The sequence below is a fragment of the Juglans regia genome, chromosome 12 (genome assembly GCF_001411555.2).
Source record: "Juglans regia cultivar Chandler chromosome 12, Walnut 2.0, whole genome shotgun sequence".
Lineage (NCBI taxonomy): Eukaryota > Viridiplantae > Streptophyta > Magnoliopsida > Fagales > Juglandaceae > Juglans > Juglans regia.
In genome coordinates this window covers 7800307-7872395 of record NC_049912.1, presented here as the reverse complement: position 1 = coordinate 7872395, position 72089 = coordinate 7800307, and the positions used below count along the sequence as shown (strand labels likewise).

Below are 72089 nucleotides of genomic sequence, written 5' to 3'. Positions count from 1 at the left end.
TAAATTGATAGTAAGTTAAAAGCTAACTTACCTCGATCTTCGCGCTTCGAGACAAAACTCAAGTGCGATCACGGGAAACTGAAAGTAGTGATTTCTAAAATTTAGAACTTAATCACTAACAATTAGGAATATGGAAAAATATCAACTTAGAGTAAAATTACCATTTTACCCTCTACATGTGGGAAAATGACTATTTTACCCCTAACTTAAGGATTTTGCATCATAACTTCAAAAATCACCAAAATTTACATACCTTATGTAAATTTTGTCCTAAACTCAAATATCAATTCATAAAAATTTAAAACTAAACACAACCATCAAAACTCTATATGGCCGAAACTTACAAAGGCTATTTCCTTTGCTTTTTGTTGTAATTCTTTCAAATCTCAAAACTCATGATTAAACCAAAATTTTTCTTCTACTACACTCATAACATATTCTTAAGAATAATCATGTTTTGAATCATGAACAAAAGTCATCAAAATCACTAAAACCATACTTGAACTTTTTGGTTTCTCTTCTAAGTTCAAAACAGAATTTTGTTTCTAACTTGTTTTGATCAACCTCTTGATCCATGACTTATAAAGAAGTGATCTTCAAACCAAAACATCACATGGTTCAAAAAGGTGTCCTAAAACAGATCCAAGCTTCAAACTCAAGATCACATGGGTAAACATCAACCAAAACATAAATTTAGCCAAGAACATCATCACTTTGGCCTAACCGAATATCTCCTTCCATAAAATTTCATATGTTCGAAACTAACATCAAATATCTTCAAAATAACATTCTAACATGTATATAAGATGCTTAGGATCTTCCAATAAAAATATCAAAGCCATTGGAATAAGATTAAACCATAAAAGATTTAAACTTTCTCAAAACAGAAACTGTTTTTCCTCTTCCAGTTTCTAAGTTTCTAGACCTAAGAAAATATTTCACCAAAACTTTTAATCATGCGACAAATCCTCAACCAATAATCATATACACATGTTAACAGTACTCCATAAAAATTTCGGACCAAGATCTATTCATTAGCTTGGTCAAAAACTCCAAAATATAACACACTCTCCAGTTTATCGCCCAGAATGACCTTTCCGGGGTCTAAACAACTTTTGACCAATCAAATGATCTCCAAATGGAACGAATAAGTTATCCACGTAAACTAGACTCCAAAAGAAAGAACTTTCATGAAGGAATATTTGCGAGAAAACACTTACAAAATCTTCGAAATAGGCGTTCAAAAGAGGTATGAAAAACTGTCCGAGAGTGTCTTTTGTGTTCTATGAAGGAAAAGTGTAAAGGAGAGCTGCTTTTCGTGGGAAGTGGACTGAAGAGCTTCTTACACAAGCTATGTAAAGTGATAGGACTGAATGAATGGTTGAGTGTTGGCCTTTTCTTCTCATAAAAATCAGACCAAGATCTTTTCTCAAGGTGGAGTGTGAGAGTGAAAGAGTGAGGTGGCCCTTTTGCTTTGTCTTTCTAGAACCTTCTAGGACCTTCTTGTACAGATCTGGCCAGCCAAGTGGGGGTACAAAACTTAGCCATGAAGCAATCCTATGGTGACCAAATTCGTGGGCCTTAAAGGGCCTAAACCGAATGGGCCTAAAATTTGGGGTTTAAAGAGGGTTTGGGTTGCTATCAAGCCCAAATCCAATATCACTTGGTCCAATCAATTTTTCAAGGTTAACAAGGTTGGATAATGATGTTCTAACACAAATTTGAAGGATTAATAGCATGTGGAAGTGATTTAATCAAGTGATTAAACACAATACTAGAAATCGGATTAGAAAGGGTTTAGAGGCCAACTTTAGGGTTTTGGGGAAACCGTTTAGGGTTTCGATTTCAACAAAGCTTTTGGGCTTTCAATTGGATTCCCACCATTTAGGGTTTCACTAGGATTGAAAACCTCTTTGGTCTGGCACAATTTGGTTGAGCAGATGAAACAAGGTTTTGCTTAAGTGGCATAATCTCACACCTTGATTCCTTCAAATCCAACAAACATCCCTCATGGTGCCAAGTGTCTAATATTATTCACTAAGTGTGGCTAAGATCTTGCCAAGTGTCCAAATAAAACTTCTCTAATCCAATTTGGACATTCCACACTGTGATTTCGAAACACTGCAATTGGTGCGCTTACCGAGGTTACTATTCACTTCGAAAAAGTGAATCATAAACTTAACACTAAAAATTCCTAAATATTCATATTAACCTACAGTGAAAATATTATACCGAAATTCAACCTCGAAGTGCCCCTAAAAATAATTTCACAATTCTCAACAGACGTTTCGTCCGGAATTATGAAAATAGGCTATTGTGCCATAAAATCCTAAATAATCCACCGAGTCTAATGGCGTAGACCATAATGCATTCTGACACTTCTAACCACCTCAAATAAATAAAACTTATATTTCTAGCAGCATAGTGAGTGATAACACTGACTATGTTGACAGACTAAAACCTATGCAATAGGTCGATTCGTAAAAACTTATGGGGTTTTCACGAGAGTCCTAAAGTCAAAAGAAATTCCGCCAATGAATTTCTAGCGGGCTGTTACATCCTCCCCTCCTAAAAAAAAAGATTTCGTCCTCGAAATCGACGTAAGTACAAACATAAAATACGCTCAGAAGGAAAAGTTGCTTACCAACGTATTGCCCATCACTGGATGCCTCAACACGCCCAAGGAGCAGGTCTCGTTCTTCTTTAGGTATCGCCTTCTTCTCGTAGTCAACACTATTCTAATCTATAACCATCACATGGTTATACAAAATAACTATCACTATAACATTAGGGTATAACAATCCCAAATGTTACTGCCTAAACTTAATGACTTCTAGGCTGACCTTTTAGGATACTGAATCCTTGCTTAAAAGAAATCTCTATTCAAAGAATTATCCACAACGTGTATATATATCTTCCATTCTTAACTCTCTTTCTCTCAAATCATATCAATTTGTACTGGAGTTCTTCCACAAGGTAGGTCAAGTCGTACCAGCATACTCTCTAAATCTAAAACTTCAAGTATTCATGCAGTTCATTTTGGAAGAATTTAATCTGTACACAACTGAAATCACATTCTCTATTTCCTCAAGGAATTCCATCTGTCTTGGACTAGCTTACTTCTTCATAATCAAAATGAAATGTTCCTCCTCCTAGATGGTACCTCGATAAACGATCAGCTATTAACCTTAACTCAAGACTTTCTCTCTTATGATTGACATAGCTCTTCTATCCATCATGAGCTGCCTCTTATTCTGACTCTAATCCAAAGAATTTGATCATACTGTTCACGTAAATCCTTAAGATAAGATTTTACTCCCCATATAAATATCTCCAATATAAGGGCAGTCTAGGTTTCCACAAACACGATGTTTCGCCAAAAACCATTTATTCGCGATTGGATAAAACTATTATCATAAGTGAATCCTACTAAAGCCAAAGCTTATCTCACACATTGTACTCTTCCGAACACAATTTTCATTGTAACCTTCGAATCACAACAAACTCCAAATACTTGGGATACTAATTCATCAACCTTGAATATACTTCCTCGTACTACTAAAAGGTATTCCATATCTGCACTGGTATGAATGGAAATACTCTTAATAAGAAATGTTACTCTTATCACCTAGTAACAATTCAGAGTACGAACTAAACTCTCGTGCAATACCACAATCACTAAAAATAGGGCCTCGCTTGAATCAAACTGTGTACAAGTTATAAACCTCAATGATTTAACTTACCCAAAGTATCAATAATGCACTAGTACTATCAATTGTAATCTAATCAACCTTAGATAAGCTTAACAATATAGAGGTCTTAGAAAAATATCAGTGACGGCGCCAACTCCTTTAGTTCCTGGGGCGTCAGCATCTGCGTCTCTAGAAGTACCTGCATACACTTAAGCTAGTACTGGAGGTCGTGGCATTGGTTTGGAATCTCCAATGGGAACAGTTCCATTTCTCCGGCCTCTTTTGGGACAATTTCTGATGAAGTGGTCAGGTTGGCCACATCTGAAACAGAGTCCTTGGGTAAGTTTGCACTTGCCTCCATGATTCTTTTCGGACATCCCACATATTAGATACGTGGTCAGTATTGAGCTTCCAGTCTCGATGCCTTCTCCCTTATCTGGTCTAGTAGACATCTTCTTCATTTCTAGATTTTCTTCAGTAGCATACAATGAAATTCTCTTTCATTCGGTATTGATCTGGATGGCTAGACCTCTTTGCTCAGTCTCTGCTATCGTGGCCACGTTTACTAACTCTTGGTAATTCTTTATTCTTAGGCAAGCTACTTGGCTACGGATCCATGGCTAAAGTCCAGCTTGAAACTTTCTTGCCTGCATCCTTTGAGTAGAAATCAAGTGTGGTGCAAACCTTCCTAACACCATAAACTTAGCGACGTACTATTCTAAGTGTGGTCCTTTGAGTAGAAATCAAGTGTGGTCCAACTGCCTTGAGTTAAAGTCGCGAACTCCTGCGCCTTTAGCTGTTTGATAGAATCTGGGTAGAATCCGTTGTCAACTCTTCCTTAAATCTCTTCCAAGATAATGCATCCAAACTTCCTAGTTCCCTAACTAGAAGCTGCCTTTGTGTATCCCACCATATTCCAACTTTAGAATAGGTATACAGCATATAGAACCTTCTGGTCCTCAGTACATCCACAGATCTCGTAAGTCCTTTCGAGATCCATAATCCATTTCTCAGCTTTTAGTGGCTCTTCATCACCAGAAAAAGTTTGGATAACGATGGATCAAGAACTTCTCACACAGACAATCCCTGACTTCGGGTCTGGGTACATGTGCTTACTGATGTTGCTGTTGTCTAAGCATGTCAGTCAGCAAACGTACGGTTTCAGCTAATCCTCCATCCATTGGGAAATTCTGATTATCCTAATTTGTGACTCCCTCAGGGTTTTGAGGTATCCTACCTCGAGTCATGTCACTTCCTAAATCACACGAGTACACATGTTACAATCACATACTATCTCTTATACTTCAAGAAATTCAAGCCTAATGAAGACTAAAATTCCAAGCCTAATATTTGGTGCATTTCCTAAGGACATGTGGATTTAAACCCAGAGACGTATTGCTCTGATACCACCCTGTGACGCCCCCAAATTCCGCTTGGGATCGGACGGACATTTGAAGCGTCGAGACATGCAACACAAGGTTACCTGCCCCCGTTCATGACATATAAGATGCAATATTCCTAACATGCATCTAGCATTATGCAATATTCGCAGCGGATAATTTTTCTTTTTAGCAATACTATGCACCAAACCGAAATATCCCAAATACTTAAAACATACTTCATACATAATGACATACTAAACAACTGAGATCACAATATAATCCAAAATGGTTGTGATCAAAAGAGTGATGGAGATTGAACTCCACAAATACAAGTAGTAATCTGAGGTAACTACTGTACGAACATCTACGTCGCACCGTCGCTTAGGTGACCGTTTCCAGTTGGTCGATTCCCGATTCTCCTTCAGATCCTGTAAAAGATCTACCATTCGGGGGGAATGGTAGTTGGGACTACCACAGTGAGATTTGATTACAAATCTCAGCAAGTTAACAGGAAACTTCCACACAGGTTAATGATGCATGCATGGCAGTAAAAGCATGAATGCATAATCAAATCATAAGTAATCATAGCATAACTTGACATACAACATAACATAACTGGCATAACTTAAATTGAAACTGAAGCTTAGCATGAACGTGACTTGAAACATAACATGAATGTGAGCTTGGAACATAACATGGACTTGAAACATAGCATGAACGTGAACATGCATAATTTGAACTTGAACTTGAGCATGACATAACATAAATGTGAACTTGGAACATAACGTAAACGTGAACATAACATAACATGAACTTGGAACATAACGTGAACGTGAACATAACATAACATGAACTTGAAACATATTCTTGTCTCATGGGATTACCATGATTGCGTGAACGTAAACTTGAACGTAACATAACGTGAAACATGACTTGAACTTGGAATCTTATTCAATAGTCTTAATCATTAACATGACCATATGGGTGCTACACAGGTCCCCTTGAGCCGTGTGTCCCTGCCGATTACCGCATCACATCACAGGTTTCTATACCAGCTGTGAGTGCGTTAATACGTACTCCACAGTTGTTGTGGCCCCACGTATTCTACGTGTCACAATTGCTGTGTCTCACGTAGTGTATGCTCCACAGTTGTTGTGGCCCCATACTTCATGCTCCACAGTTGTTGTGGCCCCATGACTTATCTGTTTGTGCCACACTTGCTGTGGACACACATAACATAATGTGTGGCACCATCGGCGTTAGTGCCTGGCGCGCTCCGGTGACCAGCTAATTAGGCCCCATTCGCAACCTGTTGACTGTACTTCGTCAACCCAGGGAATTTCACACCTATTTAGACACTCCAGCGTGAACAAAGGAGTTCCACTAGGATATTACCCCATCCTAGCGCTTAGGGTCGTGATTGACATGAATGACTTAACTGGCAGACATGACATTTCGTAACGTGACGTAACATGAACGTGACATAAAAGACAGAAATCTTGACGTAACATAACGTGACATGAACGTAGGACGACAGACATGACATACTTCGAGACATAAATGTAACAGAGAACATTTCATAACATGTCATACATGTAACATGCAACATTTCGTAACATGGCATACCATATAACAGACAACATTTCTTAACGTGGCGTAACATGTGACAATGAATATTACATGACAAGAAATACATGTAACAGATGGCATACTTAACTTAACATGACATACTTGCAATGTATAGCATGTATAGCAATACGTGACAGAATATCTTGTGTAACAGATGAATAATTCATGACAGAATAAATTCTGTGTAACAGATAAATATGTAATGACTTGGCATGGCACATATGATAACATGCATACATACAATTTAGTTCCCTTACTTATCACACATACACATTAAATTGATAGTAAGTTAAAAGCTAACTTACCTCGATCTTCGCGCTTCGAGACAAAACTCAAGTGCGATCACGGGAAACTGAAAGTAGTGATTTCTAAAAATTAGAACTTAATCACTAACAATTAGGAATATGGAAAAATATCAACTTAGAGTAAAATTACCATTTTACCCTCTACATGTGGGAAAATGACTATTTTACCCCTAACTTAAGGATTTTGCATCATAACTTCAAAAATCACCAAAATTTACATACCTTATGTAAATTTTGTCCTAAACTCAAATATCAATTCATAAAAATTTAAAACTAAACACAACCATCAAAACTCTATATGGCCGAAACTTACAAAGGCTATTTCCTTTGCTTTTTGTTGTAATTCTTTCAAATCTCAAAACTCATGATTAAACCAAAATTTTTCTTCTACTACACTCATAACATATTCTTAAGAATAATAATGTTTTGAATCATGAACAAAAGTCATCAAAATCACTAAAACCATACTTGAACTTTTTGGTTTCTCTTCTAAGTTCAAAACAGAATTTTGTTTCTAACTTGTTTTGATCAACCTCTTGATCCATGACTTATAAAGAAGTGATCTTCAAACCAAAACATCACATGGTTCAAAAAGGTGTCCTAAAACAGATCCAAGCTTCAAACTCAAGATCACATGGGTAAACATCAACCAAAATATAAATTTAGCCAAGAACATCATCACTTTGGCCTAACCGAATATCTCCTTCCATAAAATTTCATATGTTCGAAACTAACATCAAATATCTTCAAAATAACATTCTAACATGTATATAAGATGCTTAGGATCTTCCAATAAAAATATCAAAGCCATTGGAATAAGATTAAACCATAAAAGATTTAAACTTTCTCAAAACAGAAACTGTTTTTCCTCTTCCAGTTTCTAAGTTTCTAGACCTAAGAAAATATTTCACCAAAACTTTTAATCATGCGACAAATCCTCAACCAATAATCATATACACATGTTAACAGTACTCCATAAAAATTTCGGACCAAGATCTATTCATTAGCTTGGTCAAAAACTCCAAAATATAACACACTCTCCAGTTTATCGCCCAGAATGACCTTTCCGGGGTCTAAACAACTTTTGACCAATCAAATGATCTCCAAATGGAACGAATAAGTTATCCACGTAAACTAGACTCCAAAAGAAAGAACTTTCATGAAGGAATATTGGCGAGAAAACACTTACAAAATCTTCGAAATAGGCGTTCAAAAGAGGTATGAAAAACTGTCCGAGAGTGTCTTTTGTGTTCTATGAAGGAAAAGTGTAAAGGAGAGCTGCTTTTCGTGGGAAGTGGACTGAAGAGCTTCTTACACAAGCTATGTAAAGTGATAGGACTGAATGAATGGTTGAGTGTTGGCCTTTTCTTCTCATAAAAATCAGACCAAGATCTTTTCTCAAGGTGGAGTGTGAGAGTGAAAGAGTGAGGTGGCCCTTTTGCTTTGTCTTTCTAGAACCTTCTAGGACCTTCTTGTACAGATCTGGCCAGCCAAGTGGGGGTACAAAACTTAGCCATGAAGCAATCCTATGGTGACCAAATTCGTGGGCCTTAAAGGGCCTAAACCGAATGGGCCTAAAATTTGGGGTTTAAAGAGGGTTTGGGTTGCTATCAAGCCCAAATCCAATATCACTTGGTCCAATCAATTTTTCAAGGTTAACAAGGTTGGATAATGATGTTCTAACACAAATTTGAAGGATTAATAGCATGTGGAAGTGATTTAATCAAGTGATTAAACACAATACTAGAAATCGGATTAGAAAGGGTTTAGAGGCCAACTTTAGGGTTTTGGGGAAACCGTTTAGGGTTTCGATTTCAACAAAGCTTTTGGGCTTTCAATTGGATTCCCACCATTTAGGGTTTCACTAGGATTGAAAACCTCTTTGGTCTGGCACAATTTGGTTGAGCAGATGAAACAAGGTTTTGCTTAAGTGGCATAATCTCACACCTTGATTCCTTCAAATCCAACAAACATCCCTCATGGTGCCAAGTGTCTAATATTATTCACTAAGTGTGGCTAAGATCTTGCCAAGTGTCCAAATAAAACTTCTCTAATCCAATTTGGACATTCCACACTGTGATTTCGAAACACTGCAATAGGTGCGCTTACCGAGGTTACTATTCACTTCGAAAAAGTGAATCATAAACTTAACACTAAAAATTCCTAAATATTCATATTAACCTACAGTGAAAATATTATACCGAAATTCAACCTCGATGTGCCCCTAAAAATAATTTCACAATTCTCAACAGACGTTTCGTCCGGAATTATGAAAATAGGCTATTGTGCCATAAAATCCTAAATAATCCACCGAGTCTAATGGCGTAGACCATAATGCATTCTGACACTTCTAACCACCTCAAATAAATAAAACTTATATTTCTAGCAGCATAGTGAGTGATAACACTGACTATGTTGACAGACTAAAACCTATGCAATAGGTCGATTCGTAAAAACCTATGGGGTTTTCACGAGAGTCCTAAAGTCAAAAGAAATTCCGCCAATGAATTTCTAGCGGGCTGTTACATATATTGCTACAACATTTTCAAAATTTGACATGAAAAGTAGATTTTGGCAGATCTAAATTGCCGAAAAGATCGATATAAAACAGTATTTACAGTTCACTTTAAATTAAAAAATGCTCCCAGTGAATTTCAAAATATTATGAGTGAGATATTTACTTATTTTACTCATTTTTCGATAGTTTATATAGATGATGTATTAATATTTTCTTCATCTATTGAACAACATTGAAAACATTTAAATACTTTTGTTCAAATTATTAAACAAAATGGATTAGTTGTTTCATCACCAAAAATAAAATTATTCCAAGACAAAATTAGATTTCTTAGACATGAAATTTATCAATGAACGATTATACCAATTAGCAGAACAATAGAATTTGCTAATAAATTTTTAGATGAAATAAAAGACAAGCAACAACTACAAAAAATTTTAGGAAGTTCCAATTATGTTGCAGATTTTTATCAATCTCTCAAGCCATTATGTAAATCATTATTTAAAAGATTAAAAAAGAATCTACCTCTAAAGACAGAAAAATATACCAATATTATAAAATAAATTAAGGCTCATGTTAAGAAATTACCATGCTTGGGACTCCCATCTTCTCATACTTTAAAAATTGTTGAAACAGATGCCTCTGATCTTGTTATGGAGGAATTATGAAACAAAAACTATCAACTAATTTGGAACAGATGGTTCGATTCCATATAGGATGTTGGAATCCTGCCCAAAAGAATTATAGTACTATTAAAAAAGAAATTTTAGCTATTGTATTACGTATTTCTAAATTTTAAGATGATTTTTTGAATCAAAAGTTTTTGCTTAAAATAGATTGTAAATCAGCCAAGGAATTTTTGATTAAATATGTGAAAAACATGGCTGCTAAACAAATATTTGCTAGATGGCAAGCTATATTAAGTATTTTTTATTTTGATATTGAACATATTAAAGGAGAATCTAATTCTCTTCCTGATTTTCTATCTCGAGAATTCTTACAGGGAAAATCATGTCAGCCTCAAACTCAAAAGTAAAGTCCAAATCTTCGTACGCACGACCACCATCTCCTCCCTATCCTTCACCTTGTCCTTCTGCAACTCCAAGACCATACACAGTATTGGGGTCATTGCCACAAAACATTAAACCTCCTTACAATTCATTTTCACCATTAGCATCTCCAAAATTACCAATCTACTCCAAAGTTGTTTCCCCTTTTTCCTCTCCTCCTTCCCAAATTATTAATCCTCTATTATTATTTCATCCTTTTTCATCTCCCATTATCATCAAATCTCATTGGCACCCAGTCTTCCCCATCGAATCTGAAATTCAACACCTGTCTGACCCCCAAAAATTACTTGATGCATTTCTTTTACCATACTGGCATTATATTCAACAAAATATTCAGAAAACCTAGCATTTTTATGAATTCATATTAGTAGACACCGGCTCAATTATTCTCTCTGAAATTCCTTGTTCTCTTCAAACTCAACCTTCTCCACCTGCATCCTCAATTATTGCTTTTTATAAAGTTACTATTAAATAGGTTCTCACTTTGGAACAATGGGGAAAAAATTCCTATTTAACAAGAAAGTTTTATCATCCTTATGATCCGCCTTATTATTAGTATTATAATTACCAGCAAGCATAGACAAAAATGTTCCTAAAACAAAATAAAAATTTACATCATTTGCGGTTCCTTCATTTTGACAAATTATAAGAGATCAACACACTCCCGAAATGGTTTTCACTATAGTGGGAATATTATAGACCCGAACCTCTTCTCCTTCCTCTTCCCCTCTAGGAGAGTCTTCGAATTTTTACTTTACAAGATGACAGTCAACCAGCATTAAACCATTGTTCACCACTGATTCTTTTCTTCCTCAAAGCAAAATTAAATTGGATTATGAAATGAGAATATGTTATCAAACTCCATCCCTCTCTCAAAACCATTATGTTTCCAGCTCGCCAAGTTTTTGTCAAATGGTGGGAAAAATACAATTATGATCATGTCTTAAAAATATTTTCAAAAGTTACCAAGACTCCAGAAGTTCTAGTCCAACGAAACAGATTTCAAGCGCAATTAGCATCTACTACGAACAATAAGGATTTGAAAAAATTAGCCGAAGCAATGTCACAAGTTTCAGATAGTGACGATGAAGAACAAGCACAACATGTCGCCAGATTAACTTCATTACAGCAACCCGCATTATCACCAGCCCATCAGACCTCTCCTTCTCAACAGGCCTCTCATTCTCAAGGTAACTTAGTCGCCTCTTCTTCTCAAGATTACTCACCCTACATGGATTCTCAAGATCCGTTTGATCTGAAATTAGCAAATTATGATCCCCAGATTATGTGATTCCAGAAGATTATTATTCATGTCAGATTATTGCTCAGGAAAATAACAGATGACTTTGTACATACTAGTTCACATGTTCTGTATTGTGTTTGTTTGTTTTTAGTGACGGCTGATATTGTTCTTGTTTTTAGTGACAGCTGATACTGGTCTTGTTTTTAGTGTCGGTTGATACTGTTCATGTATAATTAAGATTACTGTGTTGTAAATCTTCCTTCCTTCATGTCTTCTGCTTCCAACTCCTTTAAAAATTAGTCTCCTTGTAAGTATTATGTTCTTAATGAAGAAGTTTATTTTGTATATTTTTTTCTATATTATTTACTTCCTCATGCATATGATCAGTTATACCGCCTGCTTTATCTGCTATAATGCTTAGCTGGTTTTATCGCCTATTATTCTTATTAATATTATATTATTATTACTCTATTTATTATTACTTCGTATTTACGCCTTTGATATCAGAGCCATTGGTGATTATAATGTTATATTTTTTTATTGTTATAATTTGTTATTTTGCCTTTTATATTGTTATTTTTCCTTGCTGTTCAACTTTGAATTACATATTTTATAATGGATAATTATTATGCTCATAGTATTGGTTTTCGTGATTTATATGAGTTAAAATAATATTATATGTTATTATAAATTTATAGACTAGTATTTGTACATTTGTATTGAATGTTATTATAGATTAGTGTTTATACATTAGTATTACATTAGTTTATGATACATTGGTAACTTATAATACATTAATGTTTATACATTAGTCTTTTTTTTTTTTTTTAGAATACCGTATACTTCATATTAATAATTCACCCAAAAATGTTGTGAATACAATGAGGATAATCCTATACATGAATGGATTCTTCAAAGAGGTCTAACGAACTCTTTGCCAAAGTATGAGCCACTACATTAACCTGCCTAGGAACATGCTTAATAGACCATGGACTAACTTGTTCTAGCAACAACTTGATATCTTGACAGATTAAGCTTGTTGAATTCCAGCTATCCTCCCTACCATTGATAGCCTTTACCACAATCATGCAATCCCCTTCAAGGATAATATTTGTGAGACCAAGCTATATACAAAATTGGACTGCTCTTAAGGCTGCCAATGCTTCCCCTAGCAATGGATCCGGGAAAGAAGCTCGAGATGATCTGAGAGTGGCTATAACTAGTCCTTTACAGTCCCTGACAACTACTCCAATGCCTACCCTACAGTGAATTTTTTCAATGGCTGCGTCCCAATTCACCTTGAAATTGGCAAGTGGTGGCTTACTCCACTGGAGGGGAGGCTGAACTTGGTTGCTTTTCTGTTTTTGAGGATGCCTTGCCATATGGAAATTTGAGATACTTGTAGAGACAAGGTTAAGAACTTGTTGAGGGGAGGAAAACTGAGTTTCAAAATCCACTTGTTCCTTTTGAGCCAAAGTTGCTTAGAGGTGAATGCTAGTACTTGATGTTCCTCCTCTGGAAGAGTTGAAAGGAGCTGTTCCAGAATTACACTAAAAGGGTCCTCGTTAGTACTACATTTTTGGAGTTTTCTCGAGTTACTGCTCCACACATCCTGAGCAGCTTTACAAGTCCAAAGAGCATGAGAAGTGGTTTTTGGTTCAGATACGCAGATTGGACACAAAGGGGAGTCAATCGCCTTTTTTCTATGCAGGTTCACCTTTGTGGGGAGTATGTCTTTGGCAGCTTTCCATAGAAATATTTTGAGAGCATTTGGGACCTGGAGCTTCCAAATGTGTTGCCATACTTCTGTGTTATGAGATGGCTCTGAAGTTTGTCCCATCTTTTCAGTTTTAAGTGACATTTGAAGATGATATGCAGATTTCACTGAAAATTTACCATTAACAATGCATCTCCAAGTCAGTTTGTCATTGCTTTTGCATGGTCTTGGATCAAGGGCATATTCCATTGAAGGGAGTCTTGGTCAATTAGAGAGGCCACCGTAGCCTCCTAGGGCAGAATCCTAGCATAGGATTGTATTTTGTAAGAAGGTGGATAAGGGACCCATCTATCTAATCATATCTTAATACTTTGACCATTCCCTACCTTCCATAGAAGGCCTTCAAGTAGTAGAGGTCTAGCTACTGTGATGCTTTTCCAGACAGAAGAGTCACCATTCCTTACTTTAGCTTTGTAGAAATCTTTTGAAGGGTAGTACTTTGCTTGGAGTATACGTGCTGCAAGTGAGGATGGGTTTGTGAGAAGCTTCCATCCTTGCTTTGCCAAGAGAGCTTTGTTGAAATCTCCAAAATCCCTGAAACCCAAACCCCCCTTTTGTTTAGGCTTTCCCATTCCCTGCCAACTAAGGCAGTGCATCTTGGATTTTTGGTCTCTCAAGCCCCACCAGAAGGATTGCATGCTCTTGTTAATATTCCTCAGGATACACTTTGGAATTAAGAAAATACCCATACAATATGTGGGAATTGCTTGGATAACAACCTTTAGAAGGATTTCCTTTCCTGCTTGGGATAACAAGTTGGTTTTCCAGCTACAGATCTTGCCTTTAATTTTGTCCAGGATATGGTTGAAGGCCCTTGTTTTGTTCTTGCCTACATAGGAAGGCAGACCTAAGTACTGCTCAAAGGGACCCGAGATTGGAATCCCTGCAGTAGCCAAGATGGATAGTTGGATTTCAGGCTTGGTATTCTTACTGAAGTAGATGGAAGTCTTCCCAAGGTTGAGCCTCTGACCTGAAGCTAATTCACTGGCTCTTAAAATGTTGTGTAATCTAGACCACTCCAAAGCCTGAGCCTTACAAAAGACAAGACTGTCATCTGCAAAAAACAAGTGATTAACAGTAAAGGAGCCACAGGTAATGGGAATTCCAAAGATGAGCCCCTTTTGTTCAGCTTGGTTTAAAGCAAAGCTAAGCATTTCTGAGCGCACAAAATGAATAGATAGGGAGAAAGGGGATCTCCCTGTCTAATACCCCTGGTGGGTTTGAAGGATGCTTGAGGAATTCCATTTAGAATGATGGAGTAAGAAACTGTGCCAATACATTGCATAATAAGATCAACCCAACCCTCGACAAAACCCATCTTAAGCAAAACTGCTTGTAAAAAGGACCACTCTATCCTGTCATAAGCCTTGCTCATGTCGAGTTTAAGAGCCATAAATGCATCCTTTTGCTTCCTCATTCTATTTTGCATGGAATGTAGTAGTTCATAGGCTACAATACTGTTATCAGAGATCAACCTGCTAGGGACAAAGGCACTTTGTGTTTCTGAAATTAGAGAAGGTAAAATGGCTTTTATTCTGTTTGCAATAATCTTTGCAATGATTTTGTAGAGTACATTGCAAAGGCTAATCGGTCTAAAATCTGAAACAAATAAGGGGGAGTTCTTTTTGGGAATTAAGGCAACGAAGGTATAGTTAATGGCCTGAAAACTAGTTTTTAAGGTGAGCAATTCAAGGACAGCAGCAACTACATCATTCCCCACAAGTGACCAATGGTTCTGAAAAATTGGGCAGGAAACCCATTTGGTCCAGGAGAACCAAGTGGATTCATATAAAAAAGGGCCCTTTCAATTTCCTCTCGAGTGTAGATCTTAGTAAGGTTTGAATTCATCTCAACAGTGACACTTGGATTGAAACTTACCAAAAGGTCTTCTATTCCTACTGGATTGGAGGAAAAAAGATCCATGAAGAAAGCCTGAAATTCTCTCCCAATATCTTCCTTGGTTGTAAAGCAGTCACCTTTCTCAGTCTCAATTTTAACAATTAAGTTTTTTTGCTTCCTTTGAGTGGCACACTTATGGAAGTATTTGGTATTTCTGTCACCATCTTGAAGCCATTTTTGTTTGGCTCTTTGTCGCCAAAACAAATCATTTTCCTCAAGCAAAATGTCCATTTCCTTTTGTAAAGTTCTGATCTGAGCATTATCCATCCCAGTATTAGCAGCTTGAAAAGATCTTAATCTGTCCCTTTTGTGAGCAAGTTCCTTCTAGGATTTCCTTCTAGATTCATGGTTCCATTGTCTCAAATGCAATCTACACCTCTCAAGTCCCCTTCTGGTCACATCAGCTTTGGTTCCAACTTTGGGAGAGCCCTGCCATGCTCTTTTAATAATCTCCTCACACCCACCCTTCTTGTCCCAAGCAGCCTCGTATCTGAATATCCTTCTTATTGGATTTTGTGTTACTGCAAAATTTTTACTGGAAATCAGGATAGCGTAATGGTCTGAACATTGGACAGGCAAGATGGTGACTGAATTAATGTCATAGAGATGTTGCCAAGCACCATTGACAAGGGCCCTGTCCAGCCTCTCTTTAGTGAACTCTGAACCCTCTCGGTTGTTACACCAAGTATATTGAGAACCCTCATAACCAAGATCACCCAATTCACAATCCATTAGTGCTTGTCTGAAATCATCCATTTGTTTATTAGGCTTGGTAGGTCCACCCAACTTTTCCCCATGGGAGATGGTTTCATTAAAATCTCCCATAATAAGCCAAGGAATGTTGTTATCAAATTTTAGTAATCTGAGAAGGTTCCAACTTTCTTTTCTCTTAGCAGTCACTGATTGGCCATAAAAGTCAGTGATTATGCCTTTTTTGTTTGAATCCTTATGAAGCATTTGTAAAGAAATATGGCTGAGGGAGTAAGAAATTAAATCAGCATTAAGATCATTATTCCACATCATTGCTAAGCCCACACTTCTGCCCACACAATCCACCACAAAACTGCATTCAAATCCTAGTCTGTTTCGAATTACTTCCATTCTACTTCTTCTACATTTGGTTTCTATTAGAAACACCAAAGGTGGGGACTTGTCTCTCACCAAGAGGTGGAGTTCTCTAACAGTCCGAGGGTTCCCAAGCCCTAGGCTGTAATACCCCGTATTTTTTTTTACTGTACTGTTCTTTTTTTAGTGAAGGATTATTTTAATTAATTTAAATATTATTTGTCTTGTTTTAAAATTTATCGGATTTTCTCGTTGGATTTATTTTATAATTTTTAAGTTGTGAAATTTACTTTGATGTACTTTCTTGATATTAATCAGTGTTTGTATTTAAATTTGCTTTTTACTTTAATGAATAATTTTATTGTTGGACTTTAATTATTATTGTTTTATTTATTTTATTTTTTTCCCACGCATGGCGCTACCCCATGCACGTCTATCTCTTTTCTTTCTCTAGGGTTTTTTCTTAGCACCCATATAAATATACACTTTCATCCTAGACCTTCGAAAACTGCCCTGTTTCATCGCTGCAACCAGCCTCCAGAACCACCCGGGCCCTCCTAGTGCGATGCCAACCTCCACACACGTAAAATCGACGCCCTTACCCTCCACCGTTAACGTCCTTCACCAAGGCTCAATGCCTCACTGTGCGCCATCACCTCCATCTTGGCCTCAGCCGCAGCAACCCGTGCAGAGCTACACTCCTCCCTGCTGTCAACAACTACACTGACCTTCACCCCGCACCGTGCACTTCTGCAGTGCACCACACACGGCCAGCACAGGTCAAACTCGACCACGAGCACTAAGATCACGGCAAGAGACCCTTCCACCGAGAGCCACTCCATGAAAGCCAATCACGCGTAGGTCCACCGCACGGAGCCACCCTGCCTAAACCTCACAACCACCACCGAAGCTCTTCCACGCCGCAACTCACATAGCAAGCCCACTGCACGATGGAAGACGCTGTTTCACTACCACCGAACAACCCCTGTTTTTAATACCCAAAACAGAGCATTTGACATACCGCAACTCCTCCACGCCAGTTGCCTCAGCCTCAAGCATCATCACTGCCCAGCCATCGAGCTCACCAGTGTCGACCTTCGCGTAGCGTAGCCTTTGTTTGTCTGCCGCGTGCCACCTCAGGCTCATGGTGAGCTTAACTCACTCTCTCTCTCTCGCGCCGAGCTCTCTCTCCGTCTCTCTCTCTTTTCTACGTAAGGTTCCTCTCTCTCTCTCTCTCTCTCTCTAGATGGTCTCTCTCTCTAACCAGTGTGCTGCCGATGCCCCCACCTCCGTAAGCAACCGCCAACTCGCTGCCTTCGTGCCCTCCGTCGCGTACGTAGCTGCTGTGTTATTCCAAGAAGTTAGTTTTTACGTAAGTGTATTTGATGCTTCTAAGCTAATTTTATTTAATTACTCTTTTACCCTTTGAACTGCAACTTATGCCAAGTGTTTTAAAATTTGTATCATGTGTTAATAAATTTTTTTTATTATGATTACAAAAAATCATTTAAGTATTTTAACATGTTATTAAGTAAATATTTATTTTAAGAGTAAATAATATTGGTGTAATGTTGTTTTTACACTTTAGATATGATTTAGTCTATTAAAAAATAGTTATGGTTTATTTCAAAATATTTTGGGATAATTATATTATCTAGTTTTAAACTTTATAGTTTGTTTTCAATAATAAATAGGTCAACTTTTAAATGTTTTAGTCAAGGTTATTAAATCAATATTGATGATTTTAGAAAGCGATGTTTTATAATTCGAGGTTATGAGATTTTAGGTTTTGAGGAATTAAATAGGTTATTTTAGGAGTTTAGGCTTATATATTGTAATACGTGATTAATTGGAAATTTACGAGAATTACGTGGTTATTTTATTGGTGACGCTTAATTATTGTTCAACATCTTTGAGAAAAATTCTGAAAAAGCTAAGAAGTCCAGGTAAGCGGGGTTCCTTTGCTAGACTTTGCATTAAAATAAAATGAACTGAGGTCCTTTTTGGAAAAATATGCATGTTTTGTTATGAAAAGAAATCTGAAATCAACCTCAGATTTTTGTTCTGCAATGCTCATGAGATTCTGTTTAAGAAGAAGGTATTTTCTATGATAACTGGTGTAGACATGAGCTTATTTTTGGCATTCTGTTATTGAACTGAGACAAATGAATAAATATGAAAATTTGATAAATTTCGCATGTGACGGGAAGATGTTCTGAATCTGTTTTGGAAAATGTGAAATGATCTGAATATTCGGTACTCTATTTTAATATGATGTGGCATTTGAAAAACCTTTGGCATGACTTTCTAATTCTGTTCTGACTCTGATTCTGACTGTGATATGGTGATTCTGATTCTGTTTTGCTTTGATATGTGGCCCTATCACGGGATATAATAGTGACCTCTGGCCCTGTCACGGGAGATAATAGTGACCTCTGGCCTTGTCACGGGATATAATAGTGATCTCTGGCCCTGTCATGGGATATAATAGTGACCTCTGGCCTTGTCATGGGATACAATTGTGACCTCTGGCCCGCCACGGGATATAATAGTGGTTTTCTATTCTGAGTGCAATCGCTTTGGTAACATGGTGATTTATATTCTGCTTGGCTTTCCGCAGGATGCACAACCCTACCATGGGGGTTAAACATGGTCTCTGTTATGATATGATGCTCTGATATGATATGATAAGACGAAGATGTTCAGTCATGTTGTGCCAAAGGAGTCTTTGAATATGAAAAGTTGGTTTCTGAATATGAAATATTTGAAAAGTCGCTCTGATTTTCTGATAATATGTATTTTTTTGAGATTTGCATATTGATACTGAAATGTTTTGTTTCTGCATTCTGAACTCTGTGAAAATGCTCGTGTTTACACACTAGTATATGTCATCTGCTTACTGAGTTGTTGATAACTCACCCCTTATCTCCAATTATTTTTCAGATGATTTTTGAATAGACCAGCTAAGGATCAAGATTATGGAGCATCGGTGAGATGATTATTTAAGCATAGTGGATTACTCATAGAAGATTTCTGAGAAGTGGCAGATTTTATTAAGAGACTTTGTAGTATTCTGATAATGTTATATTTTGGAGTCTATAAATATATTGATGAATTGTGAGTTTTAAGTTATAGGGAGTAACTCTTCGATCGCTGTGGGACTGGGGCGTTACATCGGCAGTTCCAAGAAAGGGTGATCAAGGGGAGGGGCAGGGCTGTTCAATAGCCTCTGCCATCTTGGTTTGTTTGAGTCTCTTAGAAACCCTGGTAGGTTTAGAATTTGCTACATTCTCTCTTTTCTTTTGCTAGGGTTTACTGGATGTTTCAGGAATTATAAACATAGTTACATCCAGACTGGGAGACTGACCACCTCTGACCTTTCTTTTCCAGTTTGATAAAAGGTAAGATTTGTTTTGTCTCACTGGCAACTGTGTAGTACAAAGGTTAGAAGGGCTTACACGATTGCTGACTTTTGTAGGGGCCATGTCAAGGTCAAGGTCAAGGAGTTGAGTGTGAGTATGCCCCATGCTGACTTTCCCAGCTATTGTTGTGGGGGTCTCGAGGCAGACTGAGATTTCCTCAAAAGGCAAGTGGGAGTTACCTCAGGACCTTGCATGCAAGAGGTTGTCAAATTCCTTTCCAGTTTCCTGTAGACAGTTTGGTTGCCTTTGTACCTTAAAAACAGACTCCAATGAGACAATCGTATCCTGTCTATTGTTGTTCCCGCCCAAATCAAAATCCTGCCCATCGGAGCTACCTTGCCGACCTTCAGCTGGTCCTCCCTTTTCTTGTTTCCTATTTCTAGGTGAGGGGTGGTGATGTTTTGACACTAGACTAGCCTTGAACCAAGGACCATATTGCTGTTGAAGTCCCTCGTGTGATCTACTATCCGAGAGTTGTCCTGAACAACCTGAACTCGGATGCAACATGACACCACAGTGAAAACAAAAGGATGGCAAACGCTCATATATGAAAGGAATCCAGATACGTGATCCTTCCATATTGATAAGCCGTCCTCTTGGCAGTGGCTTGGAGATGTTTAGCAGCACCTTTACCTGTAGGACACCACCCCATACTCTACCTTTGTTATCCACACCCACCACCAGAACTTTCCCCACACTAGCCCACAGTTTCTCTCCTATGCTTTTATTCATTCCAGCAAAGGGGAGATCATGAAACTGGATCCAAAAAGGTTCAAGAGAAAAATATACATCCTTTAGTGCAACCCTGCCTGCACACTCTTGAAGGCAAACCAGGTACCTATCGAAGGACCATGGTCGACCTACTAGAACCCTTGTTTTAATAGCAGTATCAGCAAACTCGATGAGGAATTTGTTTTTGCCTATCTCCTTAAAGGTCAGGACCCCTTCAGCTTTCCATACTTTCGTGATGGTAGGTTTGAAAGCCCCTTTGTTTACTTCCTTGTCTGACACCACCATTGCAACCAAGTAGGCTTGGCTTATTACCCGTGATAATAGAAACTCTTCCTCAGGAAAAAGGATTTCATGTTGTTCTTCCTCTGTTAACTTGAGACCCTCGCAAAGATGAGAGAGCTCCTCTTCCATAACTAACGCTTGAACCACACTCCACCGCACTCTACTGATCAAAAGATCTAAGAGACAAAGTCTCTATGTTCCTAAGAGCATAGAGAGAAAACCTCACAACCAACGAGGACCCCCATGCTGGGATATATATCATCTATACATTAGTCTTTATACATTAGTATTACAAGTTATTACATTAATTTATGATACATTAGTACATGTCTATTATATTATAAGTAGATTATTTTGGAACAATAATGAATAATTATCTCATACTATTATGTAATTTAATTCACTATCTATATAAGTTATAGTCTATGATATAGTCTATGACTCTATATGTAGGGTCTAAAATTTAAATATAATTGTTAATATTTAAACTTGTACTATAGTATTGATTATTGAAAATTACACATTTTACTATAGTATATTACATGTTATTAACTCATTATAATTTTACTATATTAGTGCCTAACTTACTCCTATTAATAACTAAAGTACAATAACTAGTATTATACATTAGTATAATAATATTACATGTTATTATGAACTTATAGACAAGTGTTTGTACATTAGTATTACATTAGATTATACATTTGTAACTTATAATACATTAGTATTTATACATTAGTCTTTATACATTATAGTATTACAAGTGATTACATTAGTAACTATAATACATTGGTGTTTATACATTAATATCACAAGTTATTACATTAGTTTATGATATATTAGTAGATGTCTATTATATTATAAGTAGATTATTTTGGAACAATATATAGCTCATAGTATTATTTAATTTAATTATCTATCTATATAAGTAATATACTAATAGTTATATAACTCATTTGCATGGAACGGAGCTGACATAAGAAGGCCTACAGCCATACCAGACTGGCCATTAACCTCAGAAACCACACTTTGCGTCTAAACCAACAAAGAATCACTAGGTTGCACCCAAAGAAGGGCACCCATCTGTAACTCAGATGATGAAGGCTACACCAACGGGAGCTCATCAATAATCTGTCCAGAACTCATCTAACCAGCCACGTTAGAGACCACCACCCAACTCATATCCTACTGAATATTTGATGGTCCCCCTACCTCTAGTTCCTTCTCACAATCATTTTGAATCACGACATTCTAAGCTACCTCATTCTCATGGGACTTAGCCTTCGGATCCTTTCCCGTAGGATTACGTTTTTGCCGAACCCTAGACTTCTCCCCATTCACAGCCTTCCTAGCATGACACGTACAAGAGTTATGTCCCTACACTTTACATCTACAACAGAAAGTAGGAAGTGTTTCATATATAATATCTTGTTTACAGCTCGAGGGCATACCAGGGCCCCCAATCTTGAAAAATGAAATTGGTTGTACCGCCACATCCATCTCCACGCATAAACGAGCTCCATCCGTGCGAGTCACTTACCGAGTAGGATTTTCTCTTCTAATGAACTTACCAATAGGTGTAGTGAAAATATGTAAAAAAGACTCATGATAGAAATTTGGGGGCAAACTAGGGAGCACTATCCAAACCAGAACCATGGAGGGTTCCTCATCTTCACTAAAATGGGTGTCTGGTGGAATGCACGGTATAAAACTCCATTGATGTCGCAATCTTCACGAGACAACGCTTTTAGAAAATCATCCTCAGACGATAAACAGACAAAGACGTTGTGAGGACGCCGCATAGCAGAGACCACTGGGGTGTCTTCCAGACCCCATCGGCAACGTATGAAAGCTCTAATGGCATCAATGAGGGACGAGTTCTGAGAAACTTCAGGACAGTAGAATATTTGAAAGGATCAGCCGAACGTGAGATATCCTCTTTCAAAAACTGAAAGTATAACACGCCATCCACGCTCTTAGGCATATGAGATGGGACGGAAACCTCTGGGTGAGGCTGGGGCACATCCGCAACGAGTTCTGCAAAGGAATGTCACCTAGCATATGATGCAAAAGAGAAAGAAATAAAGAAGGCTTCAATTACCTGTACAGGATTCTAGTATAGGATGCACTTGCGCACCAATTACTTGTGATAGTAAGCAACACAGAGGAAGTGCGGGCTCCTCCGTATGCCACAGAGGCACAAGCGCATTAGAGTTCTAAAACCAGAGATGAATTTATTTTGGAAGGGATACTGATTTCAGGTCCTGAACTTGATCTCGATGCGGATGTTTTAACTTAGGAGAAGGACTATCATACGAAGTTGGAATGGGATCTCACCGCTAAAAAAACATATACAGAAAAATAGATTGTGAAAGTCAGGAGTTCTACTTGGGTTGAAACCTGAACCACTAAATTTTCTTTATGATTGGTTCCATCTTTGTATGGAATATTAGAGGAATTCGAACCTCTAAAGGTCGTTAAAGAAGTTGATTGGGTCTTTGAAACCTATTATTGTTGTTATAATGGAACCTTTTACTAGTTTTGATCAAGCTCAAAGTTTATGAGGTGTTTGAATTTTGCGAATGGCATGTCAAATGAAGCTGTTGGTGGGGAATGTTTGGTCACTCTGGAATAATGCCGTAATGGTTTGAATTGCTGGCATGAGCTCTCAATTTATTTTGGCTCGTGTTGAAGCCAAAAATCAAGGTTTTTTATGTCATTTCATTTACAAAATGTAATTAGAGCGATAGGTAGGAGTTATGGGCTGACTTGTGCTCGCATCATATTGGAGTCGAGCCTTTTATTTTCTAGTGATTTTAACATTATTCGATCTGACTTTGAAATGATAGGAGGTTGTCCTAGGCCTCGGGTTGCTATGGATGAACTTAATAGCTGGATTGATCAGGGTGGTTTGATTGATATGAAAACTCAGGGTAGCAAATACGCCTGGTGCAATGGCCAACAGGGGTTATCCAGGAGTTGGGCGAAACTTGATCGGGTTTTTCTAGATGCTACTTTACTGTCCAGATTCTCTAATGCTATTTGTTCTTATCTTCCTCGATCTACGTTGGATCATTGCCCAATGCACATTGAATTAATTGTAGACCCTTTCTCTTATGGCCCGTTTCCGTTTCATTTACAGCAAATGTGGGTTGATCATCTAGATTTTTTTGACTGTGCAGAGGGCTTAGATGGTTCATGTGGCTGGTAGGGGCTTATGGAAGCTTGCTAGTAAGTTAAAACAGGTTTAGGTCGCTCTTTGAGAATGGAATAAGTGGGTTTTTGGTCAGACGACCCCTCTCAAATTGCCCATCTTGAGGAGCAGGTGGAAAGGCTTGAAAGCCGGCTCTAACATAAATGGAGTGCCGATGATGATAGGGAGTTAATCTTGACCTCTCAGGAATTGTCTTTGTGGAGACGTAGGGAGGATATTCATTTGGCTTGGATGGCAAAGTTAAAATGAAAGGTGGAAGGTGATAGGAACTCAAAATGTTTTCATGCTTGTTTGACAAATAAGAGGTGCAAGCGCATATCTAGCGTGAGAGTTGTAGATGGGATCGTGTTTGAGTCGTCAGAAGCCATCCATCAGGGTGCGGTAGAGTATTTCTTTGGTTTTCTTTAAGTGGGTTCTCCTCGTGTTTTGTCGGATCTGTCTTATCTTATCTCGCATGTTATTTCAAATGAAGATAATGATCATATTGATTGTCTTCAATCTATGGATGAAATCTTTGCAGCTTTGTCGTCTATTCCTTCTACTAGTTCTCCGGGTCCAGTTGGCTTTGGTGCAGGTTTTTTAAGCAGATGCCACGTTTCTACTCCGCCTCTTTCATTGTCTTAATCCCGAAGGTTGATGTGCCTACTAGGTTTGATAAGTTCAGACCGATTAGCCTCTGTTCAGTGTTCTATAAAATTTGTTCAAAAATTCTTGTTAATCGATTGACGGGCTTCTCCTTAGCATGATCTCTCTTGAGCACGGTGCTTTCATTCCAGGATGTAGCATTTTTTAAAATATTTCCCTTACGCAGGAAATGGTCCATTCTATTAACAAGAAATCTCATGGTGGAAATATTATTCTCGAAGTTGATATGGCGAAAGTGTATGATCAGGTTGATTGGGCTTCCTTGTTGGAGGTCCTTTGCACATTCGGATTTTCTACTCAGGTTGTGATTTAATTCGGGCTTGTATCTCATCTCTATGGTATTCTGTTATGATGAATGGAACCCCTAATGGTTTTTTTCAGGGAGGTTGAGGTTTGCACTAGAAGGATCCTCTTTCCCCCTACCTGTTCATTATTCTTCAAGAAGTCCTTTCTAGACTTCTTAAAAAGAGTGTTGTGGAAAAAACATTTGGGCAGTTTTCTCAAGCCAGAGGTACGATTCAAATTTCACATCTTATGTATGCTGATGATGTGGTGATCTTCATGAATCGTAGCACGAGACCTATTCAGGAACTCTTATCTATCTTTCATAAGTATGAGACTTGGTCTGCCAGAGTATTAATAGAGAAAAGACTGTTGTTTGTTTTCTTAAAAAATTTCTTTGGGTCGTAAGAGAGCTATTAAGCGTATGATTGGGGATTCGGAAGGTTCTTTTCCTTTCAAATATCTAGGAGTGCCTATTATTTCGGGGAGGCTCAAGCAAGTTCACTTGGAGGAGATGGTCATAAAAGTCCGTAATAAAATCAGTGGTTGGAAAAAGAACCTTATTTCTTTGGGAGGTGATCTTATCCTCCTGAGGCATGTGCTTTCTAGCATGGCTCTACATTTATTTGTTGTCCTACATATCCCTAAATCTATTATCAAGGAGGTGCATCATTTAATGAGCACTTTCGTTTGGGGAGAGGCTAGTGGGAGAGGAAAGAAAAAATGGGTAGCTTGGAAGAATATGTGTCTTCCAGTGGAAGAAGGTGGATTGGGTTTGCGTCACCTAGATGATATGCAGAAGCCTTTGCATATGAGGTTCGCTTGGAATTTAATCCAAGGTAATTCATTATGGGCTCGGTTCATCAAAGATAAATATGCGGGTTCTAAACCTTGGCTTCTTATTGATGCGAATAAAGGCACGAGATTTTGAAAAATGATTGCTAAATGTATTCCTTTGGTTCTCGAAAATTCGAAGTGGCAACTCAGGGAAGGCAACCTTTTCTTCTGGTATGATATGTGGCGGGATAGAGGTCCCTTGTATTCTGATCTCCCAGTGGTGGGTAGTCCTTTACTTAAAGTTAAGGGATTGTCAACTGTCAAATTCATGGTATGTGGACTTCTTGGTTAGTTTGGTGGGTTAGGATAATGTTAATGATATTTTGGAATCTTTAGAAGTTTGCAGGGGAGGATCGGAGGATATATTGGTATGGATGAAGCAAGATAGTGGTTGTTTCTCTACAAAATCAACGTGAGATTGTATCTGTATTAGGGGCTCTACTATGAATTGACATCCTTGGATGTGGCATAAATGCTCCCTTTGAAGGTTTTGGTTTCTATGTGGAAGGCTTAATGCTTTTAGTGCGGATGATCGTCTCTGTTGTGTAGGGGTGCCGATTGTTTCTAAGTGTGATTGTTGTGATGCTGGTAATTACGAGGATCAAAATCTTGTTTTGTTTGAAGGAGATTTTGCTACTCAGATGTGGCGCTATTGTCGCTTTGATTTCGTGGTAATTGGACAGAGACAGTGTCCCTTTGATTTCGTCATGCATCTTCCTTTTCTCAGGTTAGTATTGTTGTGGGCCTCATTCCTTCGTTTCTTTCTTGGCGTTGCAAATGTGTAGCTTGCATGGAAGGTCATCTTGAGCCTTTTAGTTTGGTTTGGTAATCGATTGTTCATGAGATTCGCTCAATTTGCCAGGACATTCACAAAGTTTCGAAATGCTCTAGGCATTATTCTTAGATTTTAAAATCTTTGCTTATGTCACCTCTTGTTCTACCATGACGATGCTCGAGTTTGGTGGCCTGGCGCAAACCCTCTCAAGGTCGTTTTAAGTTAAATACTTATGGTAGTAACTTTGGGAATCCTGGGCCGTCTGGGTGGGTGGTATATCAGAGATGATTATGGTAATTTAATTCATGCTTTTGCCTCTCCTCTTAGCGTTGGTTAGAACAATAGAGCTGAATTATTAGCTCTACTGTATGGCCTTAAAGCTTGCAAACCTATGAGGATTGGTTACGTGGAAGTTGAACTAGACTCGCTAGTGGTGGTTTTGTGGTAGAAACGATGGAGATGTGGGGTTTGGTATCTTGAAGATTTTTGGGAGGAGATTCTTGGTCTTTTGGATTCGATGGCTTGTTTTGTATGTCATGTCTTTAGATGGGGTAATAAAGCTGCTGATTGGCCTGCATAGTATGGTGCGCTTGGTCATCACATGGAGTAGTAAGTGATTGTGGCTGGGCCGTCTGGGCGGGTGGTATATCAGAGATGATTATGGTAATTTAATTCATGCTTTTGCCTCTCCTCTTAGCGTTGGTTAGAACAATAGAGCTGAATTATTAGCTCTACTGTATGGCCTTAAAGCTTGCAAACCTATGAGGATTGGTTACGTGGAAGTTGAACTAGACTCGCTAGTGGTGGTTTTGTGGTAGAAACGATGGAGATGTGGGGTTTGGTATCTTGAAGATTTTTGGGAGGAGATTCTTGGTCTTTTGGATTCGATGGCTTGTTTTGTATGTCATGTCTTTAGATGGGGTAATAAAGCTGCTGATTGGCCTGCATAGTATGGTGCGCTTGGTCATCACATGGAGTAGTAAGTGATTGCGGATGTGGTGAGATTTCTGAGAGGTTTAATGCGCTTGGACAAGTTAGGTCTTCCCTCGTTACATTGTCACTAATTTTTATTGCTTTTGTTGTTGATTTTTTTGCTTTTTATTCTGGCTTGTTTAGTTTTTTCGAGTATGGATGGTTTTTTGTTTCAGGCTTGTTTGAATTTTTTTTTTTTTTGCTGGTTTTATTATGATTTTTTTGGCTTGTTTTAACACTTGGTTTTGGGTTAGTTTATAGCGTTATATATTGTAAACCTCCAAGTGTAATGATGTTACCTTGGTATTCCTCTGCCATAAGTGAGGGCTTATTAATAAACTTGGAATAGGGCTGCTAAGTGTGTGGCTACATACTCTTCTTAAGAAAACTAAAGTTGTATAAAAGATATATAAAAATACATATTTGTTTTATAAAATATGCAAAAACTCAGAGTCAAAGTCAGAGTCGAATCAGAGTGGAGTTAAAGTCGGTCCACTGCCACCTCCAACTCTGACTCCGACTCCGACTTTACTAGGAAACAAACCTCTGACTCAGACTCCGACTTGTTGGAGCCGGAGTGGGAGTCGAGCTTGGAGTCTGATTTTTTTATTTTTGCTCATCCCTCAAGACAAGCTAAGAGATATATAAGAATCCATTAGTTATAAAAGCTCCAACAGAAATAGAGAGAGAGAGAGAGAGAGAGAGAGAGAGAGAGAGAGAGACGAAGTAAAACTAACTTTGGTTCTTGATGATGGAGCAATGTAGACTGATGAAGAAGATGACCATGAGGCAACGGAACATCAATCGGAGAGGAAAAGTTACAAGAATTCATCAGTTATAAAAGCTCTAACACACTCACAAACACACACACACAGATGGAGAAAAACTAACCTAGGGTTCTTGAAGTCAACGATAGAGCGAAAGAGTGATCGACCATGAGGCAACAAAGCTTCCATCGAAAGAGGAAGAGAGCCAGGAGGCTAGGGTTTTTGGCACAACAGAGAGAGAGAGAAGAGAGAGAGAGAGAGAGAGAGAGAGAGAGAGAGAGGCAAGAGATCATAAGGCTAGGACTTAAAGGTAAGTCTTTTTAACTCTCAACCTAAAATGACGTTGTTTTAGTTTATCTAAACTCCATCGTTTTGATGCTTGGATCAATTAATAAAAAATCTAGGTATCGGGTTTTCAACCCACAACCCAGGTTACATAACCGTACCTTGCCAGGATGAGGCTGGGTAGGGTGATTGAATTTTCGGATCGGGTATAATCTGGGCCGAAAACCCCAACCAGAACCTAGTTATTCCGGATCGGACCAGGAAAAACCCAACCGTATGAACAGTCTTAGCCGCTTAGTTGAAAGCTATGAAACAAGTATGTGGTAGTTCAAAACTGGAATTGGCACAATATAGCGAAGTGGCCACCTTTGCTCAAGTTAAAAGAGATCAGATTGGTGGGAATATAGGCTGATATGTCTCTAGCTTTTATTTCAATGACTAGTAAGACGATCAAGCTACCTGCACCTGTCTGGTCTAATTGTTTAGAGGCTTTTCCTAAGAGATGGGAATGTAAATAGTAAACATCCCTTGGGAAAGGCTCACTGTCTGGTGGTCGAAGTAACAATAATGACATTTGTCGATATGCCACCACCTATTTACTATAATCATGATAGATTATTAATGTATGCATTCCATTATTGCATAAATATTCCCCCATTGGGGCCAGAAATTGCAAAGGAGAGAGACTCAAAGCAGTGGCAGCTACAAGAATGGAATATTCCAAAGCATTCACTTCTGAAAGTATTTGAACTAATTGTGCCACAGTTGAGCATTTCTATCCAATCACTACATAGACACAATACAATGTTTCACTCGCAAAGGTGGCCCTTGAGTTCATTTGCTTTTCATTTAATATGGTATCAATAGCAATAACTATTTTCCAGTTTGTCGGTCCTCGATTATAAGTTCTCGTTGACCATGGCCTATAGGAACCAAGCTATCTACTGCTTTTAACCCTGTTTGCATAGGCTCGTGCACAGATTTATGTTCAATAATCCTAGGGGCTTTTACTTCGATATGTCTTAGCTTGTGATCGCATAGAGGTCCTCTTCAATCAATAGGTACTCCCAAGGCGGCGACCACATGCCCTAGCATAGCCTTTCCCACAAGAACATCCACAATAGATCCAGTGACCTTGACAAGATCTATTTCTTTAATGGCAGTATCACTACAAAAGAGAACAATCCCTATATTGCCATTCTCCAGATTAAAGGCTATTCCTTTCACACAACTGGCAAAGTCAACCATTTCCCCAGCTTGAATCTCATTCAATCCATAAACATGTGCAATCCCATCTCCAATGGAGACCACTCGACAGATCTCATCCACTTGAAAATTCATGTAAAAGTTGGTAACTCTACTTTCTAATAGAGTCATTAGTTTTATAGCTCTAGGAGAGAATTTCATAATTCAGTTCAAAATCAAGTCAAAAGGGAATTCCGTGATAAAAGTGCTTTGTTTCCAAACATATTTGTCCATCAGTAATGGGGGTTCGTGCTTTAGCACTTGGATTTCACCATAAACTTCTATCGAAGTACTCTCATATGAGGTCTTTTATCTTAAAATCATAAGCGACATAGCCTGACTTTCTTTATATATTTTATTGAGGCCCTTTTTTAGAGTCTGCCTTTCTTCCCTTTGATTTTCCAGTAAAAATGAAAGGAATTTATGATTGACTTTAGTGACACATTTGCTCTTTTGAAGTAATGTCAAATTCTCACCCCCTACCATTGTCGCATCAAATATCTTATCAAGCTCTTTAAATATTTGTTCCTTCGCATGTTAAACCTCAGCCCGCATTCCTTTGTTTTTTTTTTTTTTTGAATAATCACTTTTAGGCGATTTTGGTCGTTTTCGTTATAGAGGTCTTCCTCTTTGGAAAATTCAGAAGGTAGGGCAGGCTCTGGCTCAGGAGCCGTGGAGATGTTGAGATCGACAAGTGGTCGGTTCGAAGGTCTAACTCTGTTTCCATTGCTTTCGATGGAAAGAGATGTTTTATCCATCTTGACAGAAAGCATAAAATTAAGAAACTCAACAAATGGAGCAAAGGAAAAGGATCTAAAAGTAAAACTCTTGTCCCAAGTGCACTAGTAAATACCATTACGGAGATATTGATTCAGAATTTAAGAAACAAAACCCGTAGTATGCATGTAAATTCATTTCTCATCATGATATACCAATTGTTGTCATTTCTTCACGGCTTTGAACGCTGGCTGTTATTACAATACGTCGTTAGTTAACATTCAATTTTTCCTAAAAACACGCTTCCTATTAGTAGAGAGGAGCGCTTTATTTTCTTAGCACCTTTTCCCCTTTTTCCTTAAACAGTAAAACTATCGTGTAGTTTCTTAAAAAAAGAGAGTTAGGAAACATCATATTTTGTGAAACAAAGAGCAGTTCGGTTAGACGCATCTATCATGCACTTCAATTGAATGAACAAGCACATAAGCAAGAAGAATCGATTCGTCTTTCAATACTCGCTTACGTAATCAAGGTGAAACCACATACATATAGAGAGGTGCAAAGGACATATGTGCCACAGAAATAAGAATTACCAGCATTTGTCAGTCAACTACCATCTCATGTAATGTGGTTTTCAGTACCACAAGTTCATTGATCATTGTGTGGGTGGACTTGATTCATCCAATTTTAAGCATCCCATCTTTCTCATGTTTCACCATATCGATTACCTGTCTTTCAGTTTTCTCCCAAAAGTCCCTTTGTTCTCCTGTAGCTCTGGTGGGTGTGGTAAAGATGCCTTTGAATGACTAAATATAAAAATTGGAATGTCTCTTAGTTTACTAATGACTAACGACTGTTCGCACCATTTGGAATACAGTCAATTTTGAATAATAAAGTAATAAATAAGTAAAATTGTCTATGTAAGACATAAAGTAGGGATCATCACTCATGTTTTACTCGAGATATCATTTTATAGCCCACTTTTTTTAAGACAAAAGAGTTGTTTTCCAGGCTTGAATGAGAGAAAACGGATGGCTAGCGATGTATCATGCATGAGTAGCCGTGTACATGACGGCAAGGTCGGTTCCCATGATCATGAACTGATCTTACCTTGGATCGCAAATCCCAAGTTTGTCTATGAAGATCAAATTAATTTCCATAATGAATTTTTTCTGTGTAATACTAATCGATAGAGCCTCATCGATGGGCCTCATCGATGAGCGAGATAAAAAGAAATGGGTGGCGTGGAATCATGTTTGTAATCCTGTGGAAGAAGGGGGGCTTGGTGTACGGAGTCTTTAGGACACTCAGAAAGCCTTACATATGCGCTTTGCTTGGAACCTTATTCAAGGTAATTCTTTATGGGCTAATTTTTTCAAAGGAAAATATGTTGGATCGAAGCCGTGGTCTCTCATAGAAACTAGATAAGGATCCAGATTTTGGAGAATGGTTGCTAATTGTATTCAGTTGTTGTTAAATAATTCCAAGTGGAAGCTTAGAGAGGAAGAGATTTTTTTCTGGTATGATAAATAGAGGGATAATGGCCCCTTGATTAATGAGATGCCTTTAGTGGATTCACCCCTTTTAAAAGTTAAAGATTGCAGGTTCTCGAATAATTGGGACGTGGAGTTCTTGGAGAATTTAGTAGGGTAGGAAAAGGTGGATGAGATTGTAATCGCTTTATCTGGGCTGAATTATGGGAAGGATGTTCTAATTTGGACTCCTACGGATACAAGTATCTTCTCCACAAAATCTGCATGGAATTGTATTCGTATCAGAGGTACTCCTATGGATTGGCATGTGTGGATTTGGCATAATATTCTTCCACTAAAAATGTCTATACATTTTTGGAGGGCTTGGCATATGTGGATGATAGATTGCACTGTATTGGTATTCCTCTTCTTTCCAAATGTGATTGTTGTAATAATGGTCATATTGAAGACATTAACTGTGTGCTCTTTGAGGGTGATTTTTCACAAAGAGTTTGGTCCTTTTTTGGCAATCTTTTTGGTATCCCTCTTGGTAGATATTGGAAACAGAATGCTAGAACTTGGTTTAGGTGTGCTAGCTCCTCTTCGCAGGTGGGCATTATTGTCGGCATCATCCCCGTTATTATTACCTGGCGTCTATGGAGGAGGAGGTGTCTTGCTCGGATGGAAGGTATTTTGTAAACTCATAACTCTGTTGCTCATTCTATTTGTGTGTGGTTAGGATCTCTTTGTTAGGCAGCTAAGCAAATCAAGAGTTTGTCCCGTAGAGATGGCATGATCCTTGAGGCCCTGCGGATAAATCCTAAATCCGGTGGTTCTGAAAGTTCCATGTTGCAAAGTGGTAAGGCGGTTTAAACTGCCGTTGGGGTGGAATAAATTGAACATGGATGGTAGTAGTATTGGCAATCCAAGTTCCTGTGGCATTGGCAGGATTATTCGTGATGATTTAGGTGGGCTTGTCCAAGCTTATGCATCTCATATTGGTGTTGGTTCTAATAACAAAGTGGAACTCATGGCACTCCTTCACGGTTTGAGAATTTGCAAATCGTTGAACATCTCGAAATAACATTAGCATTGGCAGGATTATAAATCTTATCAAGTTAATAGCCAACTTAACTAGCATTATACATATGTATGCATGACAGTAAAATAACATATATGCTGATGTGAACATGAATGAGCGTGATATGAATTGGCAAATAGAATGACATGTGCTGACATAACTTGAAAACTAAGATTGTCTAAAAACTAACATGAAAAGAAACTTACTTAAATTGAAATTGACATGAACTAAAACTAACTTAAACTAAAATTTACATGAACATATACATGTCTAATGAAAAGTGAAATGTGGATGCAATATAGGTATGCTTGAGTCATGTGCTTATACGGTACCGCATCACATCATGATCGGCTGTGACTACATCAATATAATAAATTAAAACTGAGGTTGGCACCACAGGCATTGGGCACCTGACCTCGCTTTGGACACCAATTATTTAGGTCTCATTTTAAGCCTATTGATCTTTAACTTGCCAGCCCAAGGAATTTCACATTAGTTTAAATAGTCCAATGTGAACAATGGACTTCCACAAGGATAACACCCCATCTTAACACTTGAGGTCATAATAAAAATAAAAGACTCCACTAATTTGAAAAAACTATTTTTCGTGACATACTCTATGCATGGGACATGTTGTGACATGTAACAATGAATATGTGACAGAGGACATGGGATAATGTGGCATATAACAGATGAGCATGTGCTTGAAATAATTAACATGGCATGGCATATTAAAAAAATTATAATAATCATAACTGACAAAAATGTGACAAATATGGCTTACCACGGTACATACAAAAATACATTGGGAAGTAAGTCAAGGCTAACTTAAAGTGACTGTAGCGTAACACACATAAAAGGGCGTGAAATAGTGTGGACTAAAATTAGATAATTTTAAGGGTTAGAACATCTCTTGAAACACATAAAATACAAAACTCACTAACGTAGGTAAAATTTGCCTTTTTACCCCTCTATTCGTGGGATGTGACCATTTTGCCCTTAAATTAAGGATTTCACATACGAACTCCAAATTCTATCAAAATTTACACTCATCATGTAAATTTGGTCCTAAATCAAAAAATTTAATTAGGAAAATTTAATTGAAAACATAAAACATACAAACTATGCATTGCCCAACCATAAAAAGGCTAGAAAGGTCTTGATTTTTGTTGTAATTCTTTCACACCTCAAACCATACTTAAACCGATTCAAGCAATACTAAAAATCATATTATAGGTTCTAAGATCATGAGAAAACATCAACTTAATAACTTCATAAAAAGCTAAGCTCCTTATAACCATAAAAATGCCCAAAACATTAAGTTTTGGTCAAATAGAACATTCCGATGATGTTCTTAGTCTAATACTTTTCAAACCAACTCCAAGGACTCCAAAAGTTCATAAACATATTCCTAACATGGTAATAAATATAACCTAAATGATAATCATGCTTGAACAATGACCAAAATCACAAAATTCATCATCAATCCATTCAGCATGCTCACTAAGTTCAAAATCGATCATCGCTTGTTTTTTTTTTTTAAATAAAAACACCAAATACGTAATTTTGTGAAGTAAACCTCAATAAATAAAACAATAGGCTTCATATTCAAGTTCTAAAGTTGATATAAGAATTTAATACAAGATCCCATGTCAAACATTCCATAAAAAATCAAGTATACCCATGAGCTTCAAATTATGCCTAAACCGAACTTTTTCATGTGCAACGTACTTCCAATCAAAGATTTAACACCTAATTGAAAGTATTAAGAACATCATATAAGAATCTCATAGCCATTGGGCTAGGTTTCTAGAACCAAATGTCATCATAACCTCAAAACAAAAACTTTTTGGGTGTTCCAGTTTCATCGTCAAAGAAAATGCATATGACTCTTTAATAAAAATGCTGACATTCTTTGGATAAACTCATAACATGTATGGAACGTGTTAGGTTTTCATCAGATCAAATATCAACTCCTAACTTTAACAAGCAGATCATCAAAACATCAAGATTTCATAACATCATCCAAATTGTCACCCAATATGACCTCTGTGGAACAATTCATATGAATTAAGTTTCTTGAGACTCAAATCGCAAAGTCTTCGAAACATTCAAGCAAGATCAGCCAGAAAACCTACCAGAAACTTCTATCCGAGTTCTCTTCGAGGAAGTGAAAGGAAAGTGACCAAAGGGTTAAATGGCCATGGACATGCTTTGTAGGAGGAGAGGGATGATGGCAGATATGTGAATGACCAATTTATGGGGGGTTTCTTAGCTAAAACTGGGAGAAAGACCATGGGAAACTCAGCCCATGGTATTTGATTGTTGCTGCCGAGTGGTGTGGTGATTTTGGGTGGTGGTTTGGCCTCTCATCCTTGCACTATTTGGGCTGACAACCTAGGGTGGTGGTGGAAAGTTCCTCAAGAAGCCATGCAAGGATGGGGCTTTTGATGGGCCTTAACCAAATGGCCCTACTTTAGGGTTTAAAGAGGGTTTGTTTAGGGTCTCGGTTTCTAGCAATCTCAATTCTAATATTTCTTGGCCCAATGAGATTACCAAGATAAAAAGGTGTAACGCCTCGATCCCTAAAGTCCGGAGAGTTAGCTCTTAATACTTAAAATTAACTTAAATAACACAACTATAAAATTCAAAAAATCCCATAAAATATTAATCTATTTAATCAATCCAAAAATCTAAGTTTCTCCATGGCGACAATAAAGAAATTCCCAATAACATAAATTAGAAATTCTCCAAAAATTCGAAAACATCCTCAACTCATCAAATCAAATACCCGAAAAATAAATCAGTTTACTAACTATGACTCTCAAATAAGCATTTGTACCCTCAGACACTTATTCTACTACGATCATCATACCTTACTAAACTTTCTACTCTTGTTCTCCAGCTGAACCATCAAAATTATCTGAAAAATAATTGGAGATAAGGGGTGAGTTATCAACAACTCAGTAAGCAGATGACATATACTAGTATGTAAACATGGGCATTTACAGAGTTCAGAATGCCGAAAAAAAAATATTTTCTTTCAGAATGCAGAATCAGAATAATGTTTTCAAAATGCAGCGTCAAAACATGTTATCAAAAATATCAGAGCGAAAGTTCGAAAATATTCATAATCAAAATCCCTTTGGCATAGCATAAACTGAAACATCACATCTTATCTTATCATATCAGAACAAATACCATGTTTAACTGCCGTGGTAGGGTTGTGCAAACCCCGGTAGCTAACCGAGCAGAAAAAGAATGTGAATCTTCTCCTCATTTATTCTCGGAGCCCCGAGTGTGCACATAGGAAAGACCACACAAAAAATCACTTTGGGTGCACCAGAAACAGAAAAGTTGGTACCAACCCGAACAGAGGCCACAGTTTTACACCTGTGGTAAGGTTAGAATGGAACAGAAACAAAAACAGAATGTTATGCCAAAGGTTTTCAGAAATCACATCAGATCATATCAGAGTATAGAAAATCTTCAAAACAGAACAAAATCATATTACAACATAATTTATGCACAAAATTTCATATACGCTCACTTTTCAAAGTTCAAAAACAGAATGTCAAAAATAAGCTCATGTCTACATCAGTCATGACAGAAAATAATTTCTTCTTAAACAGAATCTCATGAGTAATGCAGAACAAATAACTAAGGTAGTTCAAATTTCTTTTCAAAATCAAATATGTATATTTTTTCAAAAATAACCACAACTCATTTTATTTTAATGCAATGTCTAACATAGGAACCCCGCTTACCTGGACTTATTAGCTTTTCGAAAATTTCCTCAAAATGGCTAACAAATATTAATCGTTACCTATAAAAAGCATGTAATTTCTGTAAATTTTCAATCAATCACGTATTTCGATATTTAAACCTAAATTGCTAAAGGAACCTATTTTAAATCCTCAAAACCTAAAATTTTCATAATTCCTAAAATACCATCATTTTCTAAAACCATCAATATCCACTTAATCGAATTTGTACCGAATAAGAGATTTAATCGAACAAGTGTTAAGACAATTACAGAACTCAATAAAAAGTAATATTTAAAATATCTAAAGTACCGACAACGTATTATAAATTAATAGAATACTTAGACTACTTTAAAAATCTTATAAAATACGGCATGAAAAACTCCTCTCTTAAAAAAAATAGGTTTACTTCCTTTAGTTAACAATATTATTAAAATATTATCTCCACAAAAATAATATTTTAAGAAACTAAAGATACAACCCTTTTAAATTACATAACCCAAAAAGACCTATAATCCGAAAACAAATATCTGGAAAGTACACTAAGGTAGATTGGTAATAGTACTCAACTATTAGGTCAACATTTTATATATATATATATAATATATTATGCACGTATAAAACTTATAGGAACAAGGCCGAACGAATAAACACACGGAATAACACAAGTATGCGGTGGCAGGAGCTTACCCAAGGGAAACCGAGGCACGTGTGGAGGGGTAAGGCACGACGGTGCTGGCTGGAGGGGCTGTGGTGGCGCAGTAGAGAGCAGGAGTGTGGTGGAGCTTCTGTCGAGCTGCGCTGAGCATGAGAGAAAGAGAGGGAGAGGTGAGCGAGTGAGGGCAGAGAGAAAGGAGGGAGTAACCGAGGGAGGTACTCACCGTGAGGGGGTGCTATGGGCTGAGGTGGCCTGAGGGTCTTCAGCACCCTTTTCCATGCGGGTGGCGACGACTTGGAGTGGCTAGTGAGGTGCGGTGTAGTGCAGTGGTCCAGTGGGTGGACCTCTGTTTCAGGTGGCTAAAAACAGGGGAATAAACTGCTGGGTTTTCCGTGAGAGGGGTGGCTTGCGGTAGAGTTAACCGTGGTGGTTTTCGTGAGGTGGGGTCACAACGTGGTGGGGCTCTCAGTGGAGGGTATAGCAGCAGTTTATGGTGGCTGAAAGCTGCTCTGTTTTTGGATACAAAAACAGAGGAAACTGAAGCTTGCAGTAGAGGCTACGGGACTCTAGGCAACAACTTCGTGTGGCTGGGCAGTGGGCAAGGTGGTGAGGTCTGAACTGAGGTTCACAGTGGAGAGTGGATGAATTATGCGGCAACAACAAGTGGGTACAGTGGGTGATGGAGGCTGAGGCGTGAAAAAGAAGAAGCGGTAACTCTAGGTTTTCGTTGAGGATGAAGAACGTGCAAATATATAGATGAATGGATGACCAAAAAAAATAAAAGCCTAGAGAGCCGAGAGAGATGTGTGCACGGATGAAAGGCTGTGTCGTGTGTGTGCATGGAGTGGACGAGAGGAAAACTTACGGGAATTAAGAAATATAGATGGAAAGAAAAAATAATAATAAAATAAAAATAACACATACGGGGAAGTTAACGTGTGGAAGAAAAGATGTTTGAAACAAAACAAACACAAAATGAGGAGAAAATAGAGGCATAAGTGCATGTGATGATAAGTGCTTAAATATATATCAAAAGGGCGATACGAAAAACCCTAGAGAAAAGAGGGAGATGTGCGTGTGGATGAATAGGGATAAAACCGACGTAAAACATGTAGAATCGTGGAGTCTGAAAATAAGGTAACACGGGCTTGGGCTTACTAGTTCATTCCATGTATTTGGGCTCATGGGTATGGCACGATAAATGGGCTTTTCCTATGACTTTTGGGCTTCGATCCAAAACTCTAAAATATTATGACTTGTCTTAAAAATATTCTCGGCCCATAAAAATATTTTTAACCTAATAATAATAATAATAATAATAAATATGCTTGGCGCTAGGCCCGGGTGTTACAAAAGGAATAAATGAGGGGGTAGTAGCATGTGAAAATCATTCAATCATGTGATTAATCACATAAACTAAAATCCTTCATTTAGGATTTTGGGAAAACCATTTAGGGTTTCAAGCTTGCCAAGATGTTGTTTTGGAGGGGGAGGGGGGGGGGGTCGTCTCGGTCTCCAGAAAAGCAAATGTGGGAGATGGCTCTCGAGCCATTTATAGAATGGGAGGGCTCTCATGGGTAGAACATGCTTTATCCTTAATTGGTGGAGAGGGGCGGTTGCCAGGGGTGACAGTGGCAGTCAAAGCTGAGCTAACAGGTTTCAGAGCATGCAAGGGTCTTCAAGGCACTATTGGTCATTGGGAGAGTGGGGGAAGATGACTTGGAGGGAAGCAAAATGAGGGGAAAATCCATCTTTGGGATTTAAAGGGTTTTTGGCTGGTGAAGGTCCAGGGCATTCTGAGGCCTAGGTTGGGCTTCACACATGCTATACAATTCACCACAATAAGCATTAAATACATAAGGTTATTTATATGTGTGTGTGTTTATAGATGTATGTTTATATATATATATATATGGAATTTACATAAGATTCTTTATATGTGCATGTCTGTGTGTGTGTATATATATATATAAGTGTTCGTTGAGCTTGAATATGTACATGATCTTTTAAAAGTCAAGTTAAAAAACTACCATGTGTGCTCAATGGACACAAGACAATTACTTAAATGAGTTAAAGACTGTTTGCACCAACCTAGTTTGAAGGAAAATTTTACCCTATATAAAATCTATAACATCCTAAAAGAAATTTAATGGAATGAATTTCTTTGGACTATAGGTATATCATGAAAATCTAGGAGGGTTTCATGGATCGATCAATCGATTACATTTTAATTCGTTAGCATAGTCAAAGTATGATCCACTCAGGGAAAACATACCCATTGTGGGTTTTGTTGAGGCACTTAGGTTTATAATTAGCTAAAACGACTTGCACCATTAGACTCGTATGAAGTTTTAAGATTTTGTGGTGCAAGAAAAAGTTTCGAGTTTTCTAGGTGAAGAATAGGTCTCACGAAGAGCCCCACGTGGCACCTAGCCTGCCACGTCCCAAATGACGAGCACATCGCCATGTAGGATGTCCAAATCAACATAGGATCACTAGTGAATCTATTCGAACACATTGCATCATCACAACCCACCATTTGGAACACAATTACACTTGTCAGATGAAGTACAAATGTGTAAGCTGGATGGAGTGAGAATCAAGCAACCAACATGTCTTCTTACACCAATCACATTATTTTAACCACTCAAGTACAACCTTGACCATCCAACAAAGAGGGTTTCAACCCGAATGAAACTCCAAAATTTGTGAGGAGGCCAAAACCCCAAATCTTGAGGGTAACCGAAACCCTAAAATTCTCAAACTCTAAAAGTGCTACTCGGTTTTGACTTGTTTCCTTCAAAGTTTAAACCACTTTTGCAAACAACCATCCATTCATGTATTATCCTTTACATCCTCATCCACTTCCTTATAGCGTGGTACACTCATTTGACCAAACCAATTGCAAGTGCACTTAAAGCCCTTCATGAAACCCTATCTATAATATCCTAAATGGTGAGAACTATATTGCTGTTTTTGTTCCAACTGAAATGATTCCCTTTCTGTGTAGCTTTTCACACAAGTTCCCCATTGAATGACCCCTCCATGGCTTGAGTTTGTTCCCTTGGTTCATCCCATATAGTGTACTTTATGGCAAATCAAACACTCAAGCTTCTCACCTCAATTTCACCACTCGGCCAGCACCCTTCTGATTGATTTCTTCCCCTCTTCCACAAACCAACTTCCCATCATGTGTCATGCATTCCACCCACTCCAAGTCAACCCCCTATAGCCCATGTCACCCCCTCAATTCTCTCTCACTTTGCATTTTTCATCTCCTTCCTAGAGAGAAAACCAAGAGAGAGTTTTGGAGATACAAGTTTAGGTGCTTTGCTTCTTAGAATTTCCAGCTTTGTAAGTTTCTTTTCCTAACTCCAATCTCTTTTAATTTTTTTTTATAATTTGAGTCTTGGGATTATTGGAGTTGATATTGTTATTTGAAAGTGAAAATTGGATGATGGGATATTGGTGATGAGGTGCTTGGTTTGGAGCATGTTGACAAGCTTTGAGAGTTTGTGTTGTTTTGTTGAAAGTCTTGAAAACTTTTGGTGATATGGTGTATTACTTTGATTTTTATACAAGGTCTTCGTTGGAATTATAGCATATGAGGTTTTAATAAAATAGATTTGCATCATCCTTTTAAGTGTTAGAACCGAAACACTTCAACCATGAGATATTTAGTTTAGTTTGTCATTCTGGCTTTAGAAACTTAAATCCATGGTTTTGATTTTATAAACTCTTGTTCTTAAAGCTTTGATTTATGGTTTAAGTTGGATTTTAAAAGCTTTATGACTAATGTTTTGTTGGATTTTGATAAACATGCAAAGATGTATGTTTTATTGCACAGTTTGGAGGATCTTGGTTTAATGGGTTCTTTGATGTTGTGGTTTGCAATGATATGATGAATATGGTTCTTATATGAACTAAAGACATGTAAATGAAATGCATAAATATTTTGTTTCAAGAATATATGCATGAAAATCAAGGATTTGGTCATTTTGTTCAAAGCCAAAGCATGCTGTGTTTTTGAGTTCTGTGTTATATATGCAAGCCAATTTCATTTAGTGAATAAGTTGAGTTTTGTTGCTTAGTCATCCTTGGTATCAAAATGCAAGTGTTAGGCCAAAGACACCAGGATTAGGTTCTGTTTGACTTAATCTTGGTATTTTGTGTGATTCTTTGAAATGGCAAGTTTATGGTTTTGAAAAATGCATGGTTTAGTGTCTTGGCATGATATTAGAACTAGGGATTTGATATTATTGAGTTCTTAAAGTTGGGTCTATGCATGATGGTGTGGAAAATGGCAAAAACAAGCCAAGTGTATTTGTAACCTAGTTAGGTTCAGCTAGGTGATATTTATGTACTTGAACTGAGTTTTTGTGAATTTTAAGTCCCTAGATGGACCTTGAATGGAATTTAAATGAGGTATACATATTTTGGTAAATTTTGGGCTATATTTTTTGTAAGTTAGCTTCTAAAGAGTTGAGCTAATTTAGGGGCTAATTTACAATTTCTCAAGAGTTGAGCTGTAATTTTGCAAATTAAGTTCTAAAATAGTAATTTCTATTTTTCGTGATTAAGTGAGACTTTTTAACCCATGAACATCTCTCGTTTAAGCTCACGCTATACTTTCGTTTCGCATAGATATTTGTAAGTTAGCTTCTAACTTACTCTTAGTATGTTACTGTATGTAAGATTGAGTATGTTACTGTATGTAAGATTACTAACTTCAAGCATATGAATCATGTTTTAATTATATGTGTATCAATTTGAAATTTTTATGCCATGCCATGTTGTCGTATATATCAAGTATGAATGTTTGTCACGTCACTATCATCATTTCATGAAGTATCTGCTAATTTGTACGTTAGTTTCTAACTTACTTGTAGTGTATTATTTTATATGGGATGGCAAGATTCATGCAAGTAAATCCATATCATAATTATATGTCTATTTTATTTGAAATGTTCATGCTACGCCATGTCATTAAAAGCATCAATTATGAATATCTGTCATATAGCGCAAATACATGTCATTAAGCATATGTGTTTGTCATGAAATATTTTTGAGTCAAGCATGAAATGTTGATCAATCTAAATTGGAATTACGATAAAGGAGATACGATTTTCTCAATACTACGCTGAAAGCATTATCATCTGCCAAGTACTGCGGTGAAGGCAATTTGATCTTCCCTAATCTAAAGGGTACTCAGGGTAAATGCATTATGAACTACTTCTTTGAATAAGAATGTATGAAATTAGTATATGAAAGCAAGCATGCCATGTTCAAGAATGGTTCTATTGTATCTAAGTTATGTTTCTACGAAAACAAGTCCATGTCCATCATGCATACATGTCATGCTAATTATCATGCATGTTTAAGATACTGTTGGTAGCTTAGGAGCATAACTTGTAAGATTTATAAATCACATTGTGGTAGTCCCGGCTACCAGTCCCCCCGGAATGGTAGAAAATATGTTAGGGCCCGTCGGAGCACTAAACCCTAGATTGGATGACATTGAGTAGATCGAGGAGGAGCCTTGAAGAGCCGATGGAGATTTTGGAGTTGATAGCCGAGCTGCTTGAGCGGCTAAGCACCTATACTAGTTTTCTTGTTATCGATAACTAAGGAGTGCCAACTCCAGTATGATGCTAATTTTGTTTAAAAACTGGTTGGAAGATTGATGTTACTTTTGGACATGTTTATATGAATGGAATGTAAAGATGTTTTGAGTTTAGTATTCTGGTATAATGTATGTTGATAAAAATATATATATATATATATCCTCTACACTTACTGTAACAGCCTTCCAAAAATTTAGTGGATAAATTTCTTTAGAGTTTAGGAATGTTGTGAAATCAAAAGGATTTGCACAAATCGAGCAACCGTTTAGGTTTTAGTCTATCAACATAGTCAGTTTCCTATCCGCTACGATTTTGAGAAATGATTGCACCATTAGTCTCAAATGAATATTTAAGATTTTGCGATGTAAGAATATGTTTCCCACTTTCCAGATGAAAAGTGCTCAAGAATGCCTTTTCATTTGTTTGGGACACTTAGGGGTCAAATTTTTTAAACAAATTGCACCACTAGACCCGTATGATTACATGGTGTTATAGCAATTTTCGCAAAATCTTGAGTGAATAATAACACTTGGAATAGTGCCATGTGGCACCTGGTTTAGAAGATTTTCAAATCACTGTATGGATTTTCCAAAACAGCCTTGGAGAGTTTTTAGTGGACACTTACCAAGAACCTAGTCACACTTGGTGAATAGTATAGGATATTTGTCACAAAGAGGAATCGTGTGATAGAAATGTGAAGGAACGGATGATAAATCAATCCATGTGATCACGTCACCTAAGCCAAACACTATTTCATCCAACCAATAGAGGGTTGAAGGAACCCCAAACCATTGAGATTCAATTGAAATCTGAAATCCATGGAGAAAATCAAAACCCTAAATGGTTTCCCAAGCCCTAAACCACTCAATTTTTGCTTAGGTGATTAATCACTTCAGTAAATCACTTCTACATGCAATTAACAACGCAAATCCATGCTATCACACCCTCATGTATTCTTTCATACCTTGGTGATTTCATTGGGCCAAAAAAAATTATAATTAGGCTTGATCAAAACCAAAGCCCTAAACTAAACCCCATTTACCCTTATAGTGAGGCCCATTCGGTTAGGCCCATTTAGGCCCATAAAAAACCATCAATGCAAAGCTTCTTGATGAAGTTTCCCCCACCACCCAATACCATCTTATGGCTAACATGTCAGCCCAAATAGTGCATGGATGGAGGCCAAACAGCCACCCAAAACCACCCCACCCCTATTGACTATAGCACCAAATACCATGGGCTAATTAGCCCATGGTTTTGCCCACTGGTATGGCTGTTAAACCCCCATCAAGTGGTCATTTAGCCATCCCCCATCAGCCATCTCTTCCTATAAAGGGTGCCCCATGCATTTCCCTCACCCTTTGGTTAGTTTTTATTAACTTATTTGGAGAGAACTGGGGTGAGAGTTTCAAACTATTTTTTTGGCGCTTCTTGCATTGCATTTTCCAACTCTTTGTAAGTCGATTCTCATGAAACTTCATCATATGGTTTGTTTTGCTTTGAGTCTAGTTTCCATTTATATATTTGTGTAATCTAGTGTGGAGTATTAGTTGGTGCAATTTGGTTTTTGAACATGCAAAGGTCATGTCGGTGTTAGTTTGGATGATGGTGTGGAATCTTCATGTTTTGATGAGGTTCATGTTAAAGTTTAGGTTAGGTATTGATATGATGAAATGTTAAAACATTTTTATACATGTTATGAGTTGATCCAAAGCATGTTAGAATTTTTATTAAGATATACACATTTGCTTTGGGGTTGAAACCGAAACACACAAAACAGTTTCAATTTTGAGGTTGTGATTTTTATTGGTCCTATAAACCTAGTCCAATGGTCATGAAATTCATATATGTTGTTCTTAAGACTTTCATTTAAGTGTTAATAGTTTATTTTTTATGAAAGTTGGTTTAAATCTTGATGGAATAATTTTTATGCATACAAAGGTATGGTTAGGACATAAACTTGAGGCCCATGGGTGTGCCTTGTTGTTTTATGAACTTTTGCCATGTGATCCTAGATTAAACACTTATATCAAGTTTTAAACTTTAATATGAGGTATATAGTTTTATTTCGTGAAGGTTTATGTCATGAAAAATTCAGATTTAGTGATTTTGATCTAAAGTCAAAACATGTGGTACTCAGCTTGGACTTAGTGTGTGCATGCTGATTTGTTTGGTAATAAGTTTTGTGATTTTGGTTATTTTTCAAGCATGATTATCACTTAGGTTGATTTCTAAACATATTAAGAGTGTGTTTATGGACTTTTGGAGTTCTTGGAGTTGATTTGGAAAGCAATAGATCAAGAACATCAAGGATTTGTTCTATTTGACCAAAACTTAGTATTTTGGAATTTTTGTTGGTATGATGAGTTAATGATTTTATGGGATGTATATTTTGATGTCTTAGCATTATTTTAGAATATATAATATGAATTTTAAGTGTTGCATAAATCAGTTTAGGCATGAAATTAAAGTTTGGATGAATTGCAACAAAAATCAAGATTTTGGCCTTATATGTGAATCGGCCAATGCATGGTTTCTTTAGTTGTGTTATGTTTTAAATTTTTTTGATTGCATATTTATATTTAGCACATAATTGGTAGAATTTGGAGTTAGTATGCCGAATCCTTATTTCAATGAAAAATTTGTAATTTCCCTTATGTAGAGGGGTAACTTTGCAATTTAGCCTAAGTTAGTGAGTCTTTATGAATGTATGAGCCTTATTGAGATTTTCTAACTTCAAGAAAATATCTCATTTCAGTTCACGCCTTTTTACGTACATTATGCTACAATAACTATAAGTTAGTCTTTAACTTACTTTCCAGTGTAAAAAGTATGTAGAGTGGTAAGCCATAAATTTCATATTCTTGTCACTTATGATTACTATAAATGTTCTCTTTTGTCATGTCATGTTAATTATTTCAAGTATATGCTTATCTGTCACATGCCATGTTATGTCATGCCATATATTACATGTTCATTGTTACATGTCACATCATGCCCCATGCATAGAGTATGTCACGAAAAAATATTTTCAAGTCTATGGAGCTTCTTTTTTTTTATCACAATCCCAAGTGATAGGATGTGCTATTATCCTAGTGAAACTCCATTTTTCATGCTAGAATGTTTAAACTGGTGTGAAATTTCCTGGCTTGACAAAGTACCAATAACAGGCTTCGAATGAGACTTAAGTAAATGGTTGTGGGAGCGAAGTTCAGCACCCAACGACGGTGGTCCCATCAACATGTTAATATTTTTTAATTCAATTATCATGACATACTCATAGCTGGTGCAGATGCCTATAATGTGATGGGGTACTGATAGGAGCACATGGCTCAAGCCTGTGTAGCATCCATATAATCATGTTTAATTAACCATGTATGTGTTGAACAAGATTCCAAATTCATGTTCAATTCATGTCAGTTTTCAGTTCATGTTAGGTCATGTTATGCTACTTGCCAAGTCATGTCATGCATATTCATGTTCACTTCATGGCGCATTCATGTCATTTTACTATCATGCATGCATATGTATATTGCTAGTAAGTTGGTAGTTAACTTGTGGTAGTTCAAACTATCATTCCTCCCGAAAAGGTAGACTATGTGTCAAGATCTAGAGAGCCAGCTCAGGATAGATTGGATGATGTCAATTAGGCCCAATACAGTGACGAGGATATTATTGCTTTTGTTCTCTAGTTTATCAATAGGATTCTGGCTATCTTAGCTGAGTTGCTTGAGAAGCTGAGCTAGTTAGCACAATTGTTATGTTATTCAGTACTACAGTTATGGAGCGCCGCCTCTAATACTTATTTATGTTACATTCATGATGGAAAATTTTTGTAACATCACAATTATCAATCTGTTATGAAATTATGAAGCATGTTATGTTTTGGGATATAGTCTCTGGTATGGTGTTATTTATTCAAGAAAAAAATTATCTGCAACGTATATTGCATACTGTTAGATGCATATTAGGTGCATTGCATCTTTAACTGTCATGAATGGGGGCAGTTATCCTTGTGTTGCATTTCTCAACATTTCAAAGTTCGTCCAATCTCAAGCAGAATTTGGGGGCATCACATTTACTACACATTGTTAAAAGCATACTAGGCTCATTGCAACTTAACTGACACGAATGAGAGTATGTAACATTGTGTTCCATGTCCTGATGCTTCAATCTCCCTCAAATTCCAAGCAAAGTTTAGGGGCATCACAAGGTTGTATTAGACCAATTGTCTCTGGGAAAACCCACAAGTCCTTAAGAATTAGTACTAGAATATAGGATCAAATTATTAGTGTATATAGGCTTGAAGCTAAGATATCTAAGCTTGGGGAAAATTGATATATTATAGTAGGAAAGCAAGTCAGCATCCATTGTAAGATGAGGATGATGTGGTCTTGTAGTTTTGCTAGCAGAACAAAAATAGTAGTCATGATTTGAGGTAATAGTTCCAAATCATCCATGGAGATTTAAGGTTTTGGAATTTGCGCCTTTTAGAAAATGATTTATATTAAGGTTAGGTGTTCTAAGGTCTGCAAACTTAGTATACAAGTTTGATGAAATCAAAATTTATTAAGTCTACAACCAATATTAGGATGTGAGTTTTGGTGAAATCTAAGTTATAGATTTAGAGATTTTAAGAAGTGAATGTTCACTATGAGATCTAGAAGTGTCTATCTTGCAGATTTCCAAAATGACTATTATCGACTTGAGATTCTTAATAGATTTTAAGTGGAAGATGATGCAAACTCTAGGAACCCATTTTTGTTGATTCTAAGGATGTAGATCCGATAGACTGATGGAAATGATATATTATATTCGATGGTACAAGAAGTGATCAAGCTAAGTGAGTATGATTGGGTAGATCAGCTAGTGTTAGGCTCAACTCTAGTAACACCCCACTCCCCAATAAAGACATTTTATAATTTTCAGGGAGCCAGTGTGCTATTAAACTTGACTAAAAACTTTCTTTTTAAAAATGCGCCAGATGCGAAAGATTCTCATAAATAAAACAAGCTTTAATAAATACTGCAAATCCAAAATAGAGTTTGCGGAAGGACTTATTTAAAAAAAATACGAAAGTCTCATGTGCTTAACAAAATAATTTATTTAAACCTTAAACCATAAACTAATCATAGCATAAATTTGTCTAGGCCTCTGCCTCGCCTCCCTGAGTCAAGTCCTAGCCTACAGTCTCATCCTCATAAATGTCATCACCTGAGGTGGTTTAAAAACATAAAAATATACAAAAATCAGTCGAATACTCAATAAGCAACACATCATACAGTAAACATAATAAATATAAGGTTTCTTGGAAAACGTACATACACATAAATACATACGTAAATAACATGAACATGAACTTATCTTCCACTTATCATAGGTCGTTACCCATTGTTGACCCCAGTGAATTAGGGTTAGCGAATCTAAGTAGATTCTGATTCTGCCCGTGGCCACGAGTTGTGGAATCCATACATAAAGAAGACATATTGGGTGCACTATCAGTATGTACAACCTGGCAATGCAATATGCCCATAACATAGATACCATCTTCATATCATAACATAGGTCATTACATATCTTATAATTCATATTTCATCATAATCATACTTACATACTTGTCATATCATAGATTTCAAAAGAAATCGCATACATTCTTGCCATAGCTTGTCATATCATATCATAGATTTCAAATGAAATCGCATTATTTCATAAATGTCTTGATACATGTTTCCTCACATAAAATCATGATTTTTTTCATAAATATTTTAATGCATAAATCTTCACATAAAATCATGCATGGTTTTTTATAAATTATTTTCATACATAACTCTTACATAAAATCATGACCTTTCATAAATCATTTAATGCATAACTTTTTTTCATAAAATCATGGATTTTCATAAATATATCATCATTGGGGTACGTAAAAAGGGGCTTCCAATGAAGGGGATACATGCAAAATACAAAATATTTTTGTAAAAGACATGTCATTTACCATACATTCGTGTAAGGGTATGATCATGCTACTTACTTTATAGTGCTAATCCACTATTTTCGACACGTAATCGATTGTCTATAAAAATAAACACGTAATTTGCATAAATTTCGAATGAAACATGTGATTTTATTTAAAATCTAAACTACTATAGTAATCTATATTTTCTAAACCTAAAATCCTCAAAAACTCTAAAATATCGCCACTCTCCAATTATTTTACCTTTCGCATAATTTCACAATTTATCAGATGATTAACTTTAAAATGCTATCAAGCCCAACTAGCTTATCTATCCCGATTTCCGCCATCGACATGTCACTTAGAAATAATACTCAAAAACGTTTTGTCATCCAACATCTATTTTATCTTGGTTTTTACTTTAGGAACCCATCACACTAATAAATAAACCCTTCTATCAACACTAATTCAACAGGGGTACTCTTATAATTTACCATAACACACTTCATAATATTTCATGGTATAGGTACATAAAAATTTACGGAATGGCCTTACTCAAGAGGTTGTGGCAGTGGGATGTGGGCAGTGGCTTACCATGATCAAAAGCTAGCGACGGCTCGTGGCTGGGCACGGTGGCAACTCCAACGTGTGGGCGACTATGCAACTGAGAGAGAAAGTGAGTTATGAGAGAGAGAGAGAGAGAGAGGAAGAGTGAGAGAGATGAGATGAACTAGAGGGAGAGGACACAACATGAGGGACAGGAGGTAGGTTACCGAGAGAGAGGGCGGTCGTATTTTCACCGTGCGTTTTGGGGCGGTGCTACCATGCTTGGAGATGTTGACTACTATGGTGGTGGAGGGTGGTTCACGACTGGGCAGCTTGCTAAGGGAAGAGTCGTGCTCTATTCTCGGATGCAAGAACAGAGGTTCTTCGGTGAGGTTGAGGGTGTTGTTTTCCAATGTGGGTTCACAACTGAATTTGGTGGTGAGGTCTGGGTGGTTGTCTGGGAGTCACGATGTGGAGCAGTTTGACGTTGCACGGTGGCTGAGAGGGACGTCTTCGATGCTATTTTCTTTTCCTTGCTTAAAACAGGGGTTGCGTTGGTCGTGTGTTTGGATGAAACCAAGACTCTCTCGATGGTGGACTTGCAGCTTGGGGCATGAGTTGGCTTGAGGAAAGGCAGTGGCAGCCACTGGTGGGTGGTTTCTAGCGTGCTATAGGGCTGAGGGGAGGTGGTTTGTGAAAGGGTGCTCTGCATGCGTGAGTGTATTTTGATGTTGGGCGGCAGTGGACTATTCTTTTCATGCAGAAGGGCTAAACATATTTATAGACCTAGTTGGTTAAGAACCAAAAGGAAAACCCTAGAGGTGACAAATGTGCATGCAGAGGAAACGGTTACAATAAAGCCATGCATGTAGCGATAGACGGACAAGGAACGAGGTCTAAACCGTATATACATCAATATATATAGGTGATAGAGAACGTTTAAAAAATAAATCCTAGGGAAAGAGACATGTATGGTTGTGGTTAATAAAGGAAATTCGTTAGGAGTTTTATTATGAAAAGGTAAGCACAATGGTAATAGTGTTTGGAGTCTAACACTCATGAGCTTGGAGTTAATAATAATAATAATAATAATAATAAAGGAGCCTTAACTCTAGGTTCAATTAAAAATAATCTATCCAATAAATTCTTTTATGGGCTTTAACTCATTTATTGAGCCTAATAAAATTATCTGTAATTTATCCCTAAAAATATAGGACCGGGTCATTACAAGATATGATTTGGTGGATTTTAGTGGTGAATAATAAAGAGTTTGGTTACCACTAGGGTAAATGCTAGTCGAAGGTGATGATCATAAAAAGTATATACAGTCGAGTTGAGGGTTCTAAGTGCCTTTTTGTATATGGCTGAAATAGCATTTGGTCTTTTAAGCTTGGTGAATAATTTAATAACATCTGTAGGCTTTCAACTAATTGGGTTTGTCTTGGATTAGGTTGTGATTGGAATGCTCCCATTGTAAAACTATTCGCTTATATATGTATCAACACGTGTAGGAGTTGGGGAAGACCAAGTTCATATCTTTCATATCGTTTCGATAAGAGTGCTCCAATTGTCACTACTCTTGGAATCAAAGTTAGGCAACATAGCCGCCTTAACCTAGGAAAGAGTCAAGAAGGAATTGGTTGGTTCTTTCCAGAACCGGTTAAACAACAAAAGGAATAGGAGTTCGGGTCACTGATGCAAGGAAATCTATCTGTTGAGTCGTACGCTGCTAGATTTATGGTACTTGGAAGATTTGCTTCTCATTTGATTGGCAGGGCAAAAATGTGAGCACAAAATTTTCAAGGGGGCTTGCAGCTGAGGATTCATAGTCAAATGGCTTGTTTCATAATTGAGAATTTTCAAGAGCCAGTTAATGTGGCAACAATCGCCAAAACTAAACATGAGGAGTTTAGCTGCCCAGGTCAATCTAGAAAGAAAGAGAGTTTTCTTGTACGCGGCTGGAAGGAGCGCACTAAAAAAGGACTTATATCCAGAGCTAATAAAGGAAATTGCATTATGATTGGAAAACAAATGCCAAGCCATTGAGGTTTGTGGCTGGTGCACTGCTAGATTCAAGCACGTCACTATTCTTTGTGTCTGCACCGTTGCATGAATATTCCGTTTGTAAACTAAATTATTATCCCAAAAAAAAAGGTAGCGATAATTGTGATGTCCCCAATCTCTGCTTGTGATTTGATGAAACTTGAAGCGTCAAGACATGCAACATAGGTCACATACCCAAATTCATGACAATTAAGAATATAATGTATATAGCATGCATCTAATAGTATGTAGTATTCGTAGTAGATAATTTTATTTTTTACCAATACTTAATGTACTAGAATGCTAATCCCAAAACATAATCATATACCATTGAAATCCACAACTTCAAAAGTCACATCACTAATCCAATCAATTTGTAAACAAAATAACACAGTACTAGAGTTGTAACTCCTTAGTTATAGATAAACGTAAAACTAATCTAAGCACCAAGTCGCTCATGTAGCTAAGCTATTAGCTTCCTGGAATAATGTCAAAAAACTAGAGGATTTAATCCATAAGCTTGTTGAGGCTCCTCCTCGGCCTACTCAACATTGTCTAGTATGGGATGTATTGTTCCTTCATTGCCTGACACATCGTCTACCACTATGGGGGGGAATGGTAGTTGAAACTATCATAGTAAGATTTATAAAATCTCAACAAGAAAAACTCCTGAGCTACCAATAGTATAAATAAGCATGCATAACAGTAAACATAACATGTATGCTTCATGATATGGACTTGCAAATTCATGACATGACATGAAAATAACTTTACTTGACATGGAAATAACATGACTTGACATGAACATGGCATGCTTGCTTATGTAAACTAAATTCATGCATTCTAATTAAGAATAGGGGCACTCAGGTAGCTCGCACTCCTTCACCATGAGTACCTTTTATATTACGGAAGATTTTACTCTTTCACCATCGTACTCGGTAGCATGTATGCCTTCACTACAGTACCAGGTAGATCATATACTCCTTGACCGTTTTCATGTCTACATCTCCGGTGCTTGTGCTCCCAGACTTTTGAGAAGTTATTTGTTGTAGATTGTGATGCATCCCATGGTGGAATTGGCACTGTAATAAAATTTAGTTTGATAAATGTTTCATGACATGGTAATCGTGACATGTGATAGATATTCATGATCGATGCATATAACGACATGGCATGGCATAACATTGTGAATAGGACAATCATAACATTACTATAACATGGCATGGAATAACATTGTAATTATAGCAATCAGATAACTAAAATAACATGGCATCGTATAACATAGTAACCATAACAATCATATGACTAAAACAACATGGCATGGCATAACCTTGTAACCAAAACAATCATACCATTAAAATAATATGACATGACATAGCATTGTGATCATAACAATCATATAACTAACATAACATGGCATGTAATTGATAATCATGTAACGGACATTCATGTAATAGATTGAGATGACAAGGCAAGGCATATTATAAATCAGTTAAATAAGCATAAATAAGCACGAATGAAATCAATGAAATCTTACCACCATACAAACATAAAAATATTGTAAGTATGTTAGAAGCTAACTTACAGAATGTTGCGTAAAACGTAAGCATAGCGCAAAAAGAACGTAACTAAAATGAGATACATTCTAGGGTTAGAATATTTCACTTACTCATAAAAATAAAACTTACTAACTTAGGGCCAAATATGCAAAGTTACACCTTAATTTTTAGAAAATTATAAATTTGCCCCTAAACTTAAGTAAATTTCAAATGGACTCCAAAGATTACGAAAATTTATATTCATCATGTAAATGCTAGCCTAAATCCAAATATGAAATTAGAAAATTAAAAAAAAAAAAAACTAAACTTAGGTAGGAAAACTTGCTTTTGTTGGCAGATTCACTCATAGGCTAAAAATCTTACTTTTGTTGCTACTTGGTCATTTAACATACTAACATGCTTTAACCAAATTTAGAAACTCTCAAACTTTACATCCTTAGTTCTAAAGCCATGTTGGGATACTAAATCACACATTTAATAAAAACTTGAACTCACTACATCAAGGAATATGCCAAAATATCAAGATTAGTACAAATAAAACCAACTCTTGGTGTTCTTAGTATAACTCTTTCATATCAACTCCAAGGACTCCGAAAGTCTATAAATAACACTTCTAACATGTTCATCATTCAAACCTAGGTGCTAGAATGATTGACTAATAAAGCAAAAATCATAAAACACAACATAGGACAATCACTTTGCATGAAAACTTAGAAACTTAACATGCATGTTTGTGGACTTGAAATCAAACTATTGCTTGTTCTTCAACAATCCAATCAAAAGACCTAAGTTAAAATCTTCAAAATCCATTCTTAATCCATACATTAAGACTTTAAAATCAAGATTTACAAAAATCATTGCATTGAATCAAGATCCTAAAGTTAAAATCACAACCTAAACCAAACAAAAGCTCTTTTTGAACCAATCGGTTTCTACTACTTCAAAAATCATGTAAAACTATTTTATAAAATCCTAACATTCTTTGAATCAAACTATAAACTTGCATATAATCATGTTATTAGTAAGGCAAACCATGATTTACACAACGTCTCATCAAAATTACAAAAAACTCCCAAAGTTCATCAGTAAACAACATAACCAAACCTCTTCACCATCAACACCAAATTTCATCCAAACAATCTCCAAGAAAAGTTTACCAACATACACCCAAGTAAACTAGACTGATTACTAAATAAAATGGAAGCGATTTATGCCCACGAAAATACTTACAAGCTGTTGGAACTAGGAAAACAAAGCTATCCAGATTTTGTTCTCTCTAACTCTCTTGGTTACTCTCTTGGAAATGGAAGGAAAACGTGAACCAAGTGTGGAGGCAATGAGGAGGGCATGGGGTGTATAGGAGGGGCTGATTTGGTGGTTGAGTGAATGACTTATGAGGTCAAGTTAACTTGTGAAAAGGGGAAGGAAAAGTGTATGGAAGTGAGAGGTGGAAAGGAGGGGTCTTTTAAGTGAGGTGGCATGGTAGCCAAGGTATGGCCTTGTAAGAGGTGGAAAACTTGTGGAAGAAGCTTGGTGAAACAAGCTAGTTTCGATGGGACTAAGAGAGGCTAACCGAATGGACTCCATTTGGGGTTCCATTCGGGTTCCGGTTAGGGTTTGGCTCAAAACTAGTTTTTCTTGGTCAAATACAATTACCAAGGTGTAAGAGAGTAGGTGAGAGTGTAAGAGTGTGTACTTGAGTGGTTTATTGCTTGTGTAAGTGGCTTAACCAAGTGGGAAAACACTTAGTCAAAATCGAGTGCTTGGTTTAGGGTTTGGTTACCCTAATCATTTCAGTTTTGGTTTGCATCACTTAGTTTAGTGTTTCATTAGGGTTGAAACCCTCTTTTGGTTGACCAAATAGTATTTTGTTGGATGGATTATTGAATGGTGTAAGAGAGCATGATGACAAGCTTGATTCACACTACATCTCTTACACACTCATTCTCCTCTTGACAAGTGTCTTAGGATTTCCAAGTGGATGGCTAGGATTGTGCCATGTGTCAATAAAATTTTTTCTAGTGATCTAAAGTATATTTAGACATCCTACATGGCAATTTGATATCTGTTTGAAATAGATGCCACGTGGAGCTCTCCCGAAGGGTTACTATTCACCCAAAAAACTTGAAAATTTTTATTCACCATAAAGTACTAAATATTCATACAAGTCTAACAATGCAATTTGTTTTGTAAAATTATTCTTCTAAGTGCCATAATTAAATACAAAGGAAATTTCGTCACCATAGTGGATCAGGATCTGAATATTCTAATGGACAAAAACCTAATCGATAGCTTGATTTGTGAAATCATTACAGGATTTCACGATGTTTCTATGGTCTAACGAAATTCATCTATTGAATTTTTTTCGGGTCATTACAGTAACAATTCTCGATAGGAGTACTATTTCTTGAACCCGAGTAAATATGAAGTGCCCTGTAGAATTAGAAGGAAAGATATTGAAGGCCGATTTGATAGTGTTCTGCTTATTGGGTTTTGATTTAATTTTGTGAATGGGCAGATGAAACTAAATATCCAAACTTTGGAGGATACGATTAGGGCTTGTATCCTAGTGGATAAGGTGATTGGGAGAAACAACTGCCTTAGTGGGAAATACTTATATTAACGGCTCCTAGACCACCATTCAAATGGCGCCTATGAAACATTGTACTAAAGAAAATATAGGCCGGTATTATATTGAGACGAAGTTGGGAGAAAGTGAATTTTAGCCCTGAGGGTTTGCATGAAAGGAAGGAGCAAATTCTTTAGATTAGAGAAATGATGAAGGCAACTCAAGGTAGATAGAAGAACTATGCCGACTATAGGAGAAGGGGCTTCGAGTTCGAGATAATGATTGGAAGCATATCAAGGTATCACTTATAAAAAAAAGTGATTTTTTTTGGGTAAAAGAGAAAAAGAGGCAAGCCAAATCCAAGATAGGATGGGACCCAATTCCAGGCACAGAGATAGCAAGAGGGAGCAAAGTCACGCCATGATGACAAAGGAGTTGCACCTGCCCAAAGTGGATGAAATTCACATCCCAATACCTATTGTACGTACCCATAGATTTCACATCCCAAAAGAAATTCAATGGATGAAATTTCTTTGGACTCTAGATATACCATGAAAACCTAGGAGAATTTCTTGGATCGACCAATCAATTAGTTTTTAATTCGTTAGCATAGTCGAATTATGATCTGCTATAGGAATAGATTGCCTTTTTTTACTTTTTTGAGGGACTTAGGATAGTTATTAGGTGAGACATATTACACCATTAGGCTTTCATGAAATTTTAGAATTTTATAGTGCAATAAAATGTTTCAAATTTTTCGGGTGAAAATTAAGCCAACTAGATAGTGCCACATGGCACATAGCGCGACACGTCACAAATAGTTGTCGCATCACCATGTAGGATGTCCAAATCAGCTTAGCATCACTAGTGAGTCTCTTTAGACACATGACACCATCACAACTCTCCATTTGGAGAACACTTGACACTTGTCAAATGAAGTATAAATGTGTAAGGTGGATAGAGTGAGAATCAAGCAACCAACATGCCTTCTTACACTAATCATATTATTCTAACCACTCAAGTACAACCTTGACCGGCCAACAAAGAAGATTCAACCCTAAGAAAACCCCAAATCTTGAGGGTAACCGAAACGCTAAAATTTCCAAACCTTAAAAGTGCTACTCGGTTTTGACTTGTGTTTCCCTCATGGTTTAAACCACTTCTACAAGTAACCATCCGCTCAGGTACTATCTCTTACACCTTCATCCAATCCCTTACATCCTGGTACACTAATTTGACCAAACCAATTTCAAGTGGACTTGAAACCCAAAGCGAGACAGTATCTGTACCCTAAATGGTTCCAACCGGATTGCTATTTTTGTTCCTACCAAAATGCTTCACTTTTTCCTTAGCACTTCACACAAGCTTTCCCCTATTGAATGACCACTCCATGGTCTGAATTTGTACCCTTGTTTCAGCCCAATAGTGTACTTTATGTCAAGTCAAGCACTCAAGCTTCTCACCTCAATTTCACCACTCGGCCAACACCCTTCCAGCCCACATTTCTAGCTGATTTCTTCCCCTCTTGCACAAGCCAACTTCCCATTATGTTTCATGCATCCCACCCACTTCAATTCAGTGCCTATAGCCCATGCCACCTCCTCATTTCTCCCTCACTTTGCATTTTTCATCTCCCTCCTAGAGAGCAAACCAAGAGAGAGTTTTGGAGAGAAACATTTGGGTGCATTGCTTTTTTGGATTTCCAGCTTTGTAAGTTTATTTTCCTAACTCAAATCTCTTTTATTTTTTTTTTAATTCTTGGTGTCTTGGAATTATTGGAAGAGAGTTGGATATTGTCATTTGAAGTTTGAAGGTTGGATGATGGAATATTGGTGATGAGGTGCTCAGCTTGGACTATGTTGACAAGCCTTGAGAGTTTGTGATGTTTTGTTGAAAAGCCTTTAAACATTTTGGTGCAATGGTGTATTGTTTTGATTTTTATACAAGTCCTTGGTTGGACTTATATCATATGAGGTTTTAATAAAATAGATTTGCATGATCCTCTAAGAACTGAAACCTTTCAAGCATGAGATTGTTTACTTTAGTTTGTCGTTCTAGCTTTAGAAACTTAAATCCATGGTTTTTATTTCATAAACTCTTGTTCTTAAAGCCTTGATTTATGGTTTAAGTTGGATTTTAAAAGCTTTATGACAAGGGGTTTGTTGGATTTTGATAAACATGCAAAGAGGTACATTTGTTGGCATAGCTTGGAGGATATTGGTTTAATAGGTTCTTTGATGTTGTGATTTGCTATGACATGATGAATATGGTACTTAGATCAAGTTAGGACAAGTATATGAAATGTATGGATGTGTTGTCTCAAGAAAATATGCATGCAAATCAAGGATTTACTCATTTTGTTCAAAGCCAAAGCATGATGTGTTCCGAGTTCTGTTATATGTGCAAGCCAATTTTCATTTAATAAATAAGTTGAGTTTTGTTGCTTAGTCATGCTTAATATCCAATAAATCTGAATGATTAGCATGTTAGAGGTTATGATTTGTGACGTTTTGGAGTCCTTGGTTTCAAACTGCAAGTGTTAGGCCAAAGATATTGTTTATTGTCATGCATGCTTAATATCCAATAAATTTGAACGATTAGCATGTTAGAGGTTAGGGTTTGTGAAGTTTTGGAGTCTTTGGTTTCAAAATGCAAGTTTTAGGCCAAAGATATTGTTTATTATCATACATGCTTAAGATACTGTTAGTAGCATAGGAGCATAACTTGTTGAGATTTGTAAATCTCACTATAGTAGTCTCAACTACCATTTCCCTTGGAATGGTAGAAGATGTGTTAGGACTTATCAAAGCATCGAACCGCAAATTGGATGACATTGAGTAGATCAAGGAGGAGCCTAGAGGAGTTGATGGAAATTTTGGAGTTGATAGCTGATCTACGCTAGCACCTTGGCTTCTAGACTACTTTTCCTATTATCTCTAGCACATCTCAGTTTCTAGTCTAGTTTTCCTGTTATCTCTAACTAAGGAGTTCGAACTCTAGTACAATGGTTTTGTTTTTGTTTGTCTGTTTAAAGACTGGTTGGACCAATTATGTTACTTTTGGATATGTTTATATGAATGGAATGTACATATGTTTTGGGATTAGTATTTGGTACTATGTATGTTGACAAAAAAAACTTTATCCGATGCGTTTACTGCATATTGTTAAAAGCAAGCTAGGGACATTGCATCTTAACTATCTTAAATGTGGGTATATAATCTTGTGTTGCATGTCCCGACACTTCAATCTCTATCGAATCCCAAGCGGAGTTTGGTGGCGTCACAAAATCCAAAAATTATTAAGTATTTGAAGCGTAAAAATGATCTAGTGCTTGACAAAAAATATAAAACATAATTGAAATTGAGAGAGAGACAAGAGAAGGGCAATTTTATTGAGATATTGAAGGCTACATCTTCTCTATTCTCAGTTGTGATTGAATACAATATGTAGGTCCCTATTTATAAGAAACTTATATGGAGATAAGTTAAAATAAATGTCATAATTTTTATGAAAATCAAATATCTTGATTTCATAATTATGAAAATCAGCAAACCAAATTCTTTCCCTAATATTATCTCCAATCTCTAAGAGTGCTTTCATACAATCATGGCTTGTGATACTATTAAAATAAATTATTCACATAAATATTTATTTTTAATGAGTAATAGGAATTAACCCTAGCAATAGTATTTAGCGTGGGATACTTAGGTAGTACGAATTAACCATTGCCATGGGTTAAGTGCTTGAAAAACCAGTTATTTATGTCTCATTCAAAGCATGTTGACTATACTTTTTTTAACTCAGGGCACTCCACTCTATTTTAATCACTCTAGACTGGACAGGAAATTCCACTAGGATAATCTCTCATCTTAACATTGGGGTCATGATAAAACATAATAACTCATGCATGACTTAGAGATATTCATGACATACTCAATGCTTATGACATGGCATTAATGGAATATAACAGATAATCATGTATGAAAAATGATGACGTTGCATACATGAAATGTAACAGATAATCATATAACATAAATGATGATGTGGTATTCGCAACATGTAACAAATAACATGATATTCATGGCTTGTGAAAGATAAAGATGTACAATAATAAGTGGCATGTCATAGCATATTTTAAACAATTATAATAAGCCTAATAAACATGAATATAAAGTTATAAACACCACACATACGTATAAATACCGAGAGTAAGTTAGAAGCTAACTTACAAAAGTGTAGCGTAACGTTAAGTATAACATACAAAGGCTTAAGCTCAAATAAGATATTTTTTAAGATTAGGATATCACATTTAAACTTCATAAATTTGCAAAATTAGCCCCTTACTTGTGGAAAATTACAAATTTGCCCCTAAAATAAGAATTTTGCAAACGAACTCCAAAACTTTTCAAAATTTACATTGCTATCCTAAATCCAAATATGAACTTAGAAAAATTTAAAACTAATCTCAACTATGAGAATCATCACTTGGCTGAATCATGTGTAGGCTAAAGTCATGTTTTTTGTTGCTAATTGCCCATTTAACACACTAACATGCTTAAGCCAAATTTAGCAACTCTGATGAATCATATCCTTAGTTCTAAAATCATGCTAGAATATTAAAGTACACATTTCATAAATACTTGAACTCATTACATCAAGGAAAATGCCAAAACACCAAGATTAGGTCAAATAAAACTTTTTCCTTGGTGTTCTTGGTCTAATACCTTAATATCAACTCCAATGACTCCAAAAGTCAATACATAACTCTCCTAACATGTTCATCATTCAAACCTAAGTGATAGTATGCTTGAACAATCAACCAAAATTCAGAAAACACCACCTAACACAATTGGTTTGCATCAAAACTATGAAATCCAATAAGCATGCTTATGGACTTGAAACAAAGTGACTAGATCCTTAATTTTCATACAATAACTCTTGCAAAGATACAACCATATACCTCACATTCAAGTTCTAACTAGATCTAAGCATCAAATCTTGCATGTCATAGCAAACATTTCATCAAAACAAAGTATCAAACCCTAGATCCTCTTGATTGAGTTTAAAACAAACTCTTGCTTGTTCATCGTTATTCCAACAAAGAAATAAACCATAACTCCTCAAAATTTTATTCTAAATCCATAGATCTAAGATTCAAGAACAAAATTTATAAAAATCAAAGTCATTGAATCGAAATCCTAGAGCTAAAATCACAAACTAAGCCAAAACAAAAACTGTTTTGAGCCAATTGATTTCTAACACTTTGAGGATCATGCAAAACTCTATTATAAAAACCTAACATGATTTGAATCAAACCTTAACATGTATAAAAATCATGTAGGCACTTCAAGAATTCAAGATCCACACATCACTTCATCAAGATTTCTTAAAACTTCCAATGTTTGTCAATAAACACCATAATCAAACCACTTCATCTTCAATCCAACTTTCATCCAACAAAACTCCAAGAACAATTACCCAATGTTACTCTAAGTATTATAGACTCAATATTAAATAAAATACAAGAAGATTGAGCCTTAGAAAATCACTTACAAAAGCTTGGAAAGCTAGAGCACAAAGCTGCCCAGAATTTTCTCTCAACTCTCTCTCGATTTGCTCCTAGAAAAGTGAGGAAATGGGCTAAGTGTGTGAAGTGAAATGCAAGGGGTGTGGATATAGAAGAGGGGTTGGCATGGTGGGTATTTGAATGACCAAGTGATGTGAGGGTAACTTGTGAAAAGGAGGAGGAAAATGGGTTGCAAAGTGTAGATGATTTCCTGTTGCAGTCTGGCCGAGTGGGTGAGGGCTGGTGAGGGGGTGTTTGACTTGCGATCAAGCCACTATTTGAGGTTGGTCATGAGGTGGCATGAAATAAAAAGCATGGCCTTGTAAGACTGGAAAAGCTTGTTGAAGACATTGGGCCGAAAGGGTGTTTAGGTTTGGCCAAAGATAGACTAACCAAATGGGGTTTCATTCGGGGTTTCAATGGGGTTTAGGTTGGGTTTCAATCATGGTTTGGTTTCAATTAAACTTTTCTTGGTCAAAAGTAATTACGAAGATGTAAAAACTGGTTAAGGGGTGTAAAAGTGTGTATTTTACTAGTTAATTGCATGTGGAAGTGACTTATTGAGAAATCACTTACTTGTAACCAGCCACTTTAGGGTTTGGAAACGAATTTGGGATTTCAGTTTCCTCAAGGGGTTTAGGGTTTTGGTTGGCTTCCAATGGTTTGTGATTTCATTAGAGTTGAAATCCTCTTTTTAGTTGACCAAATAATATTTGGTTGGATGGAATAGTGTTTGGTATAAGAGAACATGATGACAAGTTTGAATCACACTCCTTCTCTTCACACTTTGTTCTCTTCTTGGCATGTGTCCTAGGGTTTCCAAGTGGATGGCTAGGATTGTGCTATGTGTCCAACTAAAAACTTTTCTAGTGGTCCCAAGTTTTTCTTGAATATCCTACATGGTGATTTGACAGTTGTTTGCACCAGTTGCCACATAATGTGCTCCTGAAGGGTTACTATTCACCCATAAAACTTGAAACTTTTTATCACACCATAAAATCATAAATATTCATACGAGTCTAATGGTGTGATTCATTTTGTAAAATTCTACTTCTAAATGCCTTAATTAAATAGAAAGGCAATCACGTCTACTATTCACCCAAGACACTAGAAATTACTTATTATTGCACCGTAAAATTATAAATATTCATACGAGTCTAATGGTACCTTAATTAAACTTATACTCATAAGTGCCTTAATTACACTTTTACTGAGAAAAATACAAAGACTTATGAAAGATTTTAATGAATGCAAAGTGCTACATGTTCACAGAATGGGCAATGAAGCAGCACGTAGATTGGGAAGATATACTTGGAGCGTGACGAATATTGAGATATGGTGGGATAATGTCCCAATGTTTGTATCTCAGGCAATTTGGCTTGATAAGAACAATTTGTAATCTCTTTAATTTAGTGAAATTATGTTTTCTTATAAAAAAAAAAAATAGAAAGGCAACTACGTCACCAGAGTGAATTGGGATCTGACTACACCAAAGGACTAAAATCTATTCGATCGCTTGATTCATGAAATTTTTACAAAATTTCACAATATTTTTAAGGTCTAAAGAAATTCATCTATTGAAATTATTTTAGATCATTACAACTGTAATACAGGCTTTATATATAAATCTATGTCTCAGTACCAGAGTTAAGAAAATCTAAATCTATCTTTGATCTTATTTTTTATACCTAAACCCAAACCCATTAGCTGCTGCTTACATCAGTTTGATATCATGGGGTTTGTCTCTGTCTATGGCTCTCATTATTAGTTAACTAATTGATGAAGTTGTTGGTATTGGAACCTTTGACAAGAAGTTTAAGCGAAATTTCTACCTCATTTTCTATCTCATTTTCTATCTCATGAAACCTTCCTTGTTGCATGCTGCCTCGCCTCCCCCAGGACACACAAACACATACATACATACATATATATATAATACCTCGTCAGCTCAACTCCTATTGAATATGAAAATAATAATGAGGTCTTCCATCAATACTTGATTACTTTTTGTAATATTTTTTTGTTTATATATTTAATGTGACAGAGCCACCTTCTTCTGACCTTCCTTTCCCCGTTCGTCAAGATCTTCCTTCCCACAGTTGCAAATACAAATGCCATTTTTTAGAGTTGTTTCTGTTCGGATTTGAATTGCCTTGAGCTCTTGACCCAACTTTAATAATTAGGAAAGAGATTTTCAACTGTTTGAGCGAATTTTAATAAGAGGTTTACGTCTTCATATATTTATCTGTTTCTCAGTCAAAAATCCAGAGCTCGATGAAGAACTGTTTGATTTGAATTCAAAACTTATGTTAATTATCTCATTTTATTATTATAATTTTTTTAAATTTTCACACAAAATATAATAAATAATTTAATTTTTATTCAATTTTTTACAAATCATTTCAATTTATCTCTAAATTCAAATCACACTTTAAAAAATCTCTATTGATTTTGTCATATTCGTAACTCTTAAACCAATATGTGCATATTTTATACTAAAAGCATCAAAATCAACGGACAGGGATTGACTCACCATCCAACAAGCTCTCCAATATTTATCATCCCATAATATATAATTCTTTTTTTTATATTTTATCCTTGCTGATCACCTGCTACATATTTTATGTCAAATATTTATTTTAAGGGGTGATATATGAGGATGAAAAGAAAAATCGGAGAACCGATAAATCGGACCATACTAGACTGAATAGGTGGGTTTGGTCCGGTACAAAATTTGATTCGGTCCGATACTGATTTTATTTTTTTAAAACCGGTCAAAATCGGTCTGGTTCTAATTTTCCTTTTTCTAACACTGGATCGAACCAGATCAAACTGGTTCTTATTTTAATTTTTTATATTGTATCAAATATTTTTTATATTATACATAATTTGTATATATAATAATTTTTTATTATATGATAAATTACTTATTAATATAATATTAAATTTTAAAATCTAATATCACTATATTATATATTATAATATATCACTATAGTTTATAATATAATTATAATATATATTATAATATACTACAATATATTATCATTATATTATATATTATATAATATATCGAAAAAATTAGACTGAAATCGAAAGTGCCGATTTAGGAGTATAAACAGTGCAATATCGGTTTTTCAAATCTCAAATTCAGTATATATCAATTTAGTTTTAAAATATGTTAATCGGACTCGTTACCTCTTAGTGATATATTAGATTAATTGAAATATTGAATATTTGGAGATATTTGAAAATTATAAAATTTATGATAAAATAAAAAAAAATAAAAAGAAGAGAGAGAGAAAAAAGTTCAGGCACTTCAATGCCCGTATCTAGAAGCCCACATAAATCAGAAAAATAAGGGCATTACAGGAAACCGACCTTTAGGAGGAAGGAGAAGCTTGGGGTGGGGGAAGAGGAGTTGAGGTGTCAGTGTCATGTGCAATAGACATTGCATGAACCAGACGCGTGGATGTGCTCCTAATCAATGGCCATGTTTTTAAGCCCATTATGCTTTCTTACCCAACACCACAAGATTCCCACGTGTCCGGCAATGTAACCAGAAAACGTACTGCTCCCATGTTTACTTGTCGATGTGTTTCCCTCCATTAATTATTAGGCTGCGTTTTTAAATTAGGCTTTGTTTGATTATTAAATTTAATTGAATTTAGGTAAATTTTATTTAATTTTAAATTAAATTTAATATTTAAACATTTAATTTTTAAATTATTAAATTCATTATAATTCAAAATCTTCTTATATATGAGACCCACAATCTTTTCTAACTTAAAACATATTTATATGTGAAATCCATAATCTTTTTCAATTTTCTATAAAAAGTATTAAATTCCTCTTAATATCTAAACACACTTTAAATTTAGTTTAGATGGATCCCACATAATTCTCTTTACTACTCAACTCATTACTATTCATAAAGAACTCAACTCAAATGAACTCAGTTCAACATCCAAACGTAGCCTTAGTAGAAATCATTCTAATTTTAAACTGAATCTAACATTTAAAAATTTAACTCTTAAATTATTAAACTCATTGTAATTCAAAATTTTTTTACACATAAGATATATAATCTTTTTTCAATTTTTCATAAAAAATATTAAACTCATATTAATATTAAAATATACTTTAAACTCAGTTTAAATGAACTTAATATAACTCTCATCATTACTTAATTTACTATTATTTATAAAGAGTTAAACTCAACTAAATTCAATTCTAAATCCAAACGAATCGTTCTATTATCTTTATTTTAAAAAGAAAAATTTAAAAACACCCATCTTGGGACTTGTGTGAATAAGATATCTGATACCATTATACTTCACGAAATATTACCCCTCAATTTATTTTATTTTATTTTTTATACATATACATTTATATATATATATAAGTGCGCAAGGGAAAAAATAGATTAAGGATGAATAGTAATTGTTAATGCCTTAATTTACACAATAGACTGGAAGGGAAAAATTGATCATCATCGGCTCACAACAGTGATTCGGACTACGATATGATGCTCTTCGTGTGCATCCATATGATAAATAATAAAGAAGCGAATAAAAGTAAATAAAGAGAGATACATGTATTTATGTGGTTCGACATAATGGCTACATCAACGGGTTGTTTGTGAGAGAAATCTACTATAATGGCACCATAAGTCTTTGTCCTCGTCATTGGTGTTTAAGAGTCGCGTGATCTGTTGACCTCTGCGTCCTTTTTCCTTGGCATCGCTAGTCTTTGTACTCGTCATTGGTGTTTCGGGGGATGTTCGACTGCACTATTGTGGTAGGAGGTTGAGTTCGACTGCCCTGAGTGGTTTTCGCAAAGAACTCAATCGGTTAGTGTAATACAAATTACAAGTTTGAGATTTGTAAACCTAAGTCATTTCGTTATAGTGTGGTGGAGGCTGGTGACACACAGGTGATGCCCGCGGACGGCCATGCTTTAGCATTATTGAAGGCCCAGGATGCTTGGAATACCGAGTGGTCTAACTGTTAACCACAAATTGAGATGCTCGAACGGTGCTCGAGATGGTGTAGTTGGTATTTTGTTTCATACGGGTGATTTCCCATGAAGTATATACCACTCGGATTCTTATAGAACCTTGAGGAGTTTCGGTGGAGAAAATCTCTAAAAGCTGAAATTGTTAGTAAAAATTAAAATATCGAGTTTGAAATAGACAAACCAGGACAATTTAGCTGATGCTTTACTTGTATGAATCGGGACTCGTGGTTGAGCCTAGACGCCAGAGCAATTAAAGTGCATGATTTTTGCCTCCATGTTCCTACTTCTTCGCTCCGAAACGAAATTATTTGATCTATAAATTTTTTGCTCCCCTGTGATGGTTGGGTCTGTCGCCTTTTACCTACTCCATTAGATGCTCTTTCATGCCACAATTAGTTGCTCACCAAAATCAATTGCACATCATGCTGGGTTGTTCGCCATAATCAGTTGCCCGCCATGGGCAGTGAATTGCTTAGCGAGATTGTTGCCCACCACAAGGTGATTCACGATGGCCACCATGGCTTGGCGAGGCGTTGGACGAGGTGAGGTCGGAGAGTCTTTGCTTGCCATGTGGGTGGCGAGGTGGTACACTTTGGTCGCCACAACTTGGGATGGTGTTGCCGCTACAGCTCCACTCGATCGTGGAAGAGTTCCACGTCTGCTTGCTATGCAGGTGGCGATGTGGCACACGTTGGTCGCAACAATTTGGTGTGGTGTTGCCGGGGATGAAGTCGCGTGGTACAGTACAACAGGTTATGGCAACCTTCAACAGTGGCAGGAGACGCCAACTGTGGTTGTGCAGTGGCAACAATCGATTTCACAAGCTCGAGGTTGTCACGGCGGTATAAAGACACGCCGTCAAGAAAAGGTCAGAAGGCACCTCCGTGGTTGAGAACTTCCTTTTCGGCGACAGAAACCACCGTAAATGGTGCAGGCGTCGTGCCCTTTGTCCACCTTACAATGCCTTGGGGGGTGTACAGCTGAGCTAAGCTTCACGGCAGGAGGCATACTCGCAATGGTGGAGAGGCGTTCAGCAGCTCCTGCACCCCCATTACGCACGATGGGCATGGCATTCATAGTGCATCTGTCACATGCACAGTGCATGCCATGCACTCCACTAGTTTAAACTCCCTCTCCCCTTTTTTTTTTTCGTAACATCACGTGTGGCCTGCAATCATAGTGCATGTCTGCTGCACACACGCCTCTTCTTTTTCTTTCTTATTGTAGAAAAGTATTAATGAAATAAAAAAAAATAACAAAAAAAATAGTTGATTTAATAAGGAAAACTTATGTGGTTCCTGGATGCAATCTCGTGAGCTGTGGAATTCTCCTACACTCCTTTCCGGTGTTAAGAATAAATCGATCTTACAGACGGCGTCATTGTTAATACCTTAATTTGCACAACAGACTAGAAGGGAGGAAAGGATAATCCCTGACTCACAATGGTGATTCGGGCTATGATACGATGTTCTTCGCGTACATCCATATGAGAAATAATAAATAAGCGAATAAAACTAAATAAAAAGAGACACAAGGATTTACGTGGTTCGGCAAAATGCTTACGTTCATGGGTTGTTTGGCCGAGAAATCTACTATAATAGGTACTTTTACAATCTCGCATGGTCTCCAATATCGCATAATACAATGGAGGAATTTAGGGAAGATCCTTTGAAGTCGCTGTGTGGTGGAGTTTGGGCATAGAGAGCTTGTGTAGAGAACTTGTGGAGAATCTATTCGTTTTGTGGAGGATCTCCTCATATATATAGATGTCTATTTTCTTTGAGTGATTAAGTCTAACTTGTCTTGTGAAACATTTTCCTTTTAGAAGTCTGAGTCTCCTTCTTTTTAGGAGTCTGTGTGTGTTTCCTCTTAAGAGTTTGAGTCAACTTGTTATATCTCTTCATGGTTTTATTTCTTAGCTTGATTTTTAACCTTATCTTCGAAGCTAAATTATAGGCTGTTGATTTACCCCTACAGTAACCCTTCGAGATTACTATGATTTTATGGTGCGATAAAAGATTTCAAATTTTTCAGATAATTGAAATTGAAATTCCATGAATTATTTCAACTAAGGTATTAATTACCATCAATGCAAGCCCTCAAGCTAATAAGTTGATCACAAACCATAAGCTTGTCTAGAGAAATTTAAATGGAGCACTTTTATAATGATCGCCAACTTGGTCATTATTACACTACAACATAATTGGTTTGTTGGGATGAAAATTTTCATCCTAAAAAACTATGCTTTCATCCCTAAATATTATTTGGAATGCAAAAAAATCATCTCAAGGCCGTTCCAATAACAGTGTCCCAAAAGATAGTTTAGGGCAAAAATATCAATTTCGTTGCAAAAATAAAAAAATATTTTAGGAAGAAGTTGAAAAAAACTGTTCGATCTCGTTTGAACATAACTTTTTTTTGGGATGATTAAATGTCATCCCAAAATCACCTTCGAATGGTACAAACTTGCCCTCGAACGTCAAATATGTTCGAACATGTCATTTGTGAGTGGTCGATCGATACCAATTCGTTTCACCAAATGGGCATGAGGAAACGTTCGAACAAACAATTTGATAGTCGAACAGTAAAATATGTTTGAATGTATTGAGTAAAACGTTTGATTGGACCATGATAGGATTGAACGATTTGTTATGAGATGACGTTCGAACATTTATTTCATGTTCGATGATTTCGTTCGAATAGTTTCAAATATTGTTTAAATGTTTAATAATGATTACATTCGAATGTTCTGTATTAATGTTCGAATGGTTTTACTTATTTTGTTCAAATGGTTTTCAGTCATTGAACGGTAACTATTTTATTTTAGCCAATAATGAAAAACAAAATAGACATGCATAATACTTAAAAAAGTACATTACAATTTGTTCAATACTATAGAGGTTTTCGATCTTGGAATTCGCTTTCTTTAATGCTATAGAGGTGTTAAAGACATACCTGAATGATGAGAAAGAGCTAGAAGGCTTTACACAGTGACCCAAACTCCTAAAATATCTTGAACGTTGATCTAGAGTTTGTGTAAAAATTTCAACATCACTTAATGAGAACTTTTGATCTGATACAGATTCAGCACATAGGATAACCATTTTATCCTACACACAAGAGAAAGAATTAATAATGCCACAAATATTCAAATATGTTTAATTAAAATAGATAATAATACTTATGTAACTTTTAAGGGTATCGGGATGAGTCTACTCTCCATTACGATCAGTATGTGATTCAACAGATAATTTTGTCATATGATAATAGGTATCTGAATCTTACAACAATAGACATTTGTTGAGATATAAAATCATTAGAGTACCTCCAAATAAAAAACTATATACAATAAAAAAACAAAATAGCATTATCAATTTCTTAGAAAGGCAATAGAAAGATCTTGAGCCTGCATGATGATAAATCTTTATCTTCAATCAATTTGTTTTGTTTATAGAACTTCGCTCCTGCATAGAAGTTTAAATATTAGGTAGCGAAAATTATAAATAGGACATGTTAAAAAATTCATTTAATTTACCTTATATGATGGATCTTCAAACATGTCACAAAGTTTTTTTTTTCCAATTGAAAGGTCGGACATCCTGAAAATGATGTTAGCGTGCATTTTCTTTGTTCTCGAACTTCTTATAATGCTTATGACTCCTCGTCTTATATTTGCAGAATGCATTACATATAACCTTATTGACAATCTTACATTCTTCTCCCCGACCCAAATTTAGTTTGAAGTTATCATTGAAAAAATATATACACAAAGATATTATCACCTAGAATATTCTAAATTTTGTATAAGTTCTTTCACATTACCAAACAACGCTTCTTGATAAGTTCTTTCACATCTTAAGAAACTTTCTGCCATGAACTCGTAGCCAAATGTGCATAAGTTCGTGTAAGAGTATCCACATGCAATGCAAGCCAAGTTGCTAGTTGTCCTTTGGATTCGGTATGTCTGTCAAGAATGTTTGCCTTAATCTTACCCATTTTATGAGATTTTTTTAACGTCATGCCTCTAGTAGTACATTGACCTTGACAAGATTGTACTATTAACTCTACAAAATATAATATTTGTTATAGAAACGATGTAAATGATGGTTAGAAATGATGTAATATGTATGAATGACCTTAATTAAAATGAAATGACTATTAAATTTTTACCTTGTTCTATAGAGTCAATCTCTAGTGGTCAGTCAGATGGAGAACTAGGAACAGGTGGAGATGAGATGCAAACTTCCTTCCTCTTCCGTAGCATAATTTTGAAACACTGATACATTCATTACATAAAAGATTTATCATAAAGTGTAATATGAACCCAAAAACGGTCAATCATCTGTATCAGTTTCATTTGATCATTCACCCTCAATATCTATAGATCAAATGACTCAACATTTTGTTCAACTGTTGCATCAACATTTTCAGCCTCAATATCTTTTTTATGTAATGAAATCATCTCATATTGGCTCAAATTCACAAACAAGTTAAAAAGGAGTTGACTCTCTTGGTATGCTTCTTGAGTAGATGGATCATATTCTTTGAGGAAAAATTTGTACTACTCGCCATTGATTTCTTAACTCAGGATCATCTAAGTAGAATACTTGAGATGCTTAGGAAGCCAAAATAAAATGATCATCTTCATACTATTTTTTTGATCTACTAATACTCAAAACATATTCATCATCGTGCACTCCCCTTCGAGGATTGCTTAAATTCCACTAATCACACTTAAATAGATGCACCACAAGCTCTCCTAAATATCTTATTCTAATTATATCGACAATAACTCCATAGAAATAATTATTTTCTCTCACATGACTTCCTTCGACTAGGACACCACTATTTTGTATTTTCCTATAACGTTCTCGATTCATTGTGTGATACCTACTTTCCTGAGAAATACATGCAGTATATTGAGCAGGGCGTATCGAGAGGCCACACCCCAATGCATACAATTTGTCCAATATATCGTTTGGATTACTCGCATGTATTTGTACAACTTACATATTGAATAAAGCATAAACATACAAAAATAAACAATCATAATATTCTTTTTGTAATTCAAACTCACATACAATGTCATTATCTATTGTTCAAACTATTTCGAGAACTCTTCTTCATGTTTCTAGTTTATATCATTTACTCTCAGTTCTTTGAGCACGTTAATATGATCACTAAAATTGAAGATTATTAAATAATTTATATTCTTATAATTTTTTTAAGTAAATTACAATATTAATTAATAAATAATGATAACTTACTTCAAGTGACTCTCTATCTCAGGGCAATTGTTTAGCATGTACCATTGAACTTTCTCGAACTCTCTTCCACACAAATCATAACCGCACGCTGCACCAAGTGGACGTACTTGTTGGGAAGAAACAGAAAACCCATTTCGTTGTCTTGCATGGTCAACATCAAAGTTTCTTTTTGGTCAATCAAACCTTGTGTCAACTCCATGGAAGTATTTGAAACAG

At 36.4% G+C, this 72089-nt stretch overlaps 1 protein-coding gene across 1 annotated transcript; it reads right to left on the bottom strand.

Moving 5' to 3' along the window:
- Positions 1 to 29121: 29121 nt before the first annotated feature.
- LOC109010406 (ATP synthase subunit alpha, mitochondrial) lies at positions 29122 to 30200 on the bottom strand. Its single transcript, XM_035683733.1, is given in 2 exon segments — positions 29122 to 29669; positions 29672 to 30200. Coding segments are annotated over 2 exon segments (1077 nt in total).
- Positions 30201 to 72089: the final 41889 nt, after the last annotated feature.